The 72,089-nt window shown below is 35.3% G+C and overlaps 3 protein-coding genes across 4 annotated transcripts; all 3 read left to right on the top strand.

The window, feature by feature from the left end:
• Positions 1-20,649: 20,649 nt before the first annotated feature.
• Positions 20,650-21,354, top strand: LOC145113141 (uncharacterized). Its single transcript, XM_079049262.1, has one exon. The coding sequence runs from the start codon at positions 20,650-20,652 to the stop codon at positions 21,352-21,354; it is 705 nt and encodes a 234-aa protein (XP_078905388.1).
• Positions 21,355-43,326: 21,972 nt separating this feature from the next.
• LOC145116064 (heat shock protein) lies at positions 43,327-45,852 on the top strand. Of its 2 annotated transcripts, none has more exons than XM_079052430.1 (7): positions 43,327-43,674; positions 43,819-43,920; positions 44,012-44,171; positions 44,464-44,643; positions 44,941-45,158; positions 45,240-45,338; positions 45,528-45,852. In XM_079052430.1, the coding sequence occupies exons 1-6, from the start codon at positions 43,403-43,405 to the stop codon at positions 45,328-45,330; spliced, it is 1,023 nt and encodes a 340-aa protein (XP_078908556.1). In that variant the 5' UTR covers positions 43,327-43,402; the 3' UTR covers positions 45,331-45,338; positions 45,528-45,852. The 2 variants fall into 2 exon arrangements, with proteins under 2 accessions (XP_078908556.1, XP_078908555.1); XM_079052429.1 differs by having other exon boundaries at positions 45,245-45,338; positions 45,528-45,847.
• A 16,358-nt stretch (positions 45,853-62,210) lies between these two features.
• LOC145115614 (uncharacterized) lies at positions 62,211-64,851 on the top strand. Its single transcript, XM_079051951.1, has 6 exons — positions 62,211-62,341; positions 62,434-62,696; positions 62,807-63,835; positions 63,912-63,991; positions 64,071-64,335; positions 64,442-64,851. Exons 3-6 carry the CDS (start codon positions 63,085-63,087, stop codon positions 64,693-64,695), a joined length of 1,350 nt encoding a protein of 449 aa, XP_078908077.1. The 5' UTR covers positions 62,211-62,341; positions 62,434-62,696; positions 62,807-63,084; the 3' UTR covers positions 64,696-64,851.
• The last annotated feature ends 7,238 nt before the right edge of the window (positions 64,852-72,089 follow it).

The raw sequence follows: 72,089 nt of genomic DNA, 5'->3' as shown, positions 1-72,089 counted from the left end.
CCTCGCAGGACCCGATTTTTCATTAAAGCCCCCCGGTTTTATTGGAAACGATCATTTTAAGAAACGAAGTGCTGCCCGATTATCGTCTTATCAAGTGAGTGTATAGTCACTTTCATCTTACACATAGATATGAAGTATTTTATATAAAATACGTGCTATGTGTATATGTATTGTTTGTTTATTTGAAATGATTGTTGAATGAATGATTTATACAAATTTTAAAATGATTTAAACTGTATATGTATTTTATCTACAAATATGTTGGGTATAACATGGGTAGATGGAATAGTTGGTGTGTGATAAAATGATGAGAGGCCTATTGTATAAACCCTGGCGACTATGAGACGTAGTGCCTATTGTATAAACCCTGACGACTATGAGACGTAGTGCCTATTGTATAAACCCTGGCGACTATGAGACGTAGTGCCTATTGTATAAACCTTGGCGACTATGAGACGTAGTGCCTATTATATAAACCCTGGCAACTATGAGACGTAGTGCCTATTGTATAAACCCTAGAGACTATGAGACGTAGTGCCTATTGTATAAACCCTGGCGACTATGTGACATAGTGCATGTTGTATGAACCTTGGTAGCAATGGACTTTGGATAAATTCCTTAGGTCAATCCTGAGGAATGAATGGATGAAGGATAGTCGATTCTTAGGGTAAATCCTTAAGAAATAAGGGAGATATGGGGATGGGTAATTAGGTTGATTGTTTGATGATTGAATATAATAAGGTTATTATTGTGGGTTGAAAACCCTATATGCTCACCAGGCTCCCAAGACTGACCCACTCAGCCTTTTTATCTTACAGGTAGTGGACCCCGAGCATAATCGGATGATGATGAGAGAATTTTTGGATTATAGGCCAGTAGTTGTAAATAACTGTTGTAAGGCTTATAATGTCTTGTTTATGCTTTTGATCTGTATCAGAACATGACATCCCGAGGTTTTGATATAAAATGAAAATATATATTTCTTAAAGAAAGGTTTTGATAAACTTTTATCATGTTTTGTTTTGGGAACAAATTCCGCAACATCTTTTAAAAGGATTACTCTGATTTTATTTTAAAAAGCATAAACGAAATCAGTCTTTTCTGGACGTGAAATTGGGGATGTCACAGCAAATAACCAAAAAACATGACCATATAGTTTCAAAACATGCAATTAAAACCTAAACAACTCAAACATATAAACTTAACGAACAATTTTTCCATCCTTTAAAACTCTTAAACTTGTAGCTGTCATCTCGATCCATCCTCTTAATATTTATGGATCATTGGGCAAATTTACCCACATCTCTCTTATATTCACGGTCCCTCCAAAAATGTGATACGCAGCAAATCATAGAGGGTCTACTGGGCCTAACTCGAGCAACTCAAGCTTCTCTAAACATTGGGGAATTGTTGGCCTTGAGTCAAATGGCGTAGAGCTTTTTGCATCTCTAGTGCTAAATCATCAGTAGTAATAAAAGCTTTAGGCGAGGCACAAGAAGGTGGATCAGGTGAGGCACTAGGAGCTCGAGGTCTCGGAGTTGAGGGTTTAGCTCTTTTGCTGGGGTTACCAGAAGGTGAAGCAGCAGAAGGTGAATCAGCAAAAGGTGAACCAACAAAAGGTGAAACAGCAGAAGGTGGTGGCTGAGTAAAATGATCACTAGTATGATTGGAAAAGTAATCATCTTCATCTATGTTAATGGAAGGAGCGTCCATAAGCTTTAGTGGTGCGACATGGAAAGAAGATGATCCCTGTCCCGATGGTGTTTGGGATGTGGCATAGCTGAGATTACCAGATGCACTGTTTCCATCAAAGAGTTCTACACAAAGCTCTGGAAACAATAATGAGACGGTTTTCAAAGATGCGGCTTTCGGTTGTCCCTAAACCCAATCAATGTAACAAAAGTAATATAAGAATTAATAGCAACTATATAAACAAAATACATATAAATATGTGTGTGTGTGTGTGTGTGTGTATATATATATATATATATATATATATATATATATATGTTTACCTTTTTAAAGTCCTCCCACTCCTCATTTGTTAAGTTAAAAGTATTTTTTGTGGATTGTAAACGTTTCTAGTTTTGTTTTTTTAAGTATAACCATCCTGTGTATTTGGCTTTAAGGTTATCATAGGTGTTTTTTTGTAACGCCCCGATTCCCAGGTATTGATTTATGTATGAATCCTTTTTGGTTTTTGGGTCTACTCGACGAGTTGGCCGCCCTACTCGTCGAGTAGTAGCGGGTTGGTCCGCGTGTTTTAATGATCTACTCGCCGAGTCCAAAAGCGGACTCGGCGAGTAGGAGCTGGCAGATGAAACCCTAGATTTCGGGGCATTTCACCCTATTTAAAGGATCATTGGCCTCCCCCAGCCTCCCTTTTTCTGCTTCTTGTCCCTCTCAAACCCTAAATCGATTGTGTGTGTTCTTTTGGTGTGTTCAAGCTTTGAGGAGGAGTTTTGGAGGAGGAAAGACTTAGGGAAAACATGCAAGTAGAGGAAAGAACTCGTGGGACTCAAGATCTACATCAGTAAACACTTTCTTGAAGGTATTAAACTGTTTTCCCTTGGCTCATGTTCTTCAAAGATCTCTTTTGAATGGGTTTTATAAAAGGCTTCTTATGTTTGAGCTAAGATCTGAAGTTGTAACTTCAAATCTGGACTCCCTTTGGCCTCTAGATCCATAAAGTTATCAGCCTTGCCTAGAATAAGCCTTCCCTCAAGTGTGAGACTTCATTGCAAGCTTAGATTTGTCATTTAAGGGCCTTAAAGCTTTGCATGCACGTAAAGTTTGTAACTTTACGTGATAAGCAGGCCTTGGAAGGTTGGATCTGTAATCTGGAACCTTTGCCTGGCTTAAAAAGCATCTGTATGGATGAAGGATTGAAGGGACTCGGCGAGCCGCAAAGTCGACTCGGCGAGTCATAAGGAGATGGTCCTGAACTCGACGAGTTGGATGAACAACTCGGCGAGTCCGATGAAGATTGTCATAGACTCGTCGAGTCAGTAGAATGATTCGGCGAGACGGTTAAGGATCTTACCAACCATTGGGTGTGTGTGAACTTGTCGAGTGGCAAGGGAAAAACTCGACGAGTGGTCAAGGAGTTTCGATCGCGAGCCTTAGGAACTCGACGAGTCACTTCGGTGACTCGACGAGCGGATGGTTATGCCGGGAACTCGGTGAGTGACTGGATACACTCAACGAGTTTAGGTCAACATGGACTGTTGACCCGGACAGTTGACTTTGAATTTGACCAAGGGTTGACCAGTTGACTTCTGAAGGGGGTATCTTGGGAATTTATGAACCTTGTGATGTATCGAATTCAGGTGGTGGAGTTTGTGGTGGTGATCCGGGAGCTGAGCTTTCTAGTTTCAGTCGACAGTTGCGAGGTGAGTTCTCCTCACTATATCAAAAGGGTCTACGGCACCAAGGCCGGCCCTTTATGATTGCATTTTGGTTTTAGGATGTTGTTATGCTATGAGACCCGTTAGATCTGTATGATTATCTGTACATATGATAGTGACCTGGTTAGGTCAGTATCCTGGTTATAGGATGTTGCTATGCTATGTGATCTGTTAGATCGGTTGACCGTTATGTATGCTAGCGTATGATATGTATGTGCACATGTTTGTTTGATTGGGGGTTTGGGTTGAGGCGGTCCTGCTTTGTGCTGAAGGCCAACATACCCAGGGCGGTCTTGATAGACTACAGACCCAGGAGGGTATGATAGTCAGACCGAAGGCCCGACGAGCGGTCCGGATAGGCTGAAGGCCCTGCGAGGCGGTCCAGACGTGTCGAAGGCTCGGAGAGCGATCCAGATAGACTGAAGGCCTACGAGGCGGTCCAGTCAGGCTGAAGGCCCATTATGCATGTTGTTCTGTGTTTGCTTATATGATATAATTAAAGGTTATGAGGTTGGTATTTTGGGGGTAACTCACTAAGCCTTCGAGCTTACATTTATCGATTATTGTTTCAGGTACTTCTGGTGACCGCGGGAAGGCGAAGGCATGATCGTACTGCTCCTCCTGTCATTATGATTTCATGATTTGATACTGGGATACTCTGATATTTATTATTTTGAAACCAAATTTTGTAAATGTTAAATGTTCAAATGTGTTGAAAAAGTTTAAATTGGGCATGATTTTTATGGATGTTACATTTTTAATTGTCGTTGATTCAAATCCACGCCATACTTTTCCTTAATGGTTGTTCCTAACTTGTGTCATGATTGTTTGTGCAAACTCAAACCTTTTCTACCCACGGTGTGTACTTCTTCAATACAAGTGAGCAATACGCATTTTGTTTGCTCATTGGTCCATGTATGTTTATCTCCCATTGCTAATAACAAAAAAAAATATAGAATACATACTTTAGCAACAAAGATTAATCATATTTCAACATAATCAACAAATAAGTTTAGCATATTCAACAACAATGCATCATGAATGAACAAAAAAAACCATATAAGCAAAGATTATACAACATAATCAACAAATAAGTTTAGCATATTCAACGATTTAAGCACAAACTTGCATATAAGCATAAAATTGATCTCCATTCAAGAAATACAAGTGATAACAATTCAGAAAATAAGTTGTAAAAAAAACCATTTCAGCAAAGACTTTAACATATTCAACAAAGATTTATGATTTCAGCATATAAGATTTATGATTTCAGCATATAAACTTGCATATAAGTTTATGATTTCAGCATATAAGTATATGATTTTAGCAAAGATTATAATTTTACCAAACATTCATAACAATTCAGCACAAAAATTTATAAACCAAAACATAAATTTGAGCAGAAAATTTGTTATAAGAACAATTATATCATAAATCAACATTCAACAAAGATTTTAGCAAGGATTCTTCACATCTCAGCAACAAAATCGGTACTCAAATCAGAAATTTGGTACTCAACAGCATAGAATCGGTACTCAAATAAGAAATCATAAAAAAAAAATAAAAAAAAAAAAAAAAAAAACCTAACGTGTTGAAGACGATGACAGCGGCGGTCGACTTGGCAGCGGCAGCGGCAAGCGGCTGGAGCAGTTCTTCCGGTCTTCAATAGGATCGACGAGAAGGGAGAAGGAAGATGGAGAACGAAGACAGAAGAAGGGAATGCGGCTACAATTTTGTCCATGTTTTTTTTGTTTAGATTAGGTTAGAAGTTGTGAGAAGAGCCAAGCCCAATGTTGTGTGGGGAAGAGGACGGGAAGAGGTTTTTAAGCCCGAAGTCTTTTCAAAAAACAAACTGCTGCGAACTTAAAAGTGTTGCGCGTGTGCTGTGTCGCGCAGCACTAAGAGGTTAGAAGAGTTTTTTTTTTTTTAAACAAACACCACCTAATTTAACACAATTGGTCTTATAATTAGATTTGGAACTCAAGGAAGGACAAATTGGAGCTTGGAGATCGACATTAACTTAGCTTTAACATCCTTTAACCTCCTAATGTGACTACTTGGCAATATTTTCTCAATGTGGGACACATGTCAAAGTGGTTTTAGGAAATATTACTTATTTCTTTATGAAAAGCAATATGTTTTTGTGTTGTTAATAGTAAAATATATGAAATCTTATAACTTTATTCTATTACTTTATACATATTGCATATCACTTATATGTGAATGAATGTTGTTGGAAAAAGAATGTGATTAGGTATGTGCATTATAGTGTGTGAATTGCATGAACACATATTATATTGTTTGTCTAGACACCTTTAATACACTATTGGGGTGGTACATTCTTTCACAAAGTAGTTTCCTGGTTCTATAACAGAACATGTTCCTAAACAAGAAGAAGCCTATAAACAAACTCCTAAACAAGACATTGACCATGAGAGAAAAGTAATAACAGAGGGATGAATAGTTCCCCTTTTGAAAAAATTAGTGTCGCCATGTAAGAACAAATATGATCTTATTTGGTTTCTTGCTTTTCATTATGCTTGAAATAGTGCATTGTACTTGCATTCTATATATTTATGTTTGGAGATAAAGTTCAATTATGATCAAATGTTTTTAATAGTAGCAAGTGCAATAATAATTTTGAAACGTTCAGTTTTGTGTCTAAAACGTATGTACTCACGACACATTATTGTCTTAGGCATTATCTTTTTATGACATATGTTCCATGTGATGAATTGAAATAGATGGACTCAATCCTTAATCAGGATGTTGTTTTGATGAACATAAATGATGACATGACGATTAGAAAGGAGTGAAGCATTAGCTACAATATTTTGAACTTAGTCATACTTATGCTACCTCTTGATATAAAGTATGGCATGTTACATAAGTGATGTTAGGTATCTAACAATACATTGCCAACATGATTATAAAGATTCATCCATTCGATAATTGATGGTATTTATTTGAAAACAATGCATGGATGTGCCACAATGATATGCTCAAGCATTAGTTATTTGATTCTCTATTATCTAAATATGTATATTGCGATAAACTGGAAAATAGGTCAATAACCGCCGTTAGTACTTAACGATAAAACACGGAAACGTAAGAAGGGCGGTCCTGTAACCCCCAATATGCTCAAATTCTTGATTTCGTCAACAAATAGGCCAAAAAAATAAGTGCACGAAAAATTGTATCGTTTTAAGGGCAGGTTAACATTTATAGATTAGAGAAGTTACCGCGATCCTAGAAAAACTAAATTTCGCAACAATCACCCAGTATGGGAGAGATATGACTGTTTTAATAAATAAATATATACCGTACACAAGAAGATACAACGACGAAAACTACAAAGAGAATGGTTGACTTTTGGAAAACGTCACCAATTAAACAATCGTAGTACTACTTAAAGTAGGAATTACGTGACAAGGAACGCATAAAACGGAAACCGTATGAGAGAGTTATGGTTTTATATAATCATAACAGTAATAAAAACTAGTCGAAAAATGACCAAAAAGAAAGTTGTAGAATATGTTAAGACCTACACGGATATATAAGAATCGTTGAAAACAGAGTTCGTATGCGAGAGTTGTGAGTTTTCAAAGATTATAAAACATCATTACGTTCACCCGCGCGCGGCGTGCATTCTGACATCTCGATTCGTCAGGATACGAATGATGTGGCACCATAAGAAGAGGACACGTGTCAACACCCGGTGGATCACGCACACTGCATGGTGCGCACTGCGCGACACGCGTCTCAAAAACTCCATATAAATAGCTAGCTCAAACTAATCTTTTTTCACACCTTAACACACACCACACTCTCTCTCGATTTCCGTACCACTAACTCTTGAAGCGTCTCTCGAGTTACGGGCTCCCAAATTCTACCCTACATCAACAGTTTCATGAATTACAAGTGATTTCACGACCCCATTTTTCCAAACCTTTTCGGGGGGAATTCAGGTAAAATGCAACTATTACATAGTTATTGCTAATTATGGTTAGATAATTATGCTAATAACATTAGGATACTATTATGCTCGGTAGAAACTCTGTCCAAACTTTTTAGCTAATATTATGCCTAGTTGTTATACTGATTCACATTGATAGATAAGATCATATCTAGTTATTATGTTGACCAAATGCCAGGAAACACTGATACTAGTCGCTATGTAGCCACCCTTTGGATAAGCTCAGCACGTAGTGGTTACTCTGCCCAAATATTCGGCTATGCAAAACACACTAATTATATATATATATATATATATATATATATATATACATATATGTATATACATATATATATACATATATATATATATATATATATATATATATATATATATATATATACAGAGAGAGAGAGTCAAGATCAAATAAAAAGGAAAATTTTGGTAGGAATGTAAGAAGTTTTTCTTCTACATATTTTTTTAGCGAACACACAAAATGAATCATTAGATGATTCACAAGAAAAAATTCCCAAAACAACATGTTCATGATTCATTTTTAAGTAAATTAAGAAAAAATTCACTTTTATGACAATTTTAGTGAATAACAACAAAAATCATTGTATAAATGAATCATCGAGATGTTTTTTTGAGAATTTTTTTGTGAATCATGTTATTTTTTATTCATCTAGTGATTCATTTGTTTTGTTCGTCAAAAAAATATGTAGAAAAAAAACTTCTTACTTTCCTACCAAAAATAAATTCTTATCGGCCTAACACAGTGCCACTTGCTTTAGGAACCAAGTGAGCCAAGCCTTCGTTTAAGCCACATGGTCCAACTCACAACTTGGAATGGGCAAGCCTTCGCTGTAAGGGTTGAAATGGACCTGTACCGGTTGGAAGATACCGAAGGAATCAGAAGCGACTCAGGGAGTCGGAAGGGACTTAGAGAGTCAGAAGGAACTCAGGGGTGGAATAGACCCGTACTTGCTTAGAATGATATGTATGTATGATTTGTGTATGATATGTATGGTATGTGGTATTTGGGGAACTCACTAAGGTTTGTGATTACGGTTTAAGTTCATGTTTCAGGTGCTTCCAGTTCGAAAAGGAATGGCTCGACTTGATCGCAACGCATCCACCTATTTTTACGCACTTTTATGATTTTGAGAATTGTACTATGATAACTATTTACTATGACATACTTTTGAGATGGTTTGATTTGAATATTTGATGGTTTTGAATTGAATTAAAAATGAAATTTTTACCTATGATTTTTAGGATGTTGTAATTCGTGCACCCTTCTTCTGGTGAGTTATTTTACCTTCGGATGCTCCTTTTTCATCAAAAAGGATGCAAGTCCTTTGACAATATTCACACGGTTTTTGGTTGTCTTCACCCAACATTTTCGAAGAGCATGCAATGCACTTAGATTAATAGAGATGATGTTGAGTGAATGACTGCATTCACTGAAGCTTCCTTTTGGGAAACTTATTGCCAATTACGGTCCCTTTTCTGTCACTTTTTACTGTTTTGCGAATTCAACAGTCCTCACGCATTATGGGAAGTTGATTGTGAAAAGATGATGGATGATTATGTACAAAAACTAAGGATGCAATTCCCGAAAAAAAAACTTTTGTGTTACAGATGATGTTGTTCGCCGGCAACTACTTATCGAATTAAGAAATACGCTACAGTCTTCTACGCCTGCCAAATCATTAGCCGAATTTAACTTGCCAATGTTGTCTCCTGAAGTTCTTGCTGTATTGCAAAATCATCTATTACTTGAAGAAATGAGTTATGACAAGGAATCTTTGCGACGGGAGCATTCAGAGCTCATTTCGCAACTAAATACAGAGCAAATGGCCATTTACAAAGCCGTTCTAGCATTTGAAGAAAACAATGAACAACTGATGTTGTTTGTATATGGACACGGTGGTAACAGTAAACCTTTCCTATGGACCATAATTCTCTCCTATTTCAGGTCAACTGGAAAAATAGTCCTCATAGTTGCTGCATCTGGAATAACATCAATACTACTGCCATCCGGAAGAACTACCCACTCACAATTTAAGATACACCTTGATTTGACAGAGAAAACATATTGTGACATAAAAAAACCTGCTTGGAGATTTAATGAAACATACATCACGTATTATATGGGATGAAGTGTCAATGAGTGATAGACGTTGTTTTGAGTTTATTGACAGATCTCTGTGGGATGTCCTTAATTGTGATAAACAACCATTTGAAGGAATCTCAGTATTTCTTGGTGGAGATTTCTGTCAAATGCTTCCAGTCTTCCCGAAAAGCACTCCACTTGACATCATTGCGCTGATGTTGCCAAATTCTTACTCGAGGCCACTATTTACCGTTCATATCTTACGTCAAAATATGAGGTTACTCAATTCTGACATAGACTCAAGTGATGGCCTATCAACATCTGCTTTTGCAGATTGGCTTTGTTGCTTTTGAGATGCAACAGAGCCACAAACCACAAGTTGGGTGCAGATACCAGAATCATTTTTGCTACCACCTGGACGGAACTCACTACAGCAGCTGATAGATTTTGTTTATGGAAACGGACTGCTTTATAATTCATCAACTGTTGAACTGTTTGTTAGAGAAATTGTTTGCCCTAGAAATGATGTTGCTGACAAAATAAACAACTCTATTTTAGAAATGATTAATACTGAAGAAAGGATATACAAAAGCAAAAGCACAGATGCAATGCAACCTAATGGCAGACATACATCAGAGTTAGAAAGCCTTTACCCAGTAGAATACTAGAATCTTAACCAAAGAGAGGCTCTTTGCAATGGTACACGGTTGATTGTTTCCCAATTGCTACCGACTATATATAATTGAAGCCACAATAACAGGTTCTTGTATCGGAAAACGCGTCTATATACCTCAGATAAAATTCATTCACAAGCTATCTGACTTACTGCTTATATTTTCATGAAAACAATTTCCGGTTAGAATTTTCTATGTCATGACCATAAACAAAATCCAGGGACAGTCACTCAAGAAAATTGGCATTTATTTATCACAACCGATTTCTACACATGGGCAGCTCTACATTGCACTATCCAGAGCCACATCCCCCAATTCCTTGAAAATACTTATAAACACCAACAAACACACTTTACACAATGAAACAAAGAATGTTGTTTTTAAAGATCTATTGCGCAGAGTTATCACTAATGAGCTTTACAACATCATCGACAAACATGTTTTAAATGTTTTGAAAACCATTCTTTTTTACACACTATTGTTACTGTAACATTAGTTTTCACATTCAAACATATCACTTTTCGGATTGATGTTATAACCTAATACCCACTTATCTAGAAAAACAATTTGCTTTCTACTACTGTTAACACAGAGACCGTTGCAAAATCATGACTAGCATATCAGAGCTAAAGCATGCATTTGTAGGATGCCCATTACAAGTGTGGATGCTATGTAAGTGGAAAAATGAGTAAGTTGACGGTCACTTAGATTATATATATATATATATATATATATATATATATATATATATATATATATATATATATATATATATATATATATATATATATATATATGGGATAGAGAATATACATTACAGCCCCATCTAAGCTTAGGTACTAAACTTCTAAAATATGTCGCTTTAACATGCTAGATATACCCGGTTTGGTTTCACTTGGTCAATATTTCTTTCTGTCATTATCGTTTTACCATCCCTGTTTTCTTTCCTCAATTATCGTTTATTACTTCACCCAAGTGAACATTACTAAACCCTAAACCTAAACCTTAAACCCTAAATCTAAACCCTAAACCCTAAATCTAAACCCTAAACCCTAAACCCTAAACCTAAACACTAAACCCTAAACCCTAAACCTAAACCTAAACCCTAAACCCTAAACCCTAAATCTAAACCCTAAACCCTATTGTGTCGATCTTGAATTTACATCTTGAAGTATTAATCGTGAATCCATTAACCGTAATCTTTATATAGTAAAACAATGTATTTTCAAGAGGTTTAGTACCTAAGCTTAGGTGGGGCTGTAATGTATATTCCCTTTTCCCTATATATATATATATATATATATATATATATATATATATATATATATATATATATATATATATATATATATATAGTGCCGGAGATAAGGGTGGTTTGCACAGGGCCCATATTTTCCTGGGGCCTAAAAAAAGGTTTTTACTTATATTATGTGTAATTAAAATTCCAAGCCCAAATGTTTAGCTCTAACAGTCCATCAAGCGTGAAACAATCCAGAGACAGACCCAATTCTACCGACTTGTCGACAAAGTCGAGATTCTGTGATTTCCGACTTTCTGTGAGCGTGAGGTCGTGAAACGTGAGAAGGGCAGTCGATCATTCATCATTCAGGGACATTCGATTACTCCACAGCGTGCGACGACATTTAGATTTCAGATTTCTATTCATAATCATTCAGATTTGTAGGAGAGAACTGAGAACTGAGAAGGGCAGCAGTGGTATTATTGAATTATTCCACAATTTTCTTGTTTTATTTTGTTCCAGACTTACGGTCGATCATAAATCATTCATCGATCATTCAATTATAAGTTATTCAGACCTCAGCTATGTTTATTGTCGTTTAAAAAAATCAGTTTATGTAATTTAATTTGTTACACGTTAATGCCTACAGCCCTTTTTTCCACCTCGTCTCGGGCATTTGAATCCTCAGGACCGGCCCTATATATATATATATATATATATATATATATATATATATATATATATATATATATATATATATATATATATATATATATATATACATATATATATATATATATATATATGTATACATATACGTATACATACATATATACATATATATATATATATATATATATATATATATATATATATATATATATATACATATATATACATACATATATATATATGTATATATATACATATATATATATACATATATATATATACATATATATATATATATATATACATATATATATATATATATATATATATATATACATATATATATATATGTATATATATACATATATATATATACATATATATATATATATATATATATATATATATATACATATATGTATACATATATATATATATATATATGTATGTATACATATATATATATATATATATATATATATATATATATATATATATATATATATATATATATATATGTATATATATATATATGTATATATATATATATATGTATATATACATATATATATATACATATATATATATATATATATATATATATATATATATATATACTACTCTCAATCTCTAACTTTCTACTGCCCAACAGGGTGACACGATTTAGATTTTGGGACAAAGGACTAATCAAGCTTACATAGAGTCGTTACTTACTGTCTCCAACTGTTACATGATATCAGAATATAGCTGCCCCAAGTTAGATAAAAATCAAAAAGTTCTTGAAAATGACATCTACATTGACGTTGGTTTGATTTCTATAATTACACCACTTCCTGATACAGTCATTATCCCTACCACTTGGCTTCGATTCGTTTCTAAACCGCACCTCATTGAGCTAGGAGAACAACCACCATCTTTCCCAGGTTTCTACATAACTAATTCATTATATGATAACGACACTAATCTAAGACCGATACTTGTCAACAAGAAGAGTTCATAGGTGTCCTGATCAAAATTAGAGACTGCAACAAACAGAATATCATGCCATTTGTATTAATAATTCTTGCTAATGAGAGGTAAAAACTATACACCAACAAACATTGTTCTCTATGTTAATAACTATAACTAATAACTTATGTTTTATGCACAACTTCTAGTGGCGGTGAACCTGCAATCAACCTCTAGAAGGAGTGCATCAGTGTTCTAAAGAAATTCAATCGCGAGCTACTCCTGCCACAACAGTTGGTGTTGTTGGTGATTTTCTATCACTAATATTATTTAAGTGTAATGAGATTAAATTGTTGATCAATGTCACTTTGATGATTATCAAACAAATTAGTATGGTGCGGAGTGCACATTTGTTTGATTTTGTCATTGTTGAAAGTATACTGCTATTTAGGGGCGAAGCCCCTGAACTGACGGGGGTCCGGGGGCAGCGCCCCTGGGAGTGAGGTACAAGGGGCGGCAGCCCCTGGCGGGGTCCAAGGGGCAGAGCCCCTGACTGGGAAATCCATAATTTTGGTGATCCATTTATAGACCCGGTTTTATGTTGGTAAAACCGTAATTTTGGTAAAAACACCCGGTTTTGTGTCAGAATCCGTAATTTTGGTAAAAACACCCGGTTTTGTGATCCATTTATAGACCCGGTTTTATGTTTGTTTATGACAAGTAATATGACCGTTTTTTGGATAGGAAGTTGTTTTCCTGTAACTACCATATGGCAGTTTTAAGACAGGAAGTTAGTTTCTGTTATATGATCATTTTCGGATTCATTTTGGGTACAGATTTCATAACATGTCACACCCCGAAACCGATGGCGGAAATGTTCCGGGGCGGAGGACGTCATGTATAGCATCACAACCAATATATAATAACAACCATAGCAACACAACCATCACAGTGTATACATATATGAAAATGTTTACATCAGTTTGAAAACTTGTTTGAATTACATCGGAGAGTATATATATAATATAAACATAAGACTCTTATTGCTCCAGCTTCTCAAAATCCAGTAAGTACCTGTCTACTGATTTCCTGAGAATACAAGCAGTTTTGAAATATATCAACATAAAGCTGGTGAGTTCATAAGTGGTAGTTTGTAATGAAAACTTGTTGATGAGCTCCTAAAAAAAGTATTTTGTATAGCGTCAAGAAAATCCGATATTTTCTTTAAGTGAAAAATGTAGCGTTTTCCGTTCCATATAAACCATGAATGTTCGTTACTGAAAATTGTAGTGATATGTGAAAATACTACTTCATGTGACTAGCTAAGGCTAATCATGAAGTATAAGTATATTGTATATGAAATCCTTGCATAAACGATTTTGGTTGAAAACCCTGGCTTCAACCTTTATACGTAGTGTGTTAGTTCTATTTAGTATAAATAAAACCGTTGAAGAGTGTCATATTGTAAACTAAAGGTGATTTATACATAATGTGAGTCGTATAACCATGCTTGATATGACTAGAGACCTTTCCAACGTTCTTCAGGCGTCGAGTTAAATGACATTTGTCACCCTGGGCATGCCTGCCCAACTGTAGCTAGCAGTTCGGGTGTGGGATTGTCAATCCCGAATAGATCTATTCACAAATCTCACGCTCTCCCTCCAGGAGACTCTGGTTATACTTATGATAGGATTTATCCCTGTACACCTAAGGGTACAGTAGTGAAGTAGCGTCTCACAGTATCGTACAATCTAGTTTACATGTAGTGTCCTAGCGTTTTATCGTAGCGAAAACCCGTATGTATACCGTATGTAGTGAAAATTACAGTTATGAATACCATGATAAAGTAGTGATGTAACTGTAAACTATCCCTGTCTTAGAGCATATGTTTAGTAGTGAAAATTCCTGTACTTGTTATATTTAGAAATCCCAAACTATACCGATTATAGCTTGCATGAATAACGTAGTGAATAGCAAATCCGCAAACTATACAATTTTAGTGAAAAACGACCCTTATGCTCAACACAGTACAAAAGGGGTTAAAGTATGAGAATTGCTCAACACAGTACAGAGGGTGTGTGCGGCCATGAGTGTGCGGCCCAATGGGTGTGCGGTCGTACACTCATGAAACGAGGTGTCTTTGAAGTGTTCTCAAGGTCCATACTCACATCCACGAAGTGTTCAAGGTCTATACTCAATTGTAGTGCAAGATAATGGTCCTAGAAGTGGGTTTATGGTTCTAAAATGAGTGTATGGTCGCACACAAGAGTGTGTGGCCGCACACTTGGAGTGTGCTGCCGCACAAGGGTGTGTGCGGTCGTACACCCCTCAAAATGATGCCCAAATTGTCTAATCCAAAGTGCAATAAGGCTAGGGGCATGTCCACTTCGATTATGGAAGCTAAACTCTCACTTTGGAGGGTGTTTTAAGGGTGTGCGGCCGCACTCACTTCCAATGCACGAAGAACATGACGTTTTTGCACACTTAGAGCTTGGATAGAGTGGTCTTTCATGGATTGCAAGATAGAGAATGAAGTACTTACGTTCTAGAAGCTTTGGAAGGTTCAAAGTTGGAGAAACTTGAGAGGAAATGATATTGTGTGCTGCCAAGGTGCTAAAGGAATGAAAGGGAGGGGTCTACCCTTTATATAGGAGTGTGAGTGCTGTCATGAGTGAGTGTGCTGCCAAGGGAGTGGGTGTGCGGCCGCACACCCGTGTGTACGGCCGTACACTCCTCCAAGAGGTGTGTATGGCCCGATTTACTCACTATTCAACACTCTGAATCATTCCTAAACTCATCCTTGGTTAAATTCAAGCTTAGAACACTTAAATGAACCCTTAAATAGCACCAGAAATCACCAAAACAACTTGAATATTGATTGAATTGACTAAGTGTACAAGATTGAAGTTCCCGGGTTGTCACATAACATATTCTTCATTCTCCCTTCTAGAAAACCAGTGAGTTTCATCCGATTAGAGATTTTGAGTGTACCCTCAAAATGCTTTAATCTGAAAGTGTTTCACAACTCTCACTGATCCAAGTATATCTATATCCCGATTTTCTAACAGTTGTTGTCACCAATCTAAAACCTTCAATAGCTACTGGTAATACATGTAATATCCTGTAAACATACACATATTATCTAACTATAAACAACAACCCAAACTTAAAATATTACCAACAACAACAATCACTTACCTTAAACTAACATAAGCAATGCTTCACATATTGAACAGGAGCACTAAGACACGAATCATCAACTGCCACCCATCTATATGTAAATCCACCAATTCCGGAAGCAAAACTACTTATGGACAAGTAAGTCATAAGAAACATAAAAGTTAATTATTAACCACCAAAATCCAATTTATACTAATCACAGGATAATAAACAAGTTTATTGGCCCTTTAAGAGCAACCTCTGTACCTTCCGGAATATTATTAACTATATACAATATCAAAAACAAAACCCGTTTTGAACTCTTGGTACCATTACATTAATATTATTATTATTTATTGATATACATGATATCCACAATCACAAAGGCAATACTGTCCCACTATAGGATAAAACATTTACCATCAAAGCTTTAATCGAAGAGTTTCTATTCCAAGACTACTAGTAGCAAGTAACATATCCCAAATGCAAAGATCCCGTTTTTGAAAGAGGTGTAGGATGGTTTTGTAGTGCTCATGGAACCGTGGAAACGCCTACTTTTCTGTAAGCATAACTCATCTTAAAAAAATATCAACATCACCGTTAATTGCCACTAATAGAACCCTTACCCATACAGGTACAAGTTTACTGTCACAATAAATTATCTGACTGATTCTATAATAACAATGATGTCTGACAATGCATCCCGTAAACTGCTCAAGTGCGACCTACAAAAATTGATATGTGATGATCCATTGATAAGCAGGAAGATTTTCCTCCATTCATCAATGACTGCAAAGGGCTTCTAAAAATATGTCACTTCAGATGTTAAAGACATCAAACTCATACAACATTGGTTTCACAATAGTGGACGTAGAAGAGTGTACAACACTCACTCAGTCAGAAATTCCACTCACTCCAACACCACTTACGCACTCTGGACCTGGAGAATGCAGCTACACCCCTGGAACATCATTACCAATGACACAAGTTGTGCGAACTTTGTCATATGATACTACATATAACATCGAATTGAATGTCATCACAAATACAACATAACATTTTTAACACTACTTCATTCATCCATAGATGAACCTGCACCTACAAATGACCAGAAACGCACCCGCAAATAATGATTACCTTTTCCACTGTTCCATACGACTGTTGGAAATTTTAGAGGAAAAGTTGCAAGTTGACAAGTTTCCTCTATCCCACATTGGTGGGGGAAGGAACTTTTAAAGGTTTTATAAGCTTATTCCCTTGATAGGGCACCAAAGACTTTAGTGGATCAAAGGAATGGGCCAAGCCCACGCGCACGCCTAGCACTAGTCGACGTCACGAGTGCGCAAAATGGTGTGATTTAGGTGCACTTCGCACGACGCATCGGTCGCTGGCAGCTGATGAGCTTTCACTGATCCGGTCAAACGGTTGACTAGCTTTGACTTCGTTGATAAGGTGGCGGAATATTCTGGAAGGCTCTAAAAACGACTTTCTTGGAGAGCAATTCGTCACCCTAGGGTTTCTAACGGCTGGCCTATGTGGGCCCATTTCATGCCTCCTATGGTTTCGACACCTATAAATACTGTTGTAACGCCCGCAGATCCGGGTTAGTCAATTTAGAGACAATAAGCATCAAAAATGAGTTTTTGATGGAAGATTATTTAGAAGGATTAATCTTTTCCAAGTGGTTGTATATATTACAAGGGTTCCGTACATATAAAGAACGTCGAAATCCGAGTTATAACGAAGAAGTTATGACCCGTCGAAGGTTTTCGGCAAAACCGGCACGGCACCGGGAAACGTAAATAGTGAATTTACGATGGAGGAATTTTTAGCCTTATAAATATAAACAAAAGTTGTAGTATACGTTAAACCGAGAACATACAAAAAAAGAACGCCCAAATCTAACTTCGTATGAGGAAGTTATGAATTTTCTAAGATTTGGCATAGCAGTGCACGGCCCGAAACTCGAATTTTAGATCGAGCGGTTTTTGGACTACGCGACCTAAATGAGAGTTGAAGATATCATTAATAGGAACTCAACGGTAAAAATACAGACGAAAACGGAGTCCGTATGTAGAAGTTATGAATTTTACGCGGACATTTAACAGTATAATCTTCTCATATTGTTAAATTTAAGATCGGTCGAGAATTAGCCAACGGAGTCAAAATGAAAGTTGTAGATCTTATTTTTACCTACGTGTGGATATAAAGAACGTAAAAACGGAGCTCGTATGCGAAAGTTATGAATTTTTGAAAATCGGCTGATTTCCACCCTGTGTGTGATGCCACGTGTCAGCACCAGGCGAAACCTTGGAGCCTACGCCACACCACGACGTGGTGAGAGGCACCACAATGTGGTGACGCCCCAGGTAGCCTATAAATAGAGGTGTCGGGTTCCCTTCATTCTTCACACCATCCATCTTCACTTTCTCTCTCTACTTTCTCTCTCTAAGCCCCAAAACCCCCCAAAGCCTAGGGTAACTCCCTAGCACGAGGCGGAATCCCCGAAGCGCCCGACGACTCCGAGAAAAAAGCCTTTCGGCTCGGGAACGCTGCTCCAGCGAAGCCCGATTTTGCGAAAAACCCGATGTAAGGAGCTATGCCTACCCTATCTTTAGTATAGCTTATGTTTTAATATAGTAACATTATTAGGACCTTAAAATAATTATTTGGGCTATTATTATGAGTTATATAAGAGTATTGCTTAACGCTTATATAATAGTAATAATAGCTAGACTATTAATTATTCGCGGTTAACGTTAGACTAAACTCTAGTGGTAATGATACTAGGTTTTGTCCGAGGGAAATTGTTTTAAGATTAACGAAGCGCTGTCCGAGTACCGAGTGACCACCTTATCAGGTAAGTGCATAGTTACTTTCATCTTACACATAGATATGAAGTATTTAATATAAATTACGTGCTATGTGTGAATTTTATCTGTATACTTGCTATCTATGCTGGATGAACAATTTTATACATGTTTTAAATGATTTAAACTGTATATATATTTTATATCTACAAAATATGTTGGGTAAACATGGGTAGATGAAATATGAGTCAGATGATGAGGTGAGAGGTGAAATAGACCATGAGGTGAGGGTGAGAGGTGGACGATGTGAGAAGCCTTTTACCCAAATGATGGCCCCGTCATCTAGAAGAGTATGGATGACAACCACAGACTATTCTAGACAGTCCAGTGGAACACTAGCAGGCTCGCAACCTGTAGGTTTTGTGAACGATGTGTTCACCGGTGTACTCTAAAAACCCATTGACATGTATTGCGAGTGGACTCTCGAAAATGATATTGTCAATAAACGAGATAACCCTGGCAGTTGTGCCCGAAGGACAATACCGGCAGCTGCGCCGCATAGAGAATGTCACAATTCTGACAGTTGCGCCTAAGTGATAGAAGTAGCAGATGTGCTTGACAGCTGTGTCATAGGCAACAATGGAATGCGTGCCTACTCCTTAGGACAATCCTTAGGAATGAATTAACGAGAAATAGTCGATTCTTAGGTTAGATCCTTAAGAGTAAATAAGATAATGGGGATGGGTAATTGGGTTGATTGATTATTTGATGATTAAACATAATGATTATATTATTGTGGGTTGAAAACCCTATGTACTCACCAGGTTTCCCAACCTGACCCACTCAAGCTTATTTGTATCACAGGTGTCGATATGAAGCTACTTTACACTGAGAGATTTAAAAGAGATGTAGATCACTAGTGTAAATGAATGTAAGTTCTGTTTATGTTTATGTTTCTGTATTGACGATGACATCCCAAATGTTTTAAAAATGAATAAAAATACATTTCTTCGGAAATGCTTTGATAATGTATTTATCATGTTTTTCTGGGAACAAATTCCGCAACACTTTTATTTAAAATGTTACTCTGATTTTCAAACAAAGCATAAACAAAATCGGTCTTTTCTGGCCGTGAAAATGGGGATGTCACAACTTCTCCCTAGGAGTCGTATTGAATACTCACGAAAAATTGAAGCTCTCTCCACTCTCTGTGTTTTTTTCTTCCGTTTCCGAGTATTCGCTTTGTGTTTATCGATTTCCAGTGTTGTTGGAAAATTGATAGATCTGCATTAAATCCTGTGGTTTTACTCTGTTGCTTACAGCCCGTAAAAGCGAAGTAAAAACCTTTAAGGACAAGAGTCTGATTTGTGCAGTTATTTCAAGTTCAAGATCAGCCATCGACAGGTCGGTTTTATTTTTCTGTCTTGCGTTTACTTTCGTCCAACAACAGGACGGTCTTCTTCTACCTTTCTTATAATCAGATCTAATCGAGAAGGATTAATTTGGTTTTGGACAAAACTTGGTAAACATAATAATAATAATTGGATCTATTTTTGCAACTAATCGACATATAATTCTCAATATTATTTGTCGGTTTCCTTGCATGTCGATTATTTTGATTTTTAACATTTTTAAAGGTTTTTATTGTGATAAATCGACAGACTAATGGACACTACTGCTAGCCTCCACTTCATGAACCAAGAGTTTACCAAACTTGACCAATTCGATGGTCAGAACTACACCCGTTGGGCCGAAAAGGTCAAGTTCATGCTTCAAGTCTTGAAGCTCGCCTTTGTGTTGGACCCAGATCTGGCACCAATTCCTGCTAATCCAATTCCAGAGGAGGGGAAAACTGTGGACCCAGCAGTCATCGCAGAACTAGAAAAGCAAAGGACTCTGCGTAGAGAGTCTAAGGAACTGTGTGTGGGTCACATCAAGAATTCCCTATCTGATCGGCTCTATGATCTTTACGCGCCGGTCAAAGATCCAAGAGAGCTATGGAATGCGTTGGAACTTAAGTACAAGGCACATGAGGAAGGTATTAACGAATACATTGTGTCTAAGTACCTAGAGTTTCAAATGGTTGATGACAAATCAATCATGGAGCAAGTGCATGAACTCCAAGTCATGGTCAACAAGTTGAACGCACTCTCCATCTCTATTCCAGAACTCTTTCAGGTTGGTGCGATCATCGCAAAACTGCCACCCTCGTGGAAAGATTTCTCTAAGAGAATGATGCACAAATTTGAGTACTACTCCTTGGATGATCTGATGAAACACCTCCGCATTGAGGAGGAAACTCGCATCAAGGACAAGCGTGGTAAAGTCAGATCGAGTGTAACATCCCGATTTCCAGGAATGAGATTTTAGGGATTTTCATACAATTAAGGAAGCCTACTCAACGAGTTGGAGGCCCCAACTCGTCGTGTAGAGATTAGTCAGCCCGCGTGAACTTTAGGACCTACTCGACGAGTTGGAGGACCCAACTCGATGAGTTAGAGCTGGAATATGAAACCCAAATTTCCAAGGTTTTTCACCCTATTTACAGGCTCATTAGCCACCCTCTGCCTCTCTTTCCCCCCCTCCCCCCCAAGACCTCAGAAAACCCTAATCGTGTATTACTCCCCATTGTGTGTGCGTGTGTGTGTAAAAGCTTGGAAGGTGGTTTTAGTGCAAGGAACTTGAAGACTCAAAAGCTTGGATCAAGGAGAAGCTTGTAGATCTAGTACCTACTCCATTTTGGCTTCCATTTGAAGGTAACAAGTTGTTACCTTGATCATTCTAGTGTTAGATCTCCTCATTCAAGGGCTTAAAGCCATTTCTAGCATATTTGTGGGTCATTTCTGGTATTGAGCATGATTTGAAGTTATAACTACAGATCTGGACTCCTCTAAGCCCTCATAGTCATAAAGTTATCGAAATTATCATGCTTTGGCCCTTATCTTTGGCTTAAACCTCTTCCTTAGCTTGGTTTTGGCATTGAAGGCCTTGCATGCACGTAAAGTTTGCAACTTTACGTGGTAACCATGACCTAGGAGGCTAGATCTACAATTTGGAGCCTTGGTCTTGCTTAAAAGCGTCTGAATAAGAAAAGGATTGAAGGGTCTTGACGAGTTGCATGGTCAACTCGACGAGTCGGGTGAAGATTGCATGTTTTTGGTTCTGCATAGACTCGGCGAGTCAGTGAGATGACTCGACGAGTTCGTTTGGGTTTTCCCGAAATTTTGGACACTGCATGGACTCGACGAGTTTTGTGGAAACTCGGCGAGTCAACTGGGATTTTCATGATTCTTTGAGTTCAGAAGGAACTCGACGAGTCAGTGGATGTACTCGACGATTTGAGTCAACATGGACTGTTGACCTTGACCGTTGACTTTGACTTTGACCATGGGTTGACCAGTTTGACTTCTGGGGGTATTTTAGTAATTTGGAAATTTATGGAAGTGGATCATTGGTGGATGTAGGTGTTTGAGTTTGGAGCTGTAATTGGGGAGTTTGACATCATCATCCCGAGCTACTTGTAAGGTGAGTTGTCCTCACTATACTAACAGGGTCGAAGGCACCAATGCCGACCCTTCTTTTGGATTGTTATCCTGGTTATTGCATGATGATATGCTTAGTGACCGGTTAGGTCGGTATCCTAGTATATAGGATAATGCTATGTTAGTGACCAGTTAGGTCGGTATCCTGGTATATAGGATGATGCTATGGTTAGTGATCTGTTAGATCGGTATCCTGGTTATAGGATAATGCTATGTTAGTGATTTGTTAGATCTGTATGACTATCTGTACATGCTAGCTAGCATATGATATTTATGTGCACATGATTGTTTGATTGGGGGTTGGGTTGAGGCGGCCATGCTTCGTGCTTGTGCCAACATACCCAGGGCGGACCGGATAGACTGCAGAACCGGTTAGGGCGTACTAGTCAGGCCGAAGGCCTGACGAGTGGTCCGGATAGGCTGAAGGCCCTGAGAGGCAGTCCAGACGTGCCGATGGCTCGGAGAGCGGTCCAGATAGACTGATGGCCCTGCGAGGCGGTCCAGTCAGGCTGATGGCTCATTATGCATGTTGTTTGCTATGATATGGTTATATTTGTATGAAGTTGGTATTTTGGGGGAACTCACTAAACTTCGGGCTTACAGTTGTTGATTTTGTTTTAGGTACTTCTGATGATCGCGGGAAGGCGAAGGCGTGATCGTGCACCTCCTTATATTTTTATGATTTGATTATGGGATACTCCGACATGAAACCATTTTGAAAACAAATTTGTAATAATTATTTCTTTTTGAATGATCTAAAAATTTTTAAATTGGCATGATTTTTATGGGCGTTACATCGAGTGTGCATCACGTGTCAGCTGGGGGTTTTAGTCACAAAGGCAAGTATGGGGGACAAAACAAGAACTTGGGGCCCAAGAAACAAAGCTTCAAGAAACCAGGTCATCAGAATCCTAACTCAAAGCCAAAGAGGACCGGACCTTGCCACGTCTGCGGAGAGATTGGGCACTATGTGATAGAATGCAAAGATCGCAAATCAGGATTGGTAGCACATGCAGTCGAGCAGGTGACTGACATGGTGGCAAGTGTGAACCTTGGAGAGATATTCATGATCTCCTCCCTTACCCGAGCAATCTATGCTCGAGTATGGTTCGTGGACACTGGAGCCACCGTGCATGTTTGTAGCCAACGAGAGAACTTCCGCACTTACCGCCCAATGCCACTTGGGACGGTCATCGTTTGTGATGATGGCCACAGAGCTGAAGTTCAAGGAAGAGGTGATGTTTGTTTGAAGTTCACACGTGGTGAATGGGTAACCCTTCGAGATGTTCTTCATGTTCCTACTATCTCGAAGGGGTTGGTTTTTGCGGACAAGTTTGACAAGGGTGGGTTCAAGATGGTGCTTGAGAGAGGCAAATTTGGGATCACTAAAGGCAGAAGATATGTTGGGAGGGCGAACAATTGTTCAGGGATGTATCGTTTGTGCCTTAGTGATGAGGGTAGTGTGAGCGTTCCTAGTGTTGAGAGTGGTGGTTCTAGTGTTGCAAGTGTGTCAAGTGTTGGTAATGATGTAATTGGTGGATTGGTTGCTAATGAGAATTAAGTGAACTTTTCTAGTTATTTTGTTTGTTCAATTTCTTTATGGCATAAATGTTTAGCTCATACTAATGTTAAAAACATTGAAAAAATGCAAACTAAAGGAATGCTAAAATATGACAAAAAAGATTTTGAAAAATGTGAAACATGTGTGAAATCAAAGTTCACTAAGAAACCATTTCCATCAGTTAAGAGAAACACATCATTGCTTGAGTTGATTCATTCTGATATATGTGAATTAAATGGAATCCTTACTCGAGGAGGAAAACAGTATTTCATCACATTCTGTGATCACTCCAGTCGATATTTACATGTTTATCTGGTGAGATCAAAAGACAAAGCTTTTGATGCATTTAAACTGTATAAGGCTGAAGTCGAAAATCAACTTGATAGACGCATCAAAATTCTCCGCTCGGACAGAGGTGGAGAATACTTCAACTACGAGTTTGACACATTCTGCGAAGAGAATGGAATCAAACATGAGAGAACATCACCATATACTCCGCATCAGAATGGTTTGGCTGAAAGAAAAAACAGAACCCTTTGTGAGATGGTCAACTATATGTTGAACCAATTGGGTCAACCAAACAATCTGTACGGGGGGGGGGGGGGGGGGGAAGCACTATTGACTACTTGCTATGTTAATAATAGGATCACTAGTTGTGTGATTCCTACAAGCCGTTATGAGTTGTGGAAAGGTAGAAAGCCTAACCTAGACTATTTGGAAGTGTGGGAGTGTGTTGCTTATTATCGTACTCCGGATCCTAAGCGAACCAAATTGGGAGCACGAGCTAATAAGAGTGTATTTATTGGATATGCTCACAATAGCAAGGCTTACCGGCTATTAAATATTAAATCAGGTGTTGTTGTGGAATCCTGAGATGTGGAATTCTTTAAGGACAAGTTTTCTAGGGATGAAGAATACTCCATTCATACAACACCTACAAGTACTTCTCGAGAAATACTCCCACCTCCTCCTATTGTGGAGGAACCAATGAGAAGTACTAGGGCTAGAATAGAGAAAAGTTTTGGAGATGATTTCTATTCTTATTTGGTCGAAGGAAAACAAAAGAAAGTAACGAGAGAGGTCATCTTTTCCATTAACTTGGATGATGATCCTAAGACCTTTACTGAAGCCATGACGTCTCGAGATGCTCCTTTGTGGAAGGAAGCCATCAATGACGAAATGGATACAATTATGGGTAATGGAACTTGGGAGTTGGCTGATCTGCCCAAGGGGAGAAGACCCATAGGATCTAAATGGATATTCAAGAGAAAATATCATCCAGATGGATCCATATCCGCCTATAAAGCAAGATTGGTTGCAAAGGGTTATAGGTAGCGAGAAGGGATCGCTTATTTTGATACCTATTCCCCAGTTTCTAGGATTAGTTCTGTTAGAACTCTCATAGCAATATCAGCTTTGAAAGGATTGTACATTCATCAAATGGATCTGAAGACAACCTTTCTTAATGGTTATCTCAACGAGGAGATTTACTTGGAGCAACATGAATGTTTCATGATACCTAGACAAGAAAACAAAGTATGTAGACTTGTTAAATCCTTGTACGGGTTGAAGCAAGCTCCCAAAAGTGGCATGAGAGATTTGACACCACTGGGACAGCTTTTGGTTTTCGGCACAACAGTGCTGACAGATGTATTTATTCTAAATGCTCTTTCGAATACACAGTTATTATATATATATATATATATATATATATATATATATATGTTGATGATATGTTGATCATTGGCACTCACCTAGAAGGTATTCTTGAGACGAAGAAATATCTATCCTCGAACTTTAAGATGAAAGATCTTGGAGAAGTTGATACAATTCTTGGTATCAAGGTGAAATGGACAGGCTGTCAGATTTCTCTGAGTCAATCTTATTACATAGAGAAAGTTATGAAAAAGTTTCAAAATTTGAACATTAAGGAATTCAATACTCCTTTTGATTCAAGTGTGAAACTAAAGGTGAATTCTGGCCGAGCAGTGGCTCAACTAGAATATGCTAGTGCAGTTGGAAGCATGATGTATGCTACTTACTGCACTCGACCTGACATCGCATTCGATGTAAGCAAACTGAGTCAGTATACTGTTAATCCAGGGACGGAGCACCGGAAGGAAGTGGGTAGAGTATTAGGATACCTGAAAAGGACAAGTACTTTTGAGTTGACATATTCGTCATCTAATGGAATACTTGAAGGTTATTCCGATGCCATCTGGATTGATCACACTAGTGATTCAAAATCTACAAGTGGTTGGATTTATACTCTAGATCGTGATGCTATTTCTTGGGCGAGCAAGAAACAGACATGCATAGCTCATTCAACGATGGTAGCAGAGCTAATTGCCTTAGGAGCAGCGGGCAAAGATGCAGAGTGGATTCGAGATCAACTTATGGATATCCGTTTGTGGGATATTCCGGTGCCTTCAATACCCGTGTACTGTGACAGTGAGGCCACACTGTCTAAAGTATATAATACGGTATATAATGGGAAGTCGAGACATGTAGGTCTGAGACATAATTTTGTGAGACAACTAATTGAAAGTGGTACCATGAAGGTTGCCTATGTCAAGACAAATAGGAACTTGGCAGATCCGTTTACCAAACCTCTAACGAGAGATTTGGTTACATCTACCACGAGAGTCATGGGTCTAAAACCACAATAGAATCGCTTAGTGATGGAAACCCAACATGGTATTAGTGCTCCTAATTCTCAAGTTTAAAGGGTAACAACGAAGTCACTAATGATAAAAGGTATTATCTTTAATGATAGATCCATGTGAGGTAGGATAGTATGTCGTTGTCGAGAACGAGGTTGAGTTATGACTCTTAACAAAGTTTTGGAGACATATAAGCAATGAAGATGTTGTAAAACTTTGCCTATATGATCTAGAGGTGGTGCCGCCTCAAGTGTAGATTAGTGGTTTATCTTCTAAATGGTCATGAAAAGGGTTTATAGCGCATGGCCATATTAGTGCTTAGGGAGAACGCAAAGCGATTTTTGATGTGTGGGGGTAAACCGGAGAGGTCATAAGATTTGTGGTTTAAACCTATAAGGATACCATCGAATTGGTCTCTCCTTGTTTGTTCTCATTAAACTAGGGTTTAATCTTCGTGACACCCAAGTGACATCATCTGTCTGAGTGAAAGGAAACTTTCCAACTTGGTGGGGGATTGTTAGAAATTTTAGAGGAAAAGTTGCAAGTTGGCAAGTTTCCTCTATCCCACATTGGTGGGGGAAGAAACTTTTAAAGGGTTTATAAGCTTATTCCCTTGATTGGGCACCAAAGGCTTTAGTGGATCAAAGGAATGAGCCAAGTCCACACGCGCACCTAGCCTAGTTTAGCACTAGCTGACGCCGTGAGTGCGCGAAATGGCGCGATTTAGGCGCACTTTGAACTTCGCACGACGCATCGGTCGCTGGGAGCTGAGGAGGTTTCATTTTTGGCGAGTTCGGGTCAGGTCGGTTTGACCGGTCAAACGGTTGACTGGCGTTGACTTCGTGGATAAGGTGGCGGAGTATTCTGGAAGGCTCTGAAAACGGCTTGCTTGGAGAGCAATTCGTCGCCCTAGGGTTTCAAGGGGCCGGCCTATGTGGGCCTATTTCATGCCTCCTAGGGTTTAGACACCTATAAATACTGCTCCCTAGGAGTCGTATTAACTACTCACAAAAAATCGAAGCTCTCTCCACTCTCTGCGTTTTTTTCTTCTGTTTCCGAGTATTCGCTTTGTGTTTATCGATTTCCAGTGCTGTTGGAAAATCGATAGATATGCATTAAATCCTAGGGTTTTACTCTATTGCTTACAGCTAGTAGAAGCGAAGTAAAAACCTTTAAGGACAGGAGTCTGATCCATGCAGTTATTTCAAGTTCAAGATCAGCCATCGACAGGTCCGTTTTATTTTTCTGTCTTGCGTTTAATTTCTTCCAACAACAGGACAGCCTTCTTCTACCTTTCTTATAATCAGATCTAATCGAGAAGGATTATTCTGGTTTAGACGAAACTTGGTAAACATAATAATAATAATAATAATTGGATCTATTTTTTGCAACTAATCGACTTATAATTCTTAATATTATCTGTCGGTTTCCTTGCGTGTCTATTAGTTTGATTTTCAACAACGATGTAGACAAACCACCATTTTTTTGTTGTAAGATGTAATGAACAACTTAGATGCAATCACGTTTTGGATTTGTAATGAATTATCGAATAGGCTTTCGATCTTTAATGACTTATCGAAGAAACAAGTATCAACGGTAATTCATCTTTTGAATGTTTGTATCTCAAATGACACTTAATATTACCTAATATTAGGGGTGTGCAAAAAAACCGCACAAACCGCCCGCACCGCACCAAACCGCACCGCATAATGCGGTTTAGAATTTCGTGGTGCGGTTTGCGGTTCGTCATTTTATCAAACCGCACTATGCGGTGTGGTTTGCGGTTTGTGTTTATAAAACCGCGGTTCAAACCGCAACGCACCGCATGTTATATATATACTTTTTTTTCTTTACTTTGTTTTAACTTCACATCACGATTTAGAAACGATGTATTTAAATATATTTCTTACAATAATCAAATATCTATAACGTAACATTAAATCACTATTAGATCAAGATCCCACGGTTTACAAGAATATAGTAACTATAACGGCAATATAAAGCAATAACAGTGACACTACAACACTATAGTAGCATAAATAACAATTTATTAAAAACGATTTAACTTGAAAATTGTATTTGTTTTTATAAAATAAAAGCAATCAATTTTTTTAACCGGGTCAGTTTTTTGGTTTTTGATAGATTTAATGTTGAACAACTCATCAAACAGCAACCAAACCGCATAAACCGTCTGCATCAAACCGCACCGCATAACGCGGTTTTGAACATCTATGGTGCGGTTTGCGGTTTCTAAAATATTCAAACCACATATGCGGTGCTGTTTGCGGTTTTGACTCTAAACCGCACCAAACCGCACCGCGCACACCCCTACCTAATATGCATGTATCCCGCCCCCAATCCACACACTTACTTTAACACTGTTCCAAACTATAAAAATAAACACCATCGAAACACTCATTCGAAATCCCATTTCAAGGAACACTGGCTGTATTACAAACCCATTAAAGTATCCACTTAACAAAAATAGTACATGGATATGACAGAATTATATTGGCACCTAAAAAAGGACTCCTATTACTTTCATAACTTATATTACTCCATTTATTTAAAAAGAAAATTATACCTTTTGATTTTTAATTTTACAAAATATGATCATCATTGTTTGAATACTTATTTTAAAATATATTTTTCACTAACAATAAAACAATTTCATCCTACACAAACGATACACGTTTTCGTTTAAATGTTGTTTATAAAGGTTTGCAATTTATAAGCAAATACTGAAACCAATAGTTTTTATCATAAAATGGAACCTAATTTTAATGTAATTTATCGACATAAATGTCCACTAACATAGCAAATTTCCTTAATCTCTTTGCAGAAAATAGCCAAAAAAATCCAAAATTACAAAAATAGCTATTAAAATCGCAGATGGGTTAGTGTCGTCTGCGATTTTGCCATCTGATCTACAAATTTACTAGTGCTTAAAGATTGGGCGTGCATTAACAGTTGTACGTTCGCAGATGGTATTTTTTGAGTTTTTTTATTTTTTCTAGTATAAATACCCCCTCACACCACCGACCTTCGCAGATGAATTTAGTTCATCTACAATTTCCTCTTATGTTTAATCTGCGATTTGCACATTTTTTTATTATTTTTAACTACGAAAATGATATGTTTGACTACGAAACAACCATATTATACATAAAGTCTTGCAAAAAATTATCATTTTAGTAGTTATTTCTTTGGAAAATTTATTTAAAACCTCTCTAATAAAATTAAGTGAGTATTTGGTTTGCGTTGTAACTGGCGGAAGGTTGGAAGTTGAAGAGACAAATCTGGAATATGTATGTCCACAGGGAGGTATTTTTGAATTCGCTTTGATATTTTCCGAGTATATTAGTTAAAGTGATTTTATATCTTTGGTGAAAATGAAAACCAGTTTGTTAGATAGATATAAAATTAGTCTTCGTTTCCATCGTCCTGAATTGAATCATTATATAGCCATAGTTGAAGACATTGATGTTAGAATGTTTATGAACATAATAAAATCGGTTGGAGAAAGGGCTGTGAAAGTGTTTGTGGTGGCTAATAAAGGTGATGCGGTTACAGAGGGTGGCGAGAGAGGAAATGAGTCGGTTGCTAACTTATCCACCGATAAAGGAAGAAACAATCCAATAGGTACTTTCATGACTCCTGATGTACCTCAGTTTCATAGTTTTGCTGAAAATGTAAATGTGAGGTATTCACCTATTCACTATGTGGATCCTGAAAAATTATAAGTACGTTGGTGATGATGATGTTGGTACATATCTTAATGACGTGGGTGACTGTTATGTTAACCGTCCCCAAGAAGAAGTTAAGGTTATGAATAGGGGTAGAGTAGATGATAGTAAAAAGAAAAAATTATGATTCAGAAAGATGAAAATCTCATGGTTACGGGGATTTTGTTGATGTTGTTGATATAGATTTAGATATATCCGACTTAGAAAGAAATTCTGATGGAGATGAGTTGGGTGATGAACGTAAAGCTAAGTTTCCTAATAACATTTTTTACGGTATGCCCCCTTTACTGGCATGTCTAGTTGATATTAATGAAGACATCCCATCACAGATGGTAGACTCTAATCAAAATATTGAATGCCTCTATATATTTAATAACAAATATCTTCTAAAACTGGCGATTGGGAAAAAATGTCTTCAAGAAGATTTTCAGACGAAGACAAGTAGATTGACCAAATAAAGGTATGAGGTTGTATATGTTGGGAAAAATTATTCTTGGTTACTAAGAGCAAAATGAATCAAAAATTATGGCGGACTTTTCCATGTGAATAAATTTGTTGATGTACACACATGTTCTTCAACAATTTTTCAACCTAATCATCGACAAGCAAACAAACATGTTTTGGGTGAATATCTTGCTGATGTTTTGGCTGAAGATTATAGTAGAGTATATCGGGGACAAGATATTTTTAACAATATGAATGCACAATTGAAAAGCAGTATCTCAGACCATCAGGTTTGGCGTGCGAAGCAATATGCACTGTTGTTAAGGGGTACGAAAGAGGATACTTTTACCAAACTTCCGGCTTATTTCCACAATTTGGTCAAACATAATCCCGATACGGTGACACATATTCAAAACAAATGTTGATGATCGGTTTGAGTTCTTGTATGTCGCACTTGGTTGCTCGGTTAGTATACCTATATTTTTTTATTATTTTTTTGATGTACTTAACTATAATTAGTATATTTGAATAGATATACAATGTATTGTAGGTACGCTCTTTTGTCAATTGTTGTAAGCCGACACTTGTAGTAGATGGAGCCCACCTAAAAGGGCGAGTTCAAAAGTACCATGTTACTTACAGTTACTAAGGATGGAAAAAGCCAAATATTACCGGTTGCATACGGTATATGCAAAAGTGAGTGTACAAATTTTTAGACATGGTTTTTCAAATACTGCGTGATTGCATAAGCAATATGGAGGATCTTACAATTATATCTGATAGGTCTCCATCTATAGCGACATCTGTTGCCAACATTTTTCCTCACGCTCATCACGAAATATGTGGTGTCCATTTGTATTTCAACATAGTAGCTAGATACGGGCGGAGTAAGACAATTAAAGCAATTTTTTGGGACGCTTGTAGAGCCTATACAGTTGATGGTTTTAATGTTGCCATTGACAAAATGAGAAATACAAAAGAATCAAGATGGGAATACTTACAAAGTATAAATCCTGAAACTTGGTCTAGGACACATTTTAGAGGCAACCGATACAATTTTATGTCGTCCAACAGTGCGGAGTCTATAAATGCATTATCTAGACATGCACATAAGGTGTCAATACTTTACAGGTAGTAAGTTGTAATATTAATGTTTGCAGGTAGTAAGTTGTAATATTAATGTTTGTGTCAAATGTTATTGATTTTAGGACAAAACTGCAAAAATGGTCCCTGTGGTATGCATTTTTTTTGGGGTTTTAGTCCAAACCTCGACTTTTTTGGTTTCATGGTCCTTTTGAGCTAGTTTTGTTGCATTTTTAGTCCCTCTGAATAGTGAAATGACTGTAATGCCCTTGGGGTATTTATTTTTCATTTTTCTTTCAATTTTTTAAATCTAATAGTTATTTTAATAATTAAAAAAGAGGGGCCCCCTCTCTCTCTCTCCCTCTCTCTCTCTCTCTCTCTCTCTCTCTCTCTCTGATGAAGAGGAAGTATCTTCTTCAAACTTTGAATGCTACAATCTTTAAATGCTTCATACTGGTACTGCCATCTTGCAACAAAAATGAACTCATCTCAAGATAAAAACATCTAAACTAATTATAGAAAAACAAATCATTGATTAGATTCAAGAACAACACACATACATACATAGAATCCAAATTTATGGGTTTGTTCTTCAACATACGCACACACACACACTCAAGAACATAAAATTTGAATAATATATTTGATTTTCTGGGTTTTCTCTTCAACACATACAAGATTCTGAATTTTAAAACCGATACATCGACTCGAGTTCATTTTCCCCTTGTTTCTTCTTTTTCTTCAACATATTCCTCAACTTTGCAGGAAACGAACCTTCAATCAAGAAACCAAAATCCTGAAATACCCACTTCAAAATACCCATCGATGGATTTTCCAAGTTCAATAGGTCACCACCACACACAGTAGAACCAAGCATTCATAAGGATCATCAATCAAGCTTCCACATACACCAAATTGAAAAAAATAGAGGATGGGCAAACCTGTTTTCTAGATCCATTCACCAGATAATGCTTCGTTGTGTGGCTCCACTCTCGACTCGTTCCAGATCTCTACCCTCGTCTCCAATCTGACCCATCCAACGCCTTTAGTCTCCTTCGTGTCTTCATTGTCTGACCCATCACGAGTGTGTTTGTTTTTTGTGTGTGTTGAAGAAGATGAACATAATTTTTTTATCTCCACTGTCACGACCAATTATCCCCAAAAAAGACTTTTTGTTCTCCTTACAAATCCATCAAAATCGATTTCAGTTTCAGTAATCTAAAGATTAAAAAACAGAGCAACAATCACTGCAACTCAATTTCTCCAACCGTCATCACTGGTTCAAACTAATAGAATCGAACTCTCCAGAAAACACACTTTGTTCTAATCGGGTTCTCCAAACCACCACCTCCACGACTGCAACTGTGTGATTTTTATTTGAATCGGAAGACGATTAATTGTGATTCATGTATGAATCTGAAAACATAGCAGCCTCGATAGGAAGAACACGAGTTTTCCATCCTCCGAAGGTTCATGACATAGAGGCGGTGGTGGTGTAGGCTTTTAGGAGAGAGAGAGAGAGAGAGAGAGAGAGATGTGGGTCCAATTTAATTATTTATTTTCTTTTTCATTTAAATTAAATAGAGAAAACATAAAAAAAATATCAGAAGGGCATTCTAGTCATTTCAGTTTACCGAGGGACCAAAAACGCAACGAAACTACCTTAAAAGGACTACCAATCCAAAAAAGTCGTCGTTTGGATTAAAACCCCAAAAAAATGCATACCACAGGGACCATTTTTGCAATTTTTTCTAATAAAATTAATGTAAAAAAGAAAATCTTAAAAAACATTCTTGAAATTCTTGAAATAGTCTCTATCTTTCTTTGTTCGTTTGCAGCATGTGTGTAATTTAGCACAAAAACAAATCTTTATTTTTGAAATAATACTCGGTCATTCACCTACAAACAAACAGAATAAAAAACATTATGTAAGGATGATGTAACATCTTTTAAGATGTGATTAAAAAAATAATAATAAAAGAATCAAACTATACATTCACAGTGGACATTCTAAATACGACACATTCTAAAAGACTGCAATTATAAATTATGATAGAATGTTGTAGCAATTAAAAAGTTGTAATTTATTAAGTGCACAATACAACCATATTATATAATATGGTAGACATTGAATATTTCTATGCAACAATCCGCTTCAAATATTAGAAAAAAAATTATATACTAATAAAAGAATAATTATTAATGACACTTGTCATTTTTTCATAATTTATGTTTTCTTTTTCAAATGCTCTATAAAAATGACACTTGTCATTTTCTCATCATTTTTTTTTATTTCTTAAAAAGTATTGATATTGATAATAATTTAGACATGTTTTCTGATTTTTAGGAGAAATTTAATTCGTGTTTAATAAGTTAATTAATTGTATTTCTATATTTAAAATCCTACAAAATCATATTTAATTAATAATTTATTGAAAATAGTTGATTAATAATTATTAGTTTACTATAAAAATTTAATCTTCTATCTACCTAATATCTACCTAATAAAAGACTCCTAAATTGCCACATGTCATCTTCTATTGTCTTCATATTTTTGTAATAATTTTATCTCTTAGCAACTGATTTATATTACAACATTTCAAAAATTTGATAAGAAATTTTTGGATGTTAATGCTTTAAATTCATTAGTTTTCCTGGGTTTTAAAATAATTTTGCAATATTCCTCAACTCCAAAAACTTAATGTGTGGGGCATTTTATGTCTTTTTTGCTTTGTTTAATTTGGTTCACGACTAGGCAAGAGTGCTCAATGGATTCAGGAACCTGTGTCATGAAATGTTCAATAGATTAAATTGAATGGTTAATTTAACAGCTGATGGATTTTTTTTTTTAAGTTTTAGGTCAGGATGCCACAAGCTCTGAACGAAAACACCACCTCCAGGCCATGTGTGCCACACAGTCACACACACTTGCATTTTGTTGATTTAATGAGGTTTTCAAGAATCAAGTTTTCAAGGTAATAACAAGATGTTGACCATGCACTAAAGATGGAGGGGCTTACATGTTTTGCTCTTGGTTGGAGGAGGAGCTGTTTTGATGAAGCTGCTCTAAGATGAAATTGAGAATTAAATGTTGTGGTGGGAGTTTCGTTGAAACATAAATCATATTGGATGGCTGAGGTTTTATTGAATAAATGGAAGTTTTTTCAATATTCATTTTTATTTTAGGATGATGGTTCAAATTTCATTTTTATTCTGGTTTGTAGTTCAAAGTTCATTGTTATTTTTAGGTGATGTGCAAAGTTTCATTGTCATAGGCGTGCTCTTGTGAAGCTTCTGTGTGGTTTTGCTCTATCGGGAAGAATGTTCAAAGTTCATTGTTAGTTTTGGTTTATGGTTTAAAGTTCATTGTTATTTTAAGATGATTTTGTGGGGGTTTTTTTATTGTATATTTTTGAAGTTGTTATAGAGAAATGAGATATGTATCGTAGGTGAATATCGATCACATTTTTGGTTTAACATTCTTATTGAAAAGTTTTTTTTTTGTTTTAATGTTTTTTTTTCAACATACTTTTTAGATATTCATTAGGTTTATGTTTAAAAACATGTCTAACTTGTGTGAAAGATGTTTCGATCAAAGAAGTATTTTGTGTACAGTTTTTTTTTTTTTTTTTTTTGAAAATAAAAAAGTTGATGACCCCAACTTTTTTACATGCAATTAGTCTTGAAAATATCAAATAATTGTAACATTTAAATTCAATTTCCTTTATATTTTAAAGATTTTTTTAAACAAAATTAAACAATAATATGAACTATTTGTAAGAGATGTGCCAAATTTATTCTTTTACCAGAAGTTATAACATTTAAAAGGTTTTATGGTTAAATGATGATATGTAAATATATAAGTATAAACTAGTAGACAAAAAGTTTATCAAGCAAAGACATTTTTGATTTATGACATTCATCACTATTAACATCACAAACATACTTGTATAAATAACAAGTAAACTAAATGTTTACCACCAAATCAAAATAAATTAATTAGAATTTTTTGTAGCACATGGCATCCCATTTTGAACGACATCTTCCCAAAAATACTTTTATTTTTACCCAAACTCTTTGTTTATATTTTCAACTAAAAACATTAACATACTTTTATTTTATCTCAAAATAACAACATAATTTATTTTCAACCAAAGACAATGTATCTTTATTTTTAACAAAGAAAAAATGCAACCAACCTGATCCAAGTTTATTTTGATTTCTATTTCAAAAAATACATTTTTTTATTTGACTCTATTTTTTCAGACATACGATCAGAAGAGAAAGAGGTTTCCCATTCGACCTACATTCCATTGAAGCTCAATACACTCTTCAAAGTTTGAAACATTCAAATGGGTTCTCTTTTTATATGCTTCAAACACTACATGGTACATTTTGACACATTTTTATAAAGTAAATAAAAACTAAATAAGATACTTGCTCATCCACTCATCCTATTTTTTTATGTCCAAAAAATTTAATAAATTTTGACCTATGTCCCATCCAACCAACTATATGTTATTTTAATTTGTATCACATGTAACTGTATGTTATTTTAATTTGTATCCCGTGTAATACACGGGTTATAACCTAGTTATTTGTATAATCATGGTTCCTACGGGCTCTAACCTAGTAACTATATGTAAAAATAATTAAATTGCATAACAATACTCCCCTCAAAATCAAACAAATTAAATTAAAACATAGGAAATATACGCTTTCATAATCTGAGATATAAACAAAAAAGATGAAGAAAGGTATTTGATTTGAAATTATTATCGGAGCACATGTTAGCATTCAATTCTGTAAATCGGATCACTTTCAATTCTTAAAATTGAAATGGATATTACCTTACTTAAATTTAAAAATTAATTTCTTTTATTTACACATATATCAAATCAAATCCTAATAAATAAAAATAATTTTGTCACTTGTTATCTTCTAATACATTATGTCACATGACTTTTTTTTATTATTTTTTTTTCAACATGTCATTTTATAATTTTTCCATCTTATTAAAGTGCACATAATATTTAAATATAATAATAAATTGATATTAATTTTATTAATAGACTTTCATTTTAATTTTAAAATTACTAAATTAAAGTTTCCTTAATTTCCTTTGTTTACGTTTTTATGGCCGCGTAGACCACGAGACGGTTCGTATAGTGTATACCGGACGGCCTTATAATATGAATTAAAGTGTATTCCTAGACTCCTATCTATAGTCAAAGCCATTTACACTTATAATACCTTTATAATATGACTGGTATTGTAGATTAAAAGTATAAACATAGTTCTTCCGTTTGCATACCCATTCATAGAAAATCAGAATAATTTATAAATTAATAAAAATAGACTAACCTTAGTTGGTAGCGTCTAGTTGATGAACATGACTGCTTAGGGTTTTGCAGATAATGGCTTGACTTGACTGTGATGATATATAGGGATGAATTAATTTATTAACTATAAATATAGACATTTTAATTGGAATGTTATTTAATATATATACAATATTACTAATATATCTTTTATTATTATTATTATTATTATTATATATATATATATATATATATATATATATATATAGAGAGAGAGAGAGAGAGAGAGAGTTAGGTTCAAATGTTTCTAACAACTATTGTGTTCCTAAATGCACCAATGAGAATTTAGCAATAATTTAATCATTAATTAAATTAATAAGGGTAAATTAGTAATATTACATATATGTATTAATTAATATCCAAAATTAACAATTGATACTCATTTATTTAAGGGATCAGTTTTTATTTAACTATTAAAACTCTATTCCACTTATAAACACCACCATCCGTTCCTCCTATTTCTTCTAAAAACGTCGGACACACCCCCATCGGCTTCTTCCCTTCGCTGACTTCTTATCTATAAAGGCTCTGTCGGAGGCGACTGATGCAGGCTACATCTCCGGTTGCAAACCCTCTTCACGACAGCCATACCTAGGTAAGGTTTATTCTCGATTATAGATTTCGCCAGGAATACTATCCACCTCGAATCATTTGCTATGACAACTAGGTTTTGTAAAAATTGTAGAAGAGAATTAACCATATTTTTTATGTGGTTGCCGACGAGTTCTTAAAAGTCAACTAATATAAGTTATATAATTTTTATTTTCCTTCCTCATCATCTCACCGACTAAAATTAAGTTTGAACAATATGAAAACAAAAATTATCTATTCCTTTTATTGAATTCGAGAAAACGTGGTCAAGGTTGTATATTAAATCATGTGAATATGTTATCCTATCTGTTTATAATAATTAAGTGCACCATTTGCTAAAATTTGTCTTCTTTATTACTAGAATTTTTTTATATATGTTATCCTCTCTAAGGTGAACATTCCAGTAAGTATCTTGTATTTCCTTTGAGCCGTTATTTTATCTTTAAGCTTGTAATTATACTTTTATGTCGTATTTTTATTTGTAAAAAAATAGATGTAAATTCTGATATCGATTAAACAAAACTTGCATAAGTCTTTAATGTCAACTGCAAATGCCATTCTTTGTTTATTTTTTGAACTTTATTATTGAATAATGTTAGTAATAGATGAGTATTCCTTAAGAATGTTGTTATTCTTCATGTAAGTTTGATATGCTGAACTATTTGGGAAGATTATGTCAGAATATGTTAATGTAAACTACATTCTATTTTGTTAGAATTACTGTAACATGTTTATACTTGTCTTGAAATATTATGTTAGAAGTAAAGTAGATACTATTCTGTTAGAATTCTTATGGAATTGAAGTTTAAGCAAGAAACATAAATGAAATATTCTTTTAGAATTGAAGTTAGTATGTGTAGTTATGTTATTTTGGTATTTTAGTTTGTAAAAAACCCGAACTAGTGTTGTTTTTGAGAAGAAATTAGTGGATTATGATGTGAAAGTTGAGTATGATGTGTGAATGAATTTGTGTGTATTCTATCAGAATTTATTTATATAAATCCATTCTTTCAAAATGTTTGTATTCTAGCAGAATGTATTTTATGTATTCTGCCAAATTTTATAAAACAAATCTTATCAACAGTATTATTTCAGAATGGATTAATGCTTTTGTTAGATTTTAATGATTTTTTTTTCTTTTTAGGTTTTGAAGAGTTTTTCATTCATGTGGAAAAGAAAGAAAATATGGAGAACAAGAGTGCCTTATAGTAGAATGTATTCCGTCAGAATGTATAAAATGAATCTTAGCAATATTATTCTTTCAGAATGAATTAGTGTTTTTTGTTGGATTTTGATGTTTTTCTTGGATTTGTGATAGGAATGGCTTTAAGACCTTATAGGAATGACGTGAAGAATGAATCAAAGATTGATCATACTCATAGTTTAAGAATGTTGTTGGTTTTTAAGAATTACACTTGTTATTCTTTCAGAATGTTGTTATTATTCAAGAATGTTCTTTTTGTATCACAATCATAGAATATAATTATTTGATATATTATTAGTTCAAGAATCAATTTTGTATATTGTTTCATAATGTACTTATTCATGTTTTCTTCTTATTTATGTATGCTTAAAGGATGTCATAAACTTTTATTCTAACAGTATGTCATTATAACAAAATTTCATTCTAATAGAATCGCATTCTGACAGAATAAAATAAGTTATAATCGGTTATGATTACAAATTAAATTAGAACTGAAATTGAATTAATTTAAAAAAAATCAGAATTATCCCTTTGATTTCGAAAATTTCCTTTTTTTAAATATAGTTAATTGTCTAAAATACCCTTTTAATTAAATTTGAGTGATTATATGGTACATGTTACCCTATTCTAATATCGTAGACCCTCAGATCATGCCCATTGATTTTATTCATCTATTGGTCCAGAATTGTGCATACGGGCACACAATAGATGTAGGAAACAAAATAACCTAGCCTTATATATATATATATATATATATATATATATATATATATATATATATATATATATATATATATATATATATATATATATATATATAGACTTAGGTTATTCTATTCAAAGTAATTATTGTGTTATTGTATGCATAAATGTGGGTCAATCAAATTTACTTATTTTAAGAAAGTGATTAATATATATTATTGAATTAAATATAATTGAAAAATATCATCTTAATTAATTGCAAGGGTATTTTAGTCAATTAATATAGATTTAATAAAGGAAAATTGCATTTTTTAAGGAATCATGGATTCTATTAATTTTAAAAATCCGATTTTACGAATTATAATTCTTTTAATTCGGACATTCTGACAGAATATGTTTATGGGTATATTCAAAAATAATAATATTCTTGAACCATAAATAATAAAAATATTCTTGAACCTATTTCTTGATCGTGACTTTAAAAACTTCTTGTAGAATAACAAATTCTTGAACAATCAATTGAAGAATAAAAACAAAAAATACATTATTTCTTATAGAATACGGGTAACAATTTTTAAGAATTACATTTATTGTTAAAGAATAAAACTAAAAAAACTTTCAAAACGGGTAAGAAAACATCAAAATGTAACAACGACACTAATACATTAAAAAAGAATAATGTTGCTTAGAATCACTTTCAATTTTGCGTCCGTTCTTCAAACATCAACTTCTGTGACTCCAACAGAATTGGAATTCGTGATTCCATTCCAACAGAATTGATCACTATTTGGAATTTGTGATTCCAACAGAATTGGAATTTGTGATTCCAGCAGATCATGAGGAAAAATTTGTGATTCCAACAGAATTGGAATTTGTGATTCCAACAGAATTGGAACTTATAGTCTTGTACAACCCCATTGGAAAATCAAACTGATCAGTTGGGTAGTGAATCAAGCCCTAAAATAAGCAGAAGCAACAAATATCATTAACAAAATTAAACAAAATAAACAATCAAATTTCAATGAAACCTAAGACTGTCTTTCAATTCACTAAACCAACCTAATATTGAAACAAAACTCTTCCTCGTCCCTCTCAATTCTTTGAAACCTGCAAAAGAAACAAATAAAAAAAAGAATTTTATAGCAGCTATATTAAAATCCAAAAAAGCAAAACACAATCTGTTGAAAGGGGGGAGTTAGGGTTGAAGCAATTCACTAGGGGCGCCCTAAAGACATCGGTCCTTGTTGGTGGAATCCCTACCAGCCTGTCACAGTTGAGTAATCTTGGGGTGTTGGATTTGTCCTTCAACAACTTGTCCTTCATAATCAAACATTTTTGTTATATACGAGGTGAAAATTACGAGGTGAAAATTAACCTAAAAGGTTGTGGAGAGTGTATGCATTCTGTGAGTTTGTAATCTTTCTAATTAGGAATATGACATAAAAATCCTGATTAATTGTTATTATACTTCAATCAACAATACCCACTGGTTCCTCTGATTATAAAAAATTGTATCCGCTACAAATAAACAATCCTCACTCAAATAAAGAATCACAAACTACATACCGATCAAATACACGATTGCTTCAAGTTCATCAAATACAGTCTCTGAACATACGAAGAACCGTTGATAACTTGGTTTTTAAGATGAAGATAAATCACAAGCTACATACCGATCACAAACGGCATTGCTGTTGGCGAATAAAGAGCATGAGCAGTGCAGAGGCCGGTGGCGAAGAAGGTGTTTGGGGCGGACGATGGTGGCGACGACTTTGTATCATCGGGCTTGTAATCACTGGTGACGAAGCAGATGCACCAAGGAGGAGTCCTCCGGAGATCGATTGCCCATCCCTCTCTACATGCGATTTCTTGTCTGTCAACAGCCACTGCCTATGTTGCTTTTGGGGCTGCCGACGATGGGAGAAGGAACACAAAGAGTCACCGAGCCAAAACACCCCTTTAATTCGCCATTGTGGTTTTAAAAAGCGGATAGAAAAAACCTAGGTAGCTAAGTCAATGGTTACCATAATTATAGGCTATTATTTGTGGAAACTAATTATCAAATTACCTATTTACCCTTATTTATTTATTTAATTATTTATTTTTATTTTAAATTTTGATTGGCCCACATTTATACATACAATAACACAATACTTACTTTAAACACCTGAACCTAGTTCTCTCTCTCTCTCTCTCTCTCTCTATATATATATATATATATATATATATATATATATATATATATATATATATATATATATATAGAGGAGGGTTCAATTGAGAAAAAAAAAGGTTGAGAATGGGGGAATCATTCTCAGCCACACATTTATTTTGCCGCAAAACACTTAGGCGTACCGTCGGATATGGATAACGGATAAACATGTGTTTTCCAACCAAACATGTTTCCTTAAACTATGCTCATCATTACCTTAATATACACAAAAACATACTTTTTTTTCGTTTTTTTTATTTTTAGAAAGCCATTATTATCGAAAAATTGTTTTAAATATATCAAAATTCATAATTTTTTATTCTCTATAAATAGACATCCATATTGATATACTTTTAAGATAAAATAAAAAATTTATTTTTTTAGAGTTTCAGCTCTCGTTATTCATAAGTGAATAAAAAAATCTATCATATTTTTATTACAGTATATTCGTTATTCACTTATGAATAAAACGTATGCGTAACTTTTTTTATAGTTTAAGTATCATTCATATATGAATATGACACGCAATAAAGTTTTCTTACTTAAAATATATTTTTTACATCATCTTTCATCATATATTATATTTATATATGAATAAAACGTGTATTAGTTGTCGTCATATTTTATATTCATATATGAATAAAACATTTATCAGATTTTTGTTACAGTTAATTTGTTATTTATATATGAATAAGTAGTATAAATGATACTTAAACTGTAAAAAAAATTAATTATATATTTTTATTCATAAGTGAATAACGAATGTACTGTAGCAAAAATCTGATGCATTTTTATTCACTTATGAATAATGATAGCTGAAAATATAAAAAAAATAAATTTTTTATTTTATCTTAAAAGTATATCAATATGGATGTCTATTTGTAGAGAATAAAAAATCATGAATTTTGGTATATTTAAAATCATTTTTCGATATAAATAGCTTCTTAAAAATTAAAAAAACAAAAAAAAAAACTATGTTTTTGTATATATTAAGGTAATGATTAGCATAGTTTAAGCAAACATGTTTTGTTGGAAACACATGTGTATTCCTTATCCATTTTCGCTGGTACAACAAAGGATTTTACGGCAAAAATAAATGAGTGGCGAGAACGATTCCCCCATTCTCAACCTTTTTTATTTTCTCAATTGTTCTTGCTTCTGTATATATATATATATTTTAAATCCTATTAATAATAGATAGTAAAACGATATATGTACGGACCTGTTTCCAGTTTTCCTTTTCAATGGGTAAAAGGAATAACAAGTCCGAGGTAATTTGATGGTAGCAAATGACACTCAGACACTCGATCTCACTCGTTGGGAAGAACCGGAGCGGAATCGCTAGATTCCAAGCCACAACATTAGGACGCCCGCAAGGTTTTCGATCAAATGCCGCACTGGAATCACTCACTAAAGCTCGCGAAGAACGTACCCAAAACTTAGTTCTCTACAACTATCCTTCTTTTTCCGGAGCATTCTCAGCTCTATTTGCTCACCTTCTTCATCGCCACCTCAATATCCCATGCCTCATCTTGCCCTTCTCATCCGTCGAACCTTTCAGGTAAAATGATTCTACATTCTCCCACTGAACATTAACAAGTTTGTTGTTGGGATTTGTGAATTCACCACATTATGCATTCTTGATTCGTCGTTCTCTGCATTTGTTACTTTATCATTTTAAGTTGGATGATCATATCTGAAACAGGGTTGAAGATTTGTGTATTGATGGAGTTGAGAAATATTACTTTCTTGATTTTCTTGGCCCAAAAGGGTTTGCAGCTGAGCTTTCACGGCGGACATCATGCCAGTATGTAATCAAGTTTCTTCATTCCGCTTGTTTATGTGTGTCCATCCTAATGTGAATCGCTTATTTTCTGGTCGATTCTTAAAATAATTAGGGTGATAGGATTTGATCACCGAAAGTCCACACTGTCTGATATCCATTTGTATGAGGATCATAACAGCAATCTTACATACCATGTCAATTTGGAGAAGAGCAGTTCCTCTGCTGTATATGACTATTTCTGTGCCAAGCTATCAGAAACGAGGTCTAATAATGTAAGTAAATCAGGTATCCTGTTATCTCATATGATGCTTTTGTTTGATTACAACTTCATTGCGTCTTTGTGGTTGAAGACTCTCATAAATGTAATTTGATTAATTACATAGTTAGCTTGGGTGATAGAATGTTTAATCACTGCATTTGGTTGCTGGATCAACTATCACTGCATCAGTATCTGAAATTCACAAAAACTAATAAAACCTTCCAATATACAGTTTGAGTCAAATACTAACAGAATATTCACTACTAATGCTTTTATAACCTTTGTTTACATATTCTCTTAACTAGGGACATACTGCAAATCTATTAAACAGTGAAGATCAAGAAAGAGTGGAAATGGTCCTTAAATACATTGAGGATGGAGATCTTCGAAGGTGGAGCTTGCCAGATATCAAAGAATTCAATATTGGACTCTCCATTTGGCGTTCAAAGTTGAATTGCATCACAAATCCACATATGTTTGAACAGGTTTCATGCTTTTCTTAACTTTATGCCCTTAACAAATGTTTTTGTTGCCCTCTATTTTGTTTTAAGTTTTACCAACGCACAATCTGTTAGTGCAACCCTTCTATACAGAAGGGTAAAATGGTCATTTACTCTCATTATGACTGTTGGTTCAGTCCAAAGAACATTCTTTGTTCTTAAGCATGATCATCATTCAACACTTTATCCATACAACACTTATTATGTCTTTTATTTAATGTTTTTGAACTTTTTCTATATGATTGTAAACTAAACTTTGCTCAAATTTGTATATCTAAACAGTTAATGAAGATTAACGTGATGAATTTAGTTGCACATGGAAGTGCTACCATAGCTGATCAAGAGAGTTTATCATCTAAATTTCTGGAAAAGGTGTTTAAAGTTAGGTTGGGCAGAGGATTATATGGGGAGTGTTTGGGGGTTAGAATCGATGGAAACCCTAATTTAAGTGATGAAATCGGCAAGAAACTCAGCATAAAAAGTGAAGCAGCTGGTTTGAGGTATTTCAGTTTTATAAAAATGTATGTTTTACATAATTTAATTGGATCCGATAAATGTAATAATAACAAAAAGTTTATAAGTTTAGGCCTATTGGAGCAGTTGTTTACATGCAAGGGAAAAATCTTAAAATGTGTCTGCGAAGTAAAGATAGCTCCACTGATACATCTGTGATTGCAAAGGTATGCATAACAGAATATATATATATATATATATATATATATATATATATATATATATATATATATATATATATAAGTAAATGTAAGATATAGAAATGTATTTTCATTTAAGATGTAATAAACAAATGAATAAAAGTAGGTTGCTATTTCTTGAATTGAACTTTATATATATATTTGTTGTATGCATAGGTATATGGTGGAGGAGGTTCTCCTAGTTCAAGCTCATTTATAATTCGGATGGATGAGTATAATGTATGGGTTTGTAGTGCAATTTCTGAGAATAATAATTGAAGGTATGAATCATCATTTTGTGTGTATTGTTATTTGTTGTATTGGATGTCAGCAGTTTATAGTTTTATACAGATCATATGTTATGCAAATTTAGCATGGTTGCTTTAAAACTTGGTGTATGTACCTGGATTTAACACATTAAAGTAGATGTGTTAAATCAAAGAGAAAATTTGTAATTTGTAATTATATTACTTGTTAAATGAAGATAACATGATCCAAACAAATAGAAGTACTCAGGTATCCATGAGTTAGTCTGCTATATTTTGTATTTTAAATCATTATATTTTAGTGTACAAAAGTAATTTGTAAAAAAACGTTTATGATAATATCACATAAAAATGTCTCATAATAAACTTATAAACAAACAATTTGATTACCTATTTGTTATAAATTATTGCTATTTAATGTATATTATGATTCCTTTTCTTTTTCTAGGTTACCTGTCATTATCTACAAATTGACCTTTTAATTACAACATTTTAAATTTGAGGGCATTTTAATGACCATATGTTGAGAAGGGATTCTTTATAAGATTTGATAAGAGAGTATTCTTTTATAAGAATAACAAACTAAGGGGGCGTTTGCTTCCCATAATGTCTTTGGAAGGAATGAAATCTAAAGGAATTGGAATCTTTTATGCATTTGATTGACATGGAATTGAATTTGTTTTCTGTTTGATTTGCTGTTTGGTTTGCAGATTTCTCAGAGGAATTGGAAAGTAAATTACATAATATGACCAAAATACCTTTTATTGATTTTTTAAACTTACTATTATTTCTGAAAATGATACAACTTTCTTTGATTAAATTTTTACCCACTCAAGCCAATGTCGGCTTGTTTGCATGGGTGAGCGTGTGTGAGTGCGGGTGGAGGGTGGATCGGGAGTTGTTGGCGTGCTTATGGGTATGATATATGTGTGTGTGAGAGAGAGAGATAGAGTGTGTGTGTGTGTGTGGGTGTGGGGTGTGTGTGAGTGTGGATGTTAGGGTTGGGGATAGGGTAGGGCAAGAATGGGTGTAGGTGTGTGCGTAGGGTAAGGGTAGGTGACAGGGTATGGTGAGGGTAGGGGTGTGGGGTGGGGTGAGGCGGGGCGGGACGGGATGGGTGGTGTGGGTGTAAGGGTGGGGTGAGGTGGGTGTCAGTATCGGTGAGGCATGTTAATGTTGGAGTAGGCGTGAACGTGTGTGTGTTTGTGGGTGTAGGTAGGGGTGGGATGGGATGGGGTGTTGTGGGTGGGTAGGCGGCTGAGGTCCAAAAATGAAAAATACGAAGAAAAAACACACACAAACATGGAATCAAAGAGATAGATTTTTCTAGCAAATATAAATAGACTTTAGATTACATTTTTATTGAAATTAATATGATTGAACATTATTATAAAACAAGATATTTTATAAGTTATTTATTTAAAGTAATGATTTAACTTGGAAACATTTTTTTAGACGCACACTCATCTTATCATACTCCTAACAACTTATTATATAAAATGGTCTCTGTGGTTTGTCGAAAATTGTTATTTTGATAATAGTAGAAATGTTATTAGATAATAAGATGATGCAAAAAACAAGTTATTGGATAAAAATAACTATAATGGAGTTTTGAAGCCAGTTATTTATTTGTTTATGATAAAATTGTAAAATTGTTTGTCAAAATTTATCATTTTTGTCCAAAAAGTTTTTGCTGCCTACTCAGGGGGAAACGAATGACCTTTTCTGGTCCCCTTGAGTTGGGTCGTGTTTGTGGGAGGGGTGTGCCATGACGAAACAAGGGAATCTGAATACGAGGATTTTTAACCACTAGAGTTTCTGTCAATATGCTATAAGGGACCAAAATGATGAAACTAAATGACAAGTTATAAAAATGTAATCAATCGTATGACATCCCCATTTTCACGGCCAGAAAAGACCGATTTTGTTTATGCTTTATAAAAATCAGAGTACTTCTTTTAATAAAAATCTTGCGGAATTTGTTCCCAGAAAAACATGATAAATACGTTATCAAAGCATTTCCGAAGAAATGTATTTTTATTCATTTTAAAACATTTGGGATGTCATCGTCAATACAGAAACATAAGCATAAACAGAACTTACATTCATTTACACTAGTGATCTACATCTCTTTTAAATCTCTCAGTGTAAAGTAACTTCACATCGACACCTGTGATACAAATAAACTGAGTGGGTCAGGTTGGGAAACCTGGTGAATACATAGGGTTTTCAACCCACAATAATATAATTATTATGTTTAATCATCAAACAATTAACCCAATTACCCATCCCCATTATCTTCTTTACTCTTAAGGATCTACCCTAAGAATCAGCTATTCCTCGTTCATTCATTCTTAAGGAATCGGCACGAAGTCCATCGTTGTCACGGTTTACACAACAGGCACTAAGTCAGCATAGTCGCCAGGGTTTAGACATCAAGTCTGCATGATCACCAAGGTTTAGGCATCAAGTCTGCATGATCACCAGGGTTTAGAGTACACCGGGTGAACACATCGTTCACAGCACCTACAGGTTGCGAGCCTGCTAGTGTTCCACTGGACTGTCTAGAATAGTCTGTGGTTGTCATCCATACTCTGCTGAATGACGGGGCCATTATTTGGGAAAAAGGCTTCTCGCATCGTCCACCTCTCACCCTCACCTCATGGTCTAATTCATCCATCATCTCATCATTCAACTCATATTTCATCTACCCATGTTTTACCCAACACATTTTGTAGATATAAAATACATATACGGTTTAAATCATTTAAAACAGGTATAAAATTGTTCATCCAGCATAGATAGCAAGTATACAGATAATATGCACACACAGCACGTAATTTATATAGAATACTTCATATCTATGTGTAAGCTGAAAGTAACTATGCACTCACTTGTTAAGGTGGTGGCTCGACACTCGAACAGCGCTTCGTTATCTCAAAATAATTTTTCCCTCGACAAAACCTAGTATCAATACCACTAGGGTTTAGTCTAATGTTAACCGCGACTAATTAATAGTTTAGCTATTATTATTATTATATAAGCGTTAAATAACACTCAATATAACTCATAATAATAGCGCAAATAATTATTTTAAGGACCTAATAACATTACTATAATTATTTAAAAGTTATATTAAAAATTGCGTAGGCGGAGCTCACTTACAGCCGGTTTTCTTAAAAACCGGGCTTTGCTCGGAGCAGCGTTTCCGAACCGAAAGACCCTTTTTCTCGGGACTCCGGGAGCCTCGGGGCTTCCTTTGGGTGCTAGGGGTTTTTTCCTAGGGTTTAGGGGAGTTGGAATGGGTTAGAGAGAGAAAGTATTTAGAGAGAGAAGTGGAAATGTGTGAAAAATCCGGGCAATCTCGCATGGTATTTATAGGGTCGGAACTTCGGACCTACGCAGCGCGTTCAGCAAGTTACGCTGGGCGTAACTTCGGATAGGGTGCGAGGTGGCGGTCTCCGGGTGGTGCGACGTGGCTTAAGCTGGACCGAGGGAAGGCTCGCGTACGCGGTGCGTTCGGAAGAGGCTACGCTGGGCGTAGTGCGAGGGTGACGTGTCCTTCATCCGAAGCGAGCCGTGATCAGCAAGCGATGGCTAGGATCTTGCCACGTCATCAATCGAGCAACAGGCTTCGTAATTTCGAGTCTAATCTTTAAAAATTCGTATCTTTCGCATACGAGCTCCGTTTTCGACGTTCTTTATATCCACGAGTAGGCGGGAACGTACTCTACAACTTTCGTTTAGACTCCGTTGGCTAATTTTGACTTTATTTTAAAAGTTATATTTTTAACAGGCCGGGACAGGATTGGTCCGTTAAAAATCCATAACTTCTTCATCTGACGTCCGTTTTCGTCTGTCTTTTTATTGATACGCTACTATTAACGAGATCTTCGATTCTCGTTTAGGTTGTGTCGGCTAAAAACCGCTCGATCTAATATTCGAACTTCGGGTTGTACACTGCTAAGCCGAAACTTCGAAAAATCATAACTTCCTCATACGAAGTCAGATTTGGGCGTTCTTTTTATGGACGCTCTCGGTTTAACGTTTTCTATGACTTTCGTTTAGATCGCTAAGGCTAAAAGTCGCTCTATCGTAAATTCACTATTTACGTCTCCCGGTGCCGTGCTGGTTTTGCCGTAAGACTTCGACGGGTCATAACTTCCTCGTTATAACTCGGATTTCGGCGTTCTTTTTACGTACGGAAACCTTGAGACATATTCTACGACTTGGTTAATATTATTTATTCTAAATAATCTTTTGTCGAAACGTCGTTTTCGACCCCTATTATCTCTAGATTGACTAGCCCGGATCTACGGGCGTTACAAATCGTCTCAATATTTGACTCATAGTTAGGACATAAAAGTGAAGTCAATGTCAATCCCTCTTATATCAAGGTTTACTTGCATAGGATCCGAGTTCGATACGAATCTTCGAGCTATAACATTGATCTTGATGAGAACAAGTTTATTCTAAGAGGTAGACTTGTTACCTACCAACATTGTGTCATTTATCTATAAAGCCATGTAAGTGTAACGAGAATTATACTAGTTTTAAAGGGGATCAAAGTTATGATCTAATACAAGTCAAAGTCGTGTGGAATGCATATTTGTATAAGGCGGGTTTGATCCCAAACAACACGAAATGCAGGGGGCGAGTTCGCCCCTGTAAAGGCCTTTGGCGATGGAAAAACATGTTCGAAAGTGACAAGTTAGTGAAAAAGATAGAATTTTTCACATATGAGAAAAGTTTGGGAGAAGCTTATTATGAAGTTGTAGTGTTGGTACTCCAAAGTTACGGGTCGGTGTCCAAACCTACGGTGCTCGAGCTACAGACACATGTGGTGGTTGGAATTGCAGTCACCGAAACAATTAAAATTTAAATCCTAAAACGACAATTAAAATTAACTAGTTATTATCCAGAGTTGGAATGTAGACATGTTCAATGTCATCAATAAGATCGAATCGAAACTGGTGGTGGGTTTCAACATTGCGCAATTCATGTACTATTTCTTGGTCATCGACTTCGTCGGTAGGGTGGGGGTAGGGGTCGGGTTGATGCACAAGAGATATCGCAGCACCCTCATATTTCAATATCATATAGTGTAGTATAATACAAGCGTACATTATATTTTTTGTTTTCTTCACCGTCATAGCCCCGTGCAAGCATTTTTAATATGTCTCATCGTCCTTTAAGGACCTCATAAGCACGTACTATGTCCTTTCTTGCTGATTCTTATGCCACCTTGAACCGTTTCTTTTTTTCGGTTACTAGATATGGATATGCATTCACAAATAATGCTCATGATGGATATATTTCATCTGCAAGATAGTAATCATGCTTGTAGTGTTCATCATTAAGATAAAATGAACAATCGGGTCATGTTCCATGATATTTCTCATCAAACAGTGGTAATTGGTAAATGACGTTTAAATCATTGTTCGAAACGGCTACACCATAGAATGCATGAAAAAACCATAAATCTTGTGACGTCACCGCTTCTAGTATCATTGTTAGATACTGATGGTCACCCCTCATGTATTGACCTCTCAATTATGTTGGACAATTCCTCTAATTCCAATGTGTGCATCAATGCTACCAAGCATTCCAGGGAATCCATGTCTAGCTTCATGTGCTTCATACAAAAGTTGAATGTCAGTGGATGTTAGACGGCGTAAATATTCAGCCTTATACATTTTGATAACACTGTAGCAAAAGTTTTGAAGAGCTTCACTAGAAGTTCTTTTGGACATATTCAGGTACTCATCTAACAAGTCTGGGTTATGACCCTTTGCTAATTGACGTATTGTTGATGTGCATTTTTGTAGCGCACTAAAACTTCTCTAATTTGTTGCATCCCATGTTGTTTGAAAATAAGGATAATTCATCTCCATGTCACCAACAAGTCGCATAAACAAACATTTACTCATATGTAACCTTTTGCGGAATTGCACGTGACCATAGGTTGAATCATCCGCAAAATAATGTCGGATCAGCAATCGTTCAACCTATAAACGATCTCTTTGGATTGTGTTTCTCCTTTGAATGTTTCTTGAACTAGACATTACAGTACGAGACATTACAGACATTACATGTAATAAATTATTGTTGATAAGTTCATCCTCAGATGATGAATTATCATCGTTACCTCCCATTACTATTTTTCGAACGTTTGGATTCATTTTGAAAATGGAACAAACAAACAAACAGACAAACATATACATATATATATATATATATATATATATATATATATATATATATATATATATATATGTTTAGGTTATTTTGTTTTTACTAACTATTGTGTGCCAGAATGCACAGATCTGGACCAACGGATGAAATTAATCAATGGATATGATTTGAGAGTGTATGATATTACAATTAGATTACATGTACCATATAATCACACAAATTTTAGCAAAAGGATATTTTGGACAATTAACTACATTTATAAAAGGAAAATTTCGGATTTTTAGGGATAATTAATTCTCCTAATTTTAAAAATCTGATTTTTTTTTAATTAATTCAATTTTAATTCTAACGTAATTTGTAAGCATAACCGATTTTATTCTATCAGAATATTTTTTTGCTAGAATGATGTTCTTTCAGAATTTTATTCTATTAGAATATTATTGAAGAATAACAAAATTCTTGAATCCGAGGTTGAAAAATAACAACATTCTAATATATTCTTATACATCCGAACTTAAATACAAATTCATACATATATTCTTACAGAATAAAAGCCTTATACATTTTAATATACTTATACATATTCTAAAAGAATATCAACAAAAATGAATAAAATTCTTAAAAAGTAACAACATTCTTAAATTGTGAGTATGATCAAACTTTATTCATTCTTCAAGTTATTCCTATTAAGTCTTCAACGCGTTCTTCCAGCCATTTCTATCACAAATACAACAAAAACTAATAATGGTTAAAAACATGTTACTTACAATTAACTATCACTTTATATATTTTGTTAGAATACATAGAATATGACAGAATATATAGAATACATGCTGGCAGAATACATAGATTTTATTCTGGCAGAATACATTCTGACAGAATACAGTGAATACATTCAAAAGTATTGTATTTACTGCTAATATAATTTTAGATTCCAAATATACAATAACGAGGGACAATAGAAATTGGAATTCAAAATCACAAATTGAACAAAATATGATCACATTCTGTGAGATTGACATTCTAAAACAAAATTCACACAAAACCATACAGAACCTAATAAGAACATACCGAGAAAGAGATCGGTAGGTAAGTGAGCTTACGAGATTACATTATGTGGTGTGTTTGGTAATTCACTGCTTAAGTTAACTTGGAATTCAAGATTCCATTCCAGTAGAATGTTGTAAGGTTCATATGTACCCTGTTTTGCTTCGATATCTCTCGTTGTTTCAATTATCTAAATATAAATAATAATCGACATTAAGAGGCATTAAAAAAACAAAGTGCAATTAAACATATAAGTAATTAACTAAAATTCTACCAGAATACATTTTAATAAGGTACCCAGCACCATATAGTCATATATAGTGGGATGAAATTGCACAAACTCAAGATCCTGAAACAATTAATCACAACCAAATGAACCGATGACAATTGACATCCATGGATAAATCAATATGAAAATGATGAAATAAAGTTTAGTTATAAGCAAAAAGTACTCTTTGGTCAAAAGCAAAAAGTGTTAATATCATTAAAATTGTAGCGTGAAAAGAAGTATTGGAAACATAAGTCCCAATTTTTTTTGCTTCTAATACCTAAGACTAAATAAAATATAGTCAATTGTTAAAGGAGGTTTTTAGAATGATATGAAACCCTAGAATGTGAATCAGCTCCATTCAGTAAAGTTGCAAACCTTTTTAGATCGATCATCAAAACGTAAAGAGAGATATCAGCACAGTAGAATCTTGAATTCCAAAGATTGAATTTTTTATACATACCTTGTCTATCGATTAAAGTATCAATTTTTTTCCGATCAATCTAATTTCCGTATCCCACTTCATCGATCATTTGATTTCGCCTCCACCTCCATATCTGGATCCAACTTGCTAGTGGAGGCGAGTGATGGTTGCGGATAGTGGAGGAACGACGATGAAGAGGGCCGCTGAGGTTTTGTGGTGTGGGATCGATCGAATAGCACGAAGAGTCGGCGATGGAGATGATGACGGTGGTGGTCGGCAGCTAAGATGATCATGGTTATGGACGATGGTTTTTAGAGAAAGACGGGAATGGGTGATGGTGTTATAGGGTTGTAAAACTGATAACCTAATTTAAAGGGGATATTATTTGATTTTATCAATTTACCATAATTAATTATAGTATAGATTACTATTATACCCTTATATTTATTATTAATGATTTATTTTTTCTAAAAACTCTCATTGGTTCATACATGCACACAATAATTGCTAGAAACATTTGAACCTAGAGAAACATTTGAACCTAGCTCTCTCTCTCTCTCTCTCTCTATATATATATATATATATATATATATATATATATATATATATATATATAATGAAACAAGCATACATATATATAGATAATGAAACAGGTGTACATATAGAGAATCTAAATAAAAAGAAAAAGAAAAAGAAAACGAAAAATAAAAAGAAAAAACATAATAATAAAGAGAAAGATTCTCCAGTAAAATGATGTCGGCATTCTGAACTTCACGGATTCTCCAACTCCCAAACATACTTAGTTGCAATTTTTCGTTTCCTTTCAAGCACCGTGCACAAAATAGCATCAGTCAAATGATCATGCGGTCAGAGAAAATACTTAATATCTTGGTTCTCAATCTCCCGGTCTAACAGTTGAACTTTTCGTTCTTCATTAGCTTCTAAAATACGTAATTTTTGTTCCCGGTACCGTTGTCTCTGTTCCGCCTCTGTGTTGGTTGTGGTGTTGATGTTGACAATTTGTTTGACGAGATCAAACATTTCATTTTGTGTTGACTATGTCGATGTTGCTTTCTTTCATTTTCTTTTTCTTTGAGGTGGTGAGTATTCAGCATTAAACGACTGTTCTTGTTGTTGGGGGAATTTGGGAGGATATTGTGCATTGGAAGATGTTGTGTAGGCGTTGGATGAAGATGTTTTGGTTCGCTTTGAAGAAGGAGGCGAGGAGTCTTCTCCAACTGTAACGCATGGTTCCTGGTATGTATTTATTTTATGATTATTCACTTTTGTATAGAAACTCGACGAGTTGGAGGCCCCAAACTCGTCGAGTAGAGATGAATTGGACCGCGGATTAGGGATCCTCAACTCGACGAGTAGGCTGGCGAAAATGAAACCCTAATTCCAAGGTTTTGCACCCTATTTAAACATCTTAACCCCAAGGTGTTGGCCTCATCTCCAGCCTCCACTGTCCAAAACCCTAATCTTGAAACCCTAAGCTGCGTTTGGTGATTGTAAGCTAATCTTGTGCATTCTTGGTGAGTTTGAAGAAGAAGAGACTTGAAGGAGGAGCAAGAACGTCTGGGAGGAGAGTAGATTCAGAAGTTGGGCTTTATTTATGATTCATCTGAGGTATAAAGCTTCAACCTTGTTTATGGCATGCTTAGATCTAGTTTTAGGATGCTTTCTTTCATGTTTTGGTCCAAGTGTATTGATGGTTGGGATTTGGACGTCCCATTTGGGCAAACCCTTCAGATCTAGGGTCTTGAGGGGACTTCATGGCATAAAGGTGCCAACTTTATGGCCATGGAACTTTTAGACCATCTTTTTGGTCTTTTAAGCCCTAGTAGGTCGTGCATGCGAGAAAAGATGGGAGCTTTACGTGACCAAATTGTCCATAGAGTCCAGATCTATGACCTCATGGTCTATCTTGAAGTTTTGATGGCTTTTGGAGTTGGATCTAAGTCCTTTCGGGTTAGGGTTTGAGTTTTATGTGTGGGGAGAGGTCCTTAATGGGTAAAGTTGGAAAGTTTACCCTTCCAGACGTATTTCCAGCCTAGATCCAGAAGATAGGGCCTTGGTTTGAAGAATAGGGACTTAATGCATTAAGAAGGTTAACAGACTGAAGAACTCGACGAGTTCATAAAGGAACTCGATGAGTTGATTGAAAGTGGCCCGATTGTTGTTATAAAGGACAAACTCGGCGATTTGGAGGAAAACTCGACGAGTTGGATCGCGATTTCATGATTTTATGATTTATGGGAACTCGGCGAGTTGAAGGGCAAAATCGACGAGTCGAGTCAACTCGGAGCGTTGACTTTGACCTTGACTTTGACTTGGACCAAAGTTGACCCTTAAAGGGTCATGAGTATGAAAGGGTACTTAAAGGAAATCTTTTATGTTTAGGAGCTTGAGTTGGGTTGATATTCGGAGCCGAGGATTTTCAGCTACTTTTCAGTTCGAGGTGAGTTACCTTCCCAGTATAAGTGGGTCGAAGGCACCAATGTCGGCCCACTAGTAGTTGTTACAATAGAGATGATTGTATTTGTGATAATTTTATGGTGTGCCACTATCTGTTGAGATTTATGTGCTTGTATGCTATGTTATTACGTGGTAGTGGTAGGGGGATGAAATAGTCCCCGTAACCGGTCGAAAGGACCGAAGGGGTAGGCCAGCACCCAGATATGCTAGGTAGTATGTGATTTATGTGTATATGCTAGGATATTATGTGGTAGTGGTAGGGGTGAAATAGTCCCCGTAACCGGTTGAAAGATACCAAAGGGGTAGGCCAACACCCAGATATGCTAGGCGGTTACCGGTTGAAAGAAACCGAAGGGGTAGGCCAGCACCCTGATATGCTAGGCGGTTACCGGTTGAAAGAGACAGCAGGGTAGGCCAGCACCCGGATATGCTAGACAATATGTTTATTGTATGATATGTGGTATGATGGGGGAACTCACTAAGCTTCGTGCTTACGGTTTTCAGTTTTGGTTTCAGGTACTTCTTCGAAAGGAAAGGAGTCGGCATGATCGCAGCGCATCACACCATGTTTTCCGCACATGAGATCTTTGGGAGTTAAACTCTGATGTTGTTTTATTATGACATGTTTTGATTATTGACATATTGGTTTGATATGAGATGAAACTATGGATGTTTTCAGACTATTGATTTTATAATTACTTAATTAAAATGAAATTTTTAGTCTTGAATTTTTGGGATGTTACACCAACTTTTGTAACTAATGCCCATTTTATGGTGCCTTTCAACCATTCCCCAAGCTTGCTGATGAGGAAAATTTTTCTGATTAGTAGTCATCCGATACTCGCTTACTGAATATTGTAAAACATCAGCCTCATCTCTCCCGCTAGCCATATTGTTCATCTTATGGTTATAGATGTAGTTGAAAGTGTTACATTTCTTTTGCAGGTCTTTCCATTTTGAGTTTACTTGGTGTGGTGACCGATCCGAACCTCCCATTTGAACATTAAAATGCTCTAGAACCCTCTCCCAAAATGCATCGAACCTTTGTTGATTTTCACGTTCTTTATCTTTAGAAACATCAACATATGCCCTAGCCAAAGCCAACTCTTCGCGTTCCACCTATTTCTTTCGCTTCTGTCGGTGTGTATAGTTGCGTTTTTTCTCAGCAACGGGTTGCAAATCCTCACTGGTTTCTTCTCTGTTTCTTTGGGGAGATGGGTCGTCACTAGAACTGTCAGATTCTATGTTTTGAGCATCATGAAACTGGAAATTCGCAGCTTGAGAAGATTGGAATTGAGTTTCTGGAACCCTTTGCGAAAACTGATTCCATGGATTATAACTCTGATTTTCCTTAAGCTTAAATGTGTTGTAAGATTGTTGCATTGGGTAATACTGTTGTGGGTGGTTTTGGTTTTGTTGGTTGTAACGTCCTATTTTCACAACCAAAAAATTTCATTTTATTTAAGTAAATCTTCCCAATTATAAATCCGTTGTGGAGAAAACCGTTTATTCCAAATACATTTATAAAAATCAGAGTAATATTAAAGCGTGAAATCTTCATTGTTGTTGATGAATGTGTACAGTCATGCCTTCGCCTTCCCATGATGACCGATGATACCTGAAACAATAAACAACTGGGTAAACACAAAGCTTAATGAGTTTCCCCCAAAATACCTCATACGATAAACATACAAGCATGCATAACGGCCGCTCTTCGGGCCTTCGGCCCGACTGGACCGCCTCACAGGCCTTCAGTCTATCCGGGCTGGCATATTAGGGTTTGTTGGCCTACCGCCTCAACCCAACCGCTCCTTCCGAGCATCCGTGCCTTCGGCTTACAGCCGGCCCGCACCGGGTATCTTGGCATACAACACAAAGCAGGACCACCTCAACCCACCACTACCATATGTCGACATATAAACAATCAAAGATCAAGTAGGCATATAATACAGGCAAACATCAATCATACAACTCAGAATATACAGTCCCGCTACCAGCTAACCACCATGAAATGCGTAACCATAAGTAACTAGAAGTGGGATAGCCACCCGAACAGATGATCCTAATATAGAGCCACAATCAAACAAGGAATAGGCAATAAAGCCTAGATCAAGAGTTCTCATGCTATCCTACATGACCACAGACAGTCCCTAGGGCACTCCACTAGATGATAACCAACAAGTACATATAACATACAACTCTAGAGATCACTACAACAAAGCAACATACTCGATACTAGGATACAGATCTAACGGATCACCATAACATAGCAACATACTTGACGCCAGGATACAGATCTAACAGATCACTATAGCATAACAATATACTAAATATCAACAATCCAAGGAATGCATGTCCGTATATACTCAGAGGTGAGATAGACACTCGGATAGGTGATCCTACTCTAGAATCACAACCAAACAAGGAACGTGTAAAAGAGCCTAGATCAAGAGTCCTCATTCTATCCTACATGACTATATACAGTCCCTAAGGCATCCCTCTACTAACAGATAACCAAAACTAGTGGGTCGGCATTGGTGCCTTCGACCCAAGGGTATAGTGAGGCGAAACTCACCTTAAATGAAGGAACACGAGAACACTGTGATACGCTCCCTGCTACACTGCTTGCTCCTGCGGATCCACTAACATCAGAACCATGTAAAATCTTAATCACCAATCAAAACCCTCAAGTTTGACCTAAAGTCAAACTTGGTAAAAAAGTCAACGGTCAACGGAGTCAAAAAAAGTCAAAGTCCAAGGCTGGTTGAGTATGCCCTGCGTACTCAACTTACGCCTCGCGTACATGGGAAGGCTTAGTACGCCTAGCGTACGAAAATTAAGCCCAACGTACTCGAGTTGGTTCCATGCTTTCCATTAAGCACTTAATCCCTTAAGGATTTTTCACCCAAACTCAGATCTAGCCTCAAAACATTGTCTTAAGTCATAAAGTTTCCACCTTTATGACTTTCCATGGCTAGGGAAGGTCCAAAATCTAAAACCCGAACTTATTAATCCATTAAGACATCACAACTCTTGCATGGAAGATATAGAAGGGCCAAGATCACATTTTTATTGTTCCTAATAGCTCCATAATGGATAAAGTTTCCAACTTTATCCATTAGAATGGTCCCAGCAAACAAGATCTAGTTTTTAAGTCATAAAGGGACCAAAAGTGCATCTTTTTCAACTTCATCCATTAAGTCCAAGTCTCCAACCTTCATATTGAGTCAATATGATGTTTAGATGGATAAAGTTTCCAACTTTATCCATAACAAGGTCACAAACTTCCAAGATCTAAACTTTATGCACTTAAAGTGACCAAAAGCTCATAACACCCAAAAGTAGCTAGATCTAACAATTTCATCATCAAGATTCAAACTTTATACCTCCAGAAGAAATATCAAGGTGAACAAGGTCTGGATCTACAAGCTCCAATGCAACCAACGCTTCTTCAATGAGTTCATTCTTCTCCAAGGTGCACCAAGAACACTCCAAAGCACTTAAAAACACCTTCTTTTGCTTACAAGGCTCAAACTAGGGTTAGGGTTTCAAGAGAGGATGTTGGAGAGGTGGAGATTGAGAATGGAGTGGGTTTGGGGAAGTTAAGGAGCTTAAATAGGGCTCAAACCACGAAAATAGGGTTTGGGCATTGATCGCGTACGCCCAGCGTACTCCTGGTACACCTAACGTACTCCCGGTACGCCCAACGTACTAGGGAGGCCCTAATACGCCCATCGTAAGCGGCTAACCCAAAAATCGCCATAACTTCAAACGGTCGTAACTTCTTCATTCCAACTCCGTTTTCAACATTCTTTATATCCACGGAAAGGTGTTGAAGAGCTCTATAATATTATCTAAATATATTGGACTAAAAACTTCTCGAACAAAAATCCATATTTCATCCAAGAACCCGGCCTATGACTTTTTCCTTTTTACCCTTCGACCCAAAACACAATTCAAGGGTTGGATCTCTCAACCATCATTACCTCCTTCCACAAGGTCTAATATTTACCTCCTTAAGGCCCAAAGCTTTTAACAATCGACTTCCGGCCCACGGCCCTGAAATAAGAAATGACGGGAAACAGGATGTTACATTGGTAGTTTTGGTATTGCTGATAGTTTGGATTTTGAAAATCTGGAGAAAAAATGGAATATCTTGACTTGAACCGTTTTGTGTGGATTTGCGTCTTTGGCTGGAACCGGTTTGTTTAGCTTTGCCTCGGGAATTGATTGAAGGTAACTGAAAAAATTGAACGAATTATAAAATTTTCAGAGAAAACACACTACAAATGAGTGAATTGTGCATTCATTTTTATAAACTTATAAAACAAAAAAAAACTACATAAATAAATAAAGTCGTATGGGTATGGTCAAAGGTCAAATGCATTCAAACTAATTCAAAATAAAGTCGGTAGAAGAATCAATTCTCTGTCCATGCAATCAATTGTCTATTGCAAAGTCACATGCATGCATTACAATACATTCATTACTCACGGGTTCACCAACCCGTTTGAAAGCATTAAACCCATGAAACTGCTGAACCTGCCAATGCTAGGTACTGGTACCGCCTCATCCCGTTTTTGAAACCGTCGTCGACTCCTAGAGGCCTAATAAGTAATAACTTTCAAAAATTATATTTGAAGGATCAAATAGTTTTCAAGGAAAATGTTCTACACAATTTATTAACTATCCATGTAATCCGATTGGATCTACAACAATCCCTAATCACAAACTCCCCAACATCTATCTATTTGTTTCGATAAAACCAAAGTTTGCATAATGTCCTTTAAGTTGTTCCATTGAGTTTCCTCCACCCGTAGAAGTCTTGGAAGCCAACCAAGCCAAAGTTTCCTGAAATTTTGCCCTTGAATTAGGTACTCGGATTGTTTGTAGTTAACTAATTAGTTTGCTTATTAGTTTTTAAATGTTGTTTAAAAAAACACACTACATAAATGATTCAAGTCATATTCTATTTTTTTTAAACAACAAACAATTAAGTGGAAGCTTAATCGTAAGACTTCAGCGAGCAGGGGTTCGAGCTCCTTTACAGGGCAAACACACTCCCCATAGAGGTTTCCATGGAAAATTTTCCCACATGTGACACTTTTTGAGGACTACAAGGATCGAACCTATCACCTCCACCCCACATGAGTATTAAACCCGGTGCATCCACCCAGCTATGTTGAACTTTCTTTTCAGCCATATTCTATTGAATCGAAGAAAAAGTCATAACAATCCAAAACTATAGAGGAGTTAGTATGTAATATTACTACTAGAATTGGTAAGTATAAAAGTTACAAAAGTACTTTTTTCACAACAAAGATTGTTATAATACTTTTTGATGGAGAAAAAGTATCTATAAATTCAAAGGGGGCATCGGTCCCTCATATTCCCGTCGTTGTGAAAAGGGAGGCATCGGTCCCTCATATTCTCGTCGTTGTGACAGTTATATAACCATAAGCGTCACAACTCTAACAATATTTACCAACTTTTATCACATTATTAATCTTACGTACTTTTAAATATACGTATCCTTGTTTGCCCACTAACTTGAATGATTCTTCATGACGTGTGTAAAGCTTTTTTTGCTCATTGTGAGTGACCCTTTGTGATGGTTTATTGACACTTAAAAAGGCAAATGTATTTTAAAATAAAATACTGTAATAACATTAAATGTACTAACTTGTAAACTTGAGCAAATGGGAACTCTACTATATCACATGATTCGAAAAACATATTATTTTAAACAACAAAAGAGAATGTCATCACCCGAAAGAAAAACATGTGACATACGGCCAAAAGTATAACAAATCAGGAGATGTTGAACATGGAGATAGCCATGAGTTGTTGGTGTATTTATTTTCAAATCTTCAAATGAGAAGAGAAGTCTCTAAAGTCAATATTGTCATGACAATTACTTCTCCCACCGCAAAACAAGTACAATGTTACAATAAGGAAAAGACGGATAGTAAATTGTGAGATCTTGCATTTATTCCAAAAAAAAAAAATTACGACTTTGTTCCAACTTGGTATAAGAAGTCAACTTACGAAAAGTCATAATATCATATTATAATATTAAATCTAAATTATTGTCATTTTCTTGAATTAGAATATTATATTGAAATCATCTTCATTTATACAATTATCTAAAAGTCGAATACTAAAATCACGAAGTCTCCTTCTCACAACATATTCATGCCCTTGCACCATGACGCTCGGCTTTTGCAAGGCTTCAAGTGCGGCGTAAATGGACCGACTTCCAACAACCTTTGTACCAACATAAATAGGAAGTGGAGTTTAAAGATGCACTTATGTTAATATTTTAATATCTTCTTTAAAAGTTTTCGATTTTATTGATTTATGTTAATTAGTGCCCAATAATGTGTCATTTATTAAATTTAACAGAAATGAGAATAATCGGCGAATTCTATCAGCTGCTAACCATTTAAGGATATATCTCAAGTTCACGACTGTAAATTTGGGTGACGAACCTTCGAGGAAACTGCTCTCCCGATTTGACAAAAGCGTTTTCAAGAAATCGAGTATTGCAATTTGCAAATAATTTCTATTATATATCATCACTTTAAACGTTTTTCCCATCATACCCATGATCTAAACGTTGAATTGATTATTTCAACGTTTAGAAAGAAATCGCCGGCTTCAATAAGGTGAAGTTTTTCTTGATGGATTTCTTTTAATTTCTATATCTTTTTTTTTTCGTTTTCGGTTGCTCAATGGATCTTAACCCAGTTCTAATAATTCAATTGCTCACGCACAGGGATCAACGGAAAACTCTGTTTTTCAATCTTCAATTGGACGATTTCTTGTTGGGTTTGATTGGGTCAATGCAGTTTTCAGGAGTTTGTCATGATTATTGATCGTTAGGGTTTAATTTTGTTCGTCCCCAAATTCATGCATCTGTTCATTGGATTATCATGATCTTCGAATTCGAGTGAAATTACAGCTGGGTCTTTTTCTTTTAGCTAGATTCTTTCTGCTCATATTGATTTCTGTTTTATGCAAGAATCAAGATAGTTGGATAAAACTGTGATACAAATGGGTAAAGGAGAGCTAGGCATAGACACCGAGATAGATGAAATTGAGGGCGAATCGTCTTCACGTGTTCGTATCGATGAAGTGCGCCCCTTTCGAACACGTTACCCTGGTTTAGTTAGATTGAAAGCCTACATATTCGATGGATTAGGGGATTACTACAATAAAGAATGGGATCTCTTAGAGGGTAATGACAAAGAATTTTGTTGGTATCATGTTGAAATCCCCAAAGGGAATCAAAAACTTTCGCAATCTGCTCAATATCTTATTGATGTTCTTTGTCCTCCATTAAAACTACAAGACATTCTTTCTTTAATTAGCAATGGACCATATTGTGGGCATGTCGATGGAGCTCTTGTATTTAGGGTTAATTCACCTGGTCCACCTTCTAGCAAGTTTACATTTAGATTAGCTGCTAGGGTTACTGAGAATTCTGTGATTACAGTGTCATTAGGGCGAGTGCCTAGATTAGGGTTTTCTCCTGTGGGCCAGTCTCTTTTATCTGAAATCCCAAGTGTAGAGAGTCCAAGTGCTAAACATAGTGGGTCATCGGAAAATGATGGTTTTGTGATCAAAGAACATGTTCTTGAGTTCTTGTTGACAATGAATCATTCTGAGGAGGCAGACAATCCTGTTCCTAAATCGGTTTCCAATTTGGTTGTTCATATTGTTGATACTCATGTGGATCACCTTGAGGATGTTGTTACTAAACTTGAGATCGAGCTTGATTCTGTAGAAGTTGATTTGGATAAAGGTAAAGTTTACATTTTTATGATCAATGAAGTGAAAGATTGGATAATTGCATAGTTTGACTTTAGATTGACTTTCAGGTGGTTTTTACTTGAAGAAACAATTGTTGGATGATAGAAGATTCCCTAAAATGCATCTAGACTTACAACGCCTCTTGCAGGTAACTAATCATTGTGGCCTTCTTTCTGTATTTACTCTCTTGTTTGTGCAAAAGACGGAAATACCCTTGGATAATGTAGGTGATTACACATGGAGAACAAGTGTTTCCAAGAGTGAAGGAAAAATGTTCTGCAAAAGATTGGTTTGCTAATGAAGACATCAATTCCCTTGAAGAGTTAATCAGACGATTGAAAAGATTAAAAGATAATGTTGGTTTTATCTCCAATCGTGTGACAGCTGTACAGGCTGGACTTGACAGTTGGCAGGCAGAGCAAATCAACCGAAAACTCTACTATCTCTCATTCCTCTCCATCATATTCCTTCCTCTATCCATCATCACAGGAGGTTAGATTCTACTACACTTTGACAATTTTAAGTCAAATCAACACATTTTGGACCTTAAGGTTAATGATGTTAATAATAATAATAATAATTAATGATGATGTGGCAGTTTTTGGGATGAATGTGGGAGGGGTGCCATGGACAGGACAAAGAGATCCAAAGATAGCAGATGGATTCAGAAACGTGATGTTGGTTTGTGTGGCAACTTTAGCTCTTGTGTTGTTATCCTTCTTGTTTCCTTTTCTTTATAGCCGAATAACTGCTTGGAGAAAACAAAGAGCTTTGAAAAGAAGCTGGTCACTTAACAAAAGGTCTTTCCTCAGAAGAACTGGTGGAGAAAGAGGAGGTTACCTTCGCCTCTGAGAGTATGTTAGCTCTTTGTATATCACGTTTTTCTGAATCACATGTATAATCCAATAGTAATACTTTTCCATGGTTTTTACTTGGTTTAATCTTGTGAATAGTTGGTGCATAACAAGTTGGGATTTTTTGTGCATATGAATCATTTTAAAATGCGTTTATGAGGGTGTGATTGTTGGCTAGTTGACTGCATATCGTTTTTGTATATGGATGTTTGCACCCTAGGTGTGGTAAAAGATACGAAGTTCTTCAACTAATTACGATTTGGAGTCATTTGTGAAGTAGAATGCAAAATATTAAATAACAAATCATGACGTGTGACATAAATTAAAAAGAAATATTGATTTTTTAAAAAGCTATTTATCTTGATGATATTTTAGACAAAAAAAATTGGCATGTTTTATTTTAATTTATAAGGAAAGAAGAATATATATGTTTGTATAGTGTTGGGCCATCCGCACTTCAGTTTATTCTTATTTGTATGAATCCGAATTTTGGCCAACCAAAAAGGATTACAAAAGAAAGATGGAAGTAGCAGATGAGAATGTTGAGGTGGATATAGACATGTGACAATAACTTTATTGGATAGGAATCCAAATGAGGATATAAGAAACTCTTTGGGAGTGATGGTTGAGGTAATATGAACATGTCCTTAAGAGGCTACCATCAGAGGAGACGATAATGAAGATAGGGTCAATAATCCTCAAATGAAATGGGAGGATAGTGTCAGGCTCAGGCCGGTCCAAAGATTTTTCATGCCCGACATGAAACGATATAATAATGCCCCATTTTTTTTGTCTGTTGAAATACAACTGACCAATATAGAACATAAATTTCAAAATCAACAATCTAACAACTTTTTAACTTAAAAAACTCATCATACAAACCAAATGTTTCAAAATCCCTATGTAAACATGTCTTCATGCATTTCGTAAAGCCAAAAATATTAATTAAACTTAAGAGAATCCAACCCAACCAACCCAAAATTGTAATAAACTTTTTGTGACAATCCAAAAATAGCAACTAACAAATGATTAAATAGTAAATATGGTCATGTACACACTAAAGTTATGTACATAAGCCCAGAGATTTCACAAAACTAGAACCACATATATAAAACAGATTATACCAGAAACCCCACTTAGTATCTAATTTTCATAGATTACTAAACAATAATTACTCAGAAAAAGCTAAAACAAGATATAAACTAACAAGACAAATATTACATACCCTTTCTTCTTTAAACTCCCTTCAATTATTAATCCTAAAATGTGATAAAAACAGTTAAAAAAAACAAACGATTGTGGTCGAATACCACTAAACATACTACCAAAAAAACACATATATATAAGACTACAAAACAGTAAACAATAATTTTATAAACTAAAACCAAACAAAGTTAAGACGGCAACAAATAAACAATGAAAGTTGAAATCTTTAAACAATAAAAACAGCACACAATATGTATTTGAAAAACAACAAAGGATAATTACCACAAAGTTTGACGTTTTATGTAATTGAAAAACTAGATTTATTATCCTTTACAGGTTTTCTTCTAATTTTAACCGAAAAGTCAAAAAGCTTTTCGGTTCATTTGTTGGCTATTTTGAAGAATCTGCACTACTGAGAAGTGAGAAGTAAATAAAAACCAATGAACGATAATGAAAGAAGCTTGAAGGCAGTTACGTTGGTGACTAAGAACAAATGAAAACCATCTAGGCACTGATTTCGAAGAAGAAAATGAGGTTGAGAGAACGAGATCTGAAGATATATCGACTTTGAGAATATAGGAAACATAGTTTTTTTTTAAGAATTGAGATCACCAACAACTCATTTGAATCAATGTTACTGTTAGACCTCGTCTCCTTGTCTTCCCCTATACCCCATCTTCTTCAACGCCTCGACTTCTTCAGTGGCGTGTTAACTTTGGGAGAAACATGCCAAATTGTGATTTGCGCCTTCAGGTGTCGGACTCGATGCCCTCCTTTTTAGTTGGACTCATGGACTGAACCATTTTATGGATAAAAGGTTTGCCCTAAATGACATAATACCCATAATAGCTTCTTACAATCTGATGCCCCCTATTAGTTTGCTGCCCTGGGCCATGGCCCAGCTCGCCCTGGGCTTGGTCCGGCCCAGGCTTGACATGGATGAATTTTCTCTTTAAAGGACATGACCTCATATAGGAGGGTGTGGAGGCTAAATATCAAGGTAGATAGGTAGCCTCGCTCCCATGTATGTTTTGTTTCATGATTTATAATTTGAATTATATCTTGTGTTCATATCTTTGTATCATGGTTTATCCGTCTATTATTTTACTGCTTGCAATTTACGTACTTCCTATTGTTTGCCTCTTTTGCATGTTCTCGGAATGGGAGGCCCTAGTTAGATTTTCTTTTATCTTTATGTTGTTATGCTCACTTTGATGTACTTGCTATGTTTGCTTCTTTTATAGGTTGTTAGTTACTCATGTTGGAGGGCATCTATATGACGCAATTGTTTTACACTTACGGAGGCACACATGTCTACATCTACCTCCCCTCCACCCCATATTAATGGGATTTTCGGGGTTTGTTGTTGTTGTAATGTGTAGTTCAAGTATTTTTTTTTTCAACGAGTTATCCTGTGAAAATATTTGTTGAACGTAAATATAGGGTGCAAAAAGTTTCAAGCAAAGTCTAAATTATATGTTTGTTAACTATCCAAACAGTTACATTTGATCTACGACAACCCTGATCTTGAAATTTCTCAAACAATCTTGGAAAATATTTTGTCATTTCGTGATCATGCCAAATACGGAATATATGAAAGATATGACCTCTAAGTTTGGCAAATTGGAAAAATTCGATGACACTGATTTTTCATAGATACAAAAAGAATATGTTTTTCCTTTGATACTCTAAAAATTTTGTATGTTTTTAGCACCCTAATTCAACAAAAAAAAAATTAGAGGTTGAAACCTTGGAACAAATTTGCAAAAGGAGCAAGTAAGAGAATGAAAATTACATATGTCGGGGACATATTTTGAATAAGATGCATGATGTCCTTTTTTATGTTTATAAAAACATAGTCTTTAGAAGACTGACGGGATCAATTAGAAACAAAATATATGACATAAGATGCTTCAACAAATACATATAAGTAATTTTGTAAATTATAAAATGGTTGATTCTCGACCAATGAAGGAGGAGTACAACTAGTTGAGAATTTTTGGACAATTTTCCCAATACGCCATGAATATGGATGTATCCATCTTCATATTGAGTTATTATCAACAAGTCACCTCCTTCGTGGAAAGATTTTAAATGCATGTTGAAGAATAAGAAATAAGAAGTGTATTAGGTTTAATTGGGCAGTCATTTGGGTATAGAAAAGTTTTTTTTTATGTTCATGAAAATGCAACTCCCAACGATAATGCATTTGAACATGTGAACATGACCGAGGACAAAAGTAATTCTAACAATGATAAAGGAAAGAACAAGAAGGGTAAATTTGGACATCACGATGGTCTAAACAAGAAACCAGAAATATGGTTTGTTGGAGATGTCATAAGGTTTGTCATGAGCATAACGATTATCATGCGAGATTAAACGAAAGTCCTTTTTAGGTTGCCCTCATAACTAAAACTTTGTTAGAATGATATTTGTAGAGAGAGGATAAATTTATTAGTTTATTATATGATTAATAAATTATAATAAATGATTTGTTAATATATTATATGATTAATATATTAATTGGAAATATATAGTTGATTTGTTAATTTATTATGTGATTAATAATTTAATATGAGATCAATAGTTATATAATTGATTTGTTAATTTATATGATTAATAAATTAATAAGAAATCAATAAGAATTAATTAATTATTAATCAGAATTAATCTCGAATTAATTTGGGATTAACTGAAATTAATTAAAGGTCCAACGGTTGAATTGTACTTGTTCTTAATTGAGCAAGGAATGAAAATTCTAGAACCCTAATAGCGGTGGATGTTTTTAGGAAGGATTGTAAGGTTTCTAGAATATTCCTAAAGCTGATAAGGATACCATATTTGAATAGATTAAATCTGAAGACTTTTTTTATTTCAAATATACGATTTTCCTTATGTCATTCACACTATAAATAGGACCCTAAGGCTTGTAATTTCCGTTCACCACATTCCCAAGAAGATACTTTGGCCAAAAATTACTTCCTCCTCTCTCATCTCTTGTCTTCTAGTTCTAAGGTTTGGGTGTGAGCCATTATATGCATCATCCTTTTGGTGCTGAGCTTTCCAAGACCAACAACTACAAAGGATTGAAGTGATTTGTTTACTACAACAAATCAATGGTATGTAACCCTAACTTGGCAATTTCGATTACATTAGGGTTCATGTTAGGTTTTGTTGTTTATTGTATGTTACCTTCAAAGTGTATTGACATACATTCTTATAGATTGCATGTGCCCTTTTGTGACATTCCCTTATTTTCATAATTGATTAAAACTTTTTCTTTACACTTTAAGTTGTGTTGTGGAAAATCCTAGTTTAAAACAATTGAGATAACATAAGTTATTTTATTTTATTAAAATACCATGGATGTCACCATTAATATCCCAACATAGGTTGCAGTGTAAAAATAAAAAGGTCATGAATTACTATTAGAGGAACATCTCTTATTTCACTTGGCTGACTAACTAGTTTCTAGCAGTCTTAGTTCCGCTACCTGTGATGCATATAAATTGAGTTATTGTCCTTTGTGTTGGATCTGAATAGTCCTATCAACATGTACTATATCCATTAGTCCTTCACTTACCTCACATAAACATGTGAACAATGAATTAGTCATAATTTTCCAATGAACAAGATGTTGATGCATCACACAATTCGCATTGCATGACTCCAAGTTTTTGTCCGATTTGAAACTTCGTGATGAGAATTCTTTTCACTTGGTTAATTATGACAATACCATAAGGGATATCATAAGAATCAAATCTATAATTAATATTGCTAATATTAGAAATGTAACCAACACTTTCATAAATGCCATTGCAAGGAAATATAAAATAAGGCAACCAGATAAACCAAAATCTCACTTTTATTGAAAATAAACGAAAAGTTGAAATTTGTCCTTACAACGCATAAAATGAAAACTATGTTTCTAGACATCTCCGAAGAGTAATAGCAATCTATTAAATTATCCCATTCCTTAGTAGTAGCTCAAAATTCTGATCTTCGAACCATGTGACCAAAGTCTATTTCTTACGATCAGATTTTGCTCACCTTGATCAAGCTTCCTTCTTTCTCTTAGCTCCTTTAATACCATAAAAATATGATCATCACATCATGTATTACAATTCTATGAATAGGAACTTATAAAACGATGGAGTTAGATAATGGTTGTACCTGAAGTAGAGTCATTTGAATTGACTTTACTATCTCTGAGATCTTTCACGTACTTTGGGTAGCTTCACAACCAATGTCCCTTCAATTGGCAGTAGAAACAAATAGACTCTTTGGGGTTAATACATGGAGTGATCCCAAAACTAGCTTTTCTCTTTACCATATGGCCAAAAAGTTTGATCTTGGATGACCCCTTTCCATTAGGAAGATAATTCTTTTATGGACCACCATTTTCACCATTGTTAATGTCCTAGGAAATCTTGGAATTAAACTCTATAATCGTCTTTGCTTCAGATGTGCTCTTAAGCATTTCTGTTTCAGCAACCATAAATCTTTGAGTTAGATCAATTAGAGACACGTCAATATTCATCATATAAAAGTTCTTAGTTAACTGATCGTATTACTTTGGAAGCGAAAGAAGAACCAAATCAATGACTTTCTCCCTTGGGAAAACGACACCCATTCTATCCAACTTGTCAATGTATGATTTCATTTTTAGAACATGCGCACACACATAGTTTCCATATTGATGTTTACATGACAATAGGGATTGAGTAGTCTCGTATCTTTCAACTTGAGCAAAACGTGACGTTAGGAGAGTCACATGAAAAGGAGATGGAATATTTGAAGAGAGATGATGTCCAGTTCCATTATCTCCTAAGGAAGGGAAAACAATTTCACCTTGACTTGAAATTGGAAAACCATCTCCAAAAGATTGAGGAAAACCATTTCCATAAGAATGAGGAAGACCATTTCTATCATCATAAAACATCTAAAAGTGGGAGAAAAGAGAATTTAAGTCAATTGATTTTAATCCTTAATTATTAACCCATAAATTTAAATTAAGACTATGGTCCATATTTTCGATTTGAACTTTGAAGAAGGATGTCGTAATTAAATTCAAATCTATTTTAGGTAGGTAAGGCTTTTACCAATTTCAATCTTATGAAACTCCTGGATCTTTTGAGATTCATTGAATCTTATCAATGACATGTTTAATCTCAAATTATGCTCTCACTTTTGTGACTGAGATGCCAAGGATCACAAACAAGATGTGAATAACCATGCAAACTTGCTTGGCAACCTATTTTATCATCTCAAATTAATGTGTCGGTTAACCACACAGACTCCATTAGCAATAATAATTTTTGAGAAGCCCATCATATCAACTTTATAGTCTCATATCAGTGTGTCGGTTAATTACACACGCTCCACTAACGACTTATAACGAACGATGTGCGTTTTTATGGATTAATATACTTTTCACATTTTTCTAAAGTAACTAGAGTGGGATTTTATAAGAAGGTTCTATTATTTTTATATGATTATACTTTTAACGAGGTTATGTCCTATCGAACTCATTCTGCTAATGACCCTCCACCACACAGGAAAGCGATGAGTGAAAAGGACACTCATTCAACTATCATTTTATAGGTCGTTTCTTTATACCCTCTTTATAATATGGCTTCGTAAATGAGACGTACTAGCGATTCGACCGACTTTGTCTTATACATATAGTAATTAACTTTTAATGATATATATATATATATATATATATATATATATATATATATATATATATACACACACACACACATACTGATGGGTTTTGAGCATTCTAACACTTCCTAAGTGTACATGCAACCCTAATAACCTTGGATCTATGTTTGTCTAATAATCATGCAAAGTTGAATTCCAAGGTTATATTCATATCTAGCATACATGGGGAACATTTTTAACTTGAATGAAAGATAGAATAACTTACCTTGTTGTTGACTATGATCCTTGAAACCTTGTGAGCCTAGCACCCCAAGTGTGATGCCTCAAATGCTTCACACAACACCAAATGCAAAGGAGTAAACTTTGAGAGAATCTTACACTTGCAAAATCGGCTCTAGCCCTCTTGTTTCTTATGTGTAACCTATTTTGGTGGAGAATGGGTTTCTTATATAGTGTTGACACATCTAGGGTTACACCATGTAAACCCTAATGTGTCATGACTCTTCATTTCCATGA

This window comes from Lactuca virosa, chromosome 5 (genome assembly GCF_052849685.1).
Source record: "Lactuca virosa cultivar CGN04683 chromosome 5, Lactuca_virosa_CGN04683_v6, whole genome shotgun sequence".
NCBI classification, from domain to species: domain Eukaryota; kingdom Viridiplantae; phylum Streptophyta; class Magnoliopsida; order Asterales; family Asteraceae; genus Lactuca; species Lactuca virosa.
The sequence above is the reverse complement of the archived record's forward strand: the minus strand, read 5'-3'. Positions and strand labels throughout refer to the sequence as shown.

Bases quoted from the DNA above. Each gene is read 5' to 3' on its own strand.
- LOC145113141 (XM_079049262.1), top strand. From the start codon at position 20,650: ATGGACACTACTGCTAGCCTCCACTTCATGAACCAAGAGTTTACCAAA.
- LOC145116064 (XM_079052429.1), top strand. From the start codon at position 43,403: ATGACACTCAGACACTCGATCTCACTCGTTGGGAAGAACCGGAGCGGA. The intron at 43,675-43,818 runs GTAAAATGATTC...TATCTGAAACAG, and splicing joins TCATCCGTCGAACCTTTCAG to GGTTGAAGATTTGTGTATTG. The intron at 44,172-44,463 runs GTAAGTAAATCA...TCTCTTAACTAG, and splicing joins CAGAAACGAGGTCTAATAAT to GGACATACTGCAAATCTATT.
- LOC145115614 (XM_079051951.1), top strand. From the start codon at position 63,085: ATGGGTAAAGGAGAGCTAGGCATAGACACCGAGATAGATGAAATTGAG. The intron at 63,836-63,911 runs GTAAAGTTTACA...ATTGACTTTCAG, and splicing joins AGAAGTTGATTTGGATAAAG to GTGGTTTTTACTTGAAGAAA. The intron at 64,336-64,441 runs GTTAGATTCTAC...ATGATGTGGCAG, and splicing joins TCTATCCATCATCACAGGAG to TTTTTGGGATGAATGTGGGA.